Here is a 60948-nt window from a genome sequence, read left to right as displayed (position 1 = left end):
CACCATAATTCAAAACTAGAATGCTCAGTTTGTTGTGGGGAAGGGGCTACCTTATAGGGCTAAGGATAAGGTGGAGCAAATCCCCTAAGTCGAATAAAAAATTTTTGTCAGGGAAAAAGGCTCTGATTCCCCTGTAGTACCCACCCTTTCCTTGATTTCGGGCCTGTTGGACGAGAGGCCACTACTTTGCCTTTGCTGCCTTGTGTGCTGCAGTCAGGTCCTCACCGAATCAACATTTTCTCTCTTTCAGAAAGGTGCTTTCCGTTGCTTTCTTTCAAACGGCATCTCTCGCTGTGCGGAAAGCAAACTGAATGATGATCGAGCGGCTGCCGATGGCATCTTGCTTTGTCCCAATACGATGAGCGGCATCCATGTGTATTCATGTATATTTTTTTTGTTTATCTTTATAGTGACAGCATCGATTATGTTGACCTAGAGTTCACGCTAAGACAATTCTGTCTCTGTCTTTTTGGGTGCAGGACTATTGACTAGAGTTCCTAAATCAACCGAATGTCCAGATTCCTCCATTTCTTCTCCTGAGGAGTCTGGTGGTGTTTTCTACCTGGTGTATGAGTGGTCAGTTAGCAACTGTCTTCTTTGCCAAGTTTCTGATCAAGTTAACGGTCTACTGAGCATTGCTCTCTGTTGTGTTTATTTTAAATCAAGTTTTGTTACATTTAAATACGTTTGAGAGGGATAAAAGTTACTCGGCGCAAGATAAAATCCCATCTGCACTCGCCGCCATCTTTATGGAACCCCCTCAGGATGAAGTTGGTGAAGAGCAACTTTAGAAACATGCAGTCGACTGCAGCAGAGAGGAAGAGAGAGGCTGAACTTGGCGGAAAATCTGTCTCCCTCCAGCAGGTGGCGTTTTTTTTTCATTGTTTCACCCACCAAGCAAAGAGATTTTTGTATGGAGGTCAATGAGAGTGTTGAATTTGGTCACCAAAATAATGTATGGCATATTTAATGAATTTGGTTTATTTGATCTAATAGAAGTTTTGTAATGCTTAGAACAGCTGTAGAACTTTTTGAGAATCTAGGAACCATACCAAATCTTTTCAGCCTCCTGAGGGGGAAAAGGATTTGTCGTGCCCTCTTCACGACTGTCTTGGTGTGTTTGTACAATGATAGTTTTCTGGACACCAAGGAACTTGAAACTCTCGACCCGCTCCGCTCCAGCCCCGTTGATGTTAACGGGGGCCTGTTCGGCCCACCTTTTCCTATAGTCCACGATCAGCACCTTTGTCTTTCTCACATTGAGAAAGAGATTGTTGTCCTGGCACCACACTGCCAGTTCTCTGAACTCCTCCCTATAGGCTGTCTCATTGCTGTCGGTGATCAGACCTACCACTGTTGTGTCGTCAGAAAACATCATGATGGTGTTGGAGTTGTTTGGCCACGCAGTCGTGGGTGAACAGGGAGTACAGGATGGGACTAAGTACACACCCCTGAGGGGCACCAGTGTTGAGGATCAGAGTGGCAGATGTGTTGTTGCCTACCCTTACCACCTGGGGGGCGGCCCGTCAGGAAGCCCAGGATCCAGTTACAGAGGGAGGTGTTTAGTCCCAGGGTCCTTAGCTTAGTGATGAGCTTCATGGGCACTATGGTGTTGAACTCTGAGATGAACAATGAACAACATTCTCACATAGGTGTTCCTTTTGTCCAGGTGAGAAAGGGCAGTGTTCCTGGAGTGCTCTGTAAGGGTGAAGGAGATTGAGGTGGCAAAAGTTAGAGCAGTAATTTGAATCTCCTATGCGGAGGCGATTAAAATAATTGAGAAAACAAGTGATGCTAGTGAAAATATGGTAGTGGATGCACCACAGCCTGTAGTAAATGTTTGCTGCCAGTCAAGACACCCTGTTATGTTAAAAAAAAAGTGGGTTTTGTGGTGTTCATTGCCACAGTTATAAACTGTATGGCACAAGTCTCAAAGAAGTCCAAGAAACTGGACATTTTTCTGGCTGTGGCAGAAAAGTTTGGGGGATTTAAGGATTTTACATCTGAAGACTGCAAGGGGTACTGGTGCCGGAAGACCCGCCCTCCCAGGTTCCCCTTGAGCCTTTGTAGGGATCAGATCTGTTTTTTTATTTTTAAGAAATGTTGTTTGATTTAGTTTAGTTTATGAATAGATTTTGGGGTCTTTTGGAAGTTTTTTTTGGGGGGGGGGGCATTTAGTTCCGTTTTTGGTCATCCTGTTTCCATCCCACACAGTAGGTGGCGGGATACACATTTAAAATGTGCGATCGCCAATATACCATAGAAGAAGAAGAAGAAGTAGTCCCGGTCGGCAGAACGAAGATGGCAGCTGAAAGCGAGTGAGTTTGTTGATGATAGCGTGTAGGTGGAGAAAATGAGGCAAATGCCTGTATAATACGTTCATTCATATTCAATACAATTTAATTGAATATGTATCTTCAAATGATATGTACATTGTAGATTGTGGTTAGCTAGCTATGTGTCGCTCGCTTGCTAGCTCCGGCGGCTAGCGTTAGCTACATACACCCTGTTAACTAAACGACACTGAGTGCAGGGTATTGATGCGTGTTGTGATCATACGAAAAGGCTCTTGCAGGCAAGCTGTTTGTTCAGCATTGTAATTTACCAAAGAGATTACATTACATGCAGTGCTCGTTAGCTGACATCCATTTAGGAAAATACACATAGTTTATATCGGCTTGAACCAGAATCTGGCCTTAAAGGAGACGTTGAACGTGGCGAGGAGAATCGACCAGGTTCGGGTTCAGTGCTACGTCGTTCCATGTCATTTCAGCAAGCCATGACACCCACCATCTCAGATGGTTCTGAAATAATTTCCGTAGTTAGAAACTGATAACGTTAGCATTCCTGACACATTGTTTTGCTGAAATGTAATTGACCTGAGAAATTGATTACACACAAATGGGCAATTTTAAATGTATGGAATTCATAATATCCAATAAATATAGTACCTAACATCCGGTTTTGACCGTACTTTTTTCTAACAAATGAGTAAGTCATGAAGAATCCAAGGAAATGGTCAAACGCCAGCCATGGACCCCTCGCACCAAATTCCCCGCAACGAGTGACAAGTAGTATGGCGCTGCGGCTGGGAGTATTGTTTCTTTGTCTTATGTAATGTATTCTCATAGAATTAGTTGATTTTTATTTTTCTCCTTCTGTTCAGAGAAATTAGTCATTGAAATTGTTAGGTTTATGTCCCATCCTGCATTCTGATATTACCAGGTTCTGACCACTAGATGGTGGTGTTCCTGCTAGTATGTGATGATTATTTATTTATTTTTAAACAGCCCCTCAATGTTAAAGGGATAGTTAATCAAAATCACAATTACATTGGTTTCCTTACCCTGTAAGTGGTTTATGGACAAGGTATGACAGCAACCCATGCTTTTGGTTGTTTCCCTGGCCACTATTTCAAATGCTAATGTTTTCGCATTTGTGACACAATTCCAATGCAAGTCAATGGGACAGTGCCTAACAGAAAGTCTACACCCCCTTGGATTTCTTCACATTTGAATTTGTTACAGTGGGATTAAAATGGTTTAATTGTCATTTTGTCAACGAGCTACGCAAAGTACTCTGTCAAAGTGGAAAAAAAATTTAATTTATTTTTAAAGATTAATGAAACACTTACACCTTAATTAAATAGGTATTCACCCCCCTGAGTCAATGTTAGAAACAACTTACACCTGTGAGTCTTCTTGGGTTAGTCTCATAAGAGCTTTGCAGGCTGTGTCACATCCGGCTGTGATTGGGAGTCCCATAGGGTATAGCACAATTGGCCCAGCATCGTCCGGATTTTGCCGGAGTAGGCCGTCCTTCTAAATAAGAATTTGTTCTTAACAGACTTGTTAACATGCTCAGTTCAGAAGTATGACTGCATCTTTGTGTCTGGGTAGTTTCATACATCATCCACAGCATAATTATTAACTTGACCATGCTTAAGGATATATTCAATGTGTGATTTATCTACTAATCACTGCCCTTAATTATGAGGCTTTCGAAAAGCTCCCTGTTCTTTAGTTGAATCTGTGCTTGAAACTCAATACTTGACTGAGGGAGATGTTGTGTATGGGGGACAGAGGAAGGGGGAGTTATTCAAAAAGCATGTCAACACCTATTGCACACACACTGGGTCCATCTAACTTGTGTTATTTGTTAAGCCAAATTTGACTTCTGAATTATTTTAGGCTTGAATAAACAAATTGGAGGAATACTTATGCAATGACAATTTGAGTTATTACATTTTGTCTTTTCACTTTGATTTTATGGAGTATTTTACGTAGATCAATGACAAATGCTAAGTTAGTGGACGACAACCAAAGCATGGTGGGGTTCTTATAAAACACCTCGAGCCGCACCGTCTAGTGGTCAGAACCTGATGATGTAGGATGAAACATAAACCTAACAACTTTAATTACTCATTTCTCTGAACAGGGTTTTGAAAACCATCACCAAATTCACTGGGAATACATTACAAAGGCTGAAGAAACAATACCCTGAACCGCAGCAAAATACCACTTGTCAGACAGAGAACTAATACTATTTACTCATTGTTGGAAAAAAAGTTTGGTCCAAATCAGGTGTTTGATTTATTATATGAATCCTATAAATTAAAATAGCCAATTTGGGTGCAATCAATTACTTTGGTTTTTCAGAGATCAAATTATATTTGGAACAAAATCATTTCTGAACAGTCTGAGATGGTGGGTGTCAATCCTCTTTCGTGTGCTTTTATGAGGTTAAACGACCCTGCTGTCATTTTATAGCTAGCTGGACCATTTACCACGCATGATTAACTGAGCTATGCAGGGTCTACATTCTTACATTTGGTTTCGCTAGTTAATGATCCTGCTCTGCAGTAAGTTGATGCGTTACAGTTCAAGCCATTTCTGCTGTAACATCCAGATTGTTGCATCATTCATTGACATTGGCTACATCTCCTCTCTACAGTGTGCTGTCTGAGATTGAGGTTCTCCAGTCCATCTATCTGGATGAGCTGCAGATTAACAGGAGAGATTGGTGAGCCACTCAGTTTGATGATAACCCATGCCCCAGAACACCACGAAGACCTCACTTTGATGGTAGCAGTATTTTGCTGACTCATGAATCTATATAAATACCAGCTGTAGCCTGGTTGCAGATCTGTTTGTGCCCTGGTGTGGCATAGCAACAAACGACAAAGTAACTTGGTTCACCTTAAGCACATACAGTATAGATCTGTGATCAGACTATAATACTATACATAAACACCACACGCCATTGTACCAGAGGTGCGGTGTGCTAGTTAGCTATGTTTTTTTTTGTCGCGTCACGAGGCTGGACCAGATAGAGGGATATTGCAGGCCTGTTGCATCATACTCAGCTGATTGTTGCATTCCCTCCTCTGTATTCAACATCCTGTCCTCCCAACTGCTCTCTGAAGAGGTCTGTCAGCCTTCACACTTAAACAGACATCTTTCTGCCCCCTGTTCTATCCCCGGGTGTTTTACTATAATGTATGAGTGATTAGCCTCCCCCGGCCAATGGATAAGACTAGATGAATAGCTGAAGGGCTTTGAAGTGGGTGCGTGTTTTTAATTGACATTCTCTGTTGCTCTCTCTTATAGGGGATGGGAGGTGAGTCTGGTTCTATATCCCTCCACGGGTGAAGATTCCCTCTCTCAGTTTGTGCGACTCACCCTAACTTTGACTCTCGACTTGCAGGTATGTTCATATTCCCTGCTACCTTGTCCTTTGCTATCCATTTGATTGTAAACAAAAATATTCCCTGTCCCAGGTCATGCATATAGGTTACTTGTGTAAAAAATAAATAATAATTGTGTACCCCCTAAATATACTGGCCTTCCCTTCTCCTGGAGAGCTACCTACAAGGTGTGTACACTTTTTTTTTGTGTATTGGTGCAGGGATGTAACAAACGCCTGCTTACCCAGTAGTTCTCCAGGACTGGAGTTGACACTTCCTGTCATTGTGAAAGTTTTTCCTCGTGCTCTCATAATTTCCTTTCCTTAGAACCCTGCCCTGTCCTTTTCATTCTCAGGACATGCCACTTTCAAATGTTATACACTGATCTCTCTTTCTCTTCCTAAGTATCCCTCCTCTCCTCCCTCCATTTCCATCCACAACCCTCGGGGTCTTTCTGATGACAAGCTGTGCAGGTAACGAGAGTAAATCTGTTGTCCTCCATTTTAGGTTCATTGTAGTCTGCTCTGATGAAGGGTAGTTTAATTTAGTTTATGTCCCCTGTTGCTTGTATTGCTCCAAGATTTCTCTCTCTCTCTCTCTCTCCCAGTGTGCAGAAATGTCTGCAGACAGAGGCGGAGTCCTGCCTGGGTTCCCCTGTGTTGTACCAACTCATTGAGGCCAGTTCTCTTTCTTTCTCCCCGTTTCTCTCATTCTCTCTGTTCTTATTTGAAATCTCTTAGTTGGAGACTACAGTAATTTAAGAACTGTATTTGTGATATTATAATTAGAACTGTGGATCAAGGATGCCCTTTGTCCTGATTTAAAACAAAAAATATTTTTTAAATTTAGGAATGTATAAATAGAGATGAATATCAAGTACCTGACTCGGTCCCTCTTTTCTCTGTCTCTCTCAGAAAGCCAAAGAGATCCTGACGGAGAGCAATATTCCCCATGGGAACTGCGTCATCTGCCTTTACGGGTTTAAGGTGATCTGTTTTAATGAGTATTTCCATTAGTCCACACAAGATGAGAATTTAAACTAGTCTTCCTGTTTGAAACTCTCTGTAGCCCATGTTAACACCAATCCAATGCTTTTGAAATGCGTGAGGGGGAGTGAGCAAGTGGACACAAAATGGAACCGCAGCATTGTGTGTGATGTTAACCTTGTCCTCCCTTGTCTTTCTGGTCTGTCCCAGGATGGGGAGGCGTTCACCAAGACCAGATGCTACCACTACTTCCACTCCCACTGCCTAGGCCGCTACATCACCCACTCTGAGACTGAGCTCCAGGAGAGGGAGAAGGAGCTGGAGCAGGACAAGACACGGGAGAGGACCGACGATGAGGTGAGATCTAGTATCCATATGCAGCAGTAGAATTGACTGGGAGTTGCTGAAGTGAAACTGCGGTCAAAGTATTTTTTTGAAATATTTTTTTTTGCTATATTCCTGGAGATTTTAGTGATGATTCATTTAGTGGTCATTTTGACTGGCGGTTCTTTCTCCCTCCCCCTGTAGGAGCTAACCGTTGTGTGTCCCGTGTGTAGAGAACCTCTGACTTACAATGTTGCACAGCTCCTGTCCAATCCTGCCCCTAGCTTTCCAGAGGTAAAGACACAACTGCACACACTGACGACACACTACTGCTATGTTGCTTCTTGTGGCTGTTCTTTTTTCCTCTACAGTACTGTCATAATTTGGCTTGCAATTTCAACTACACCACTTGTGGTACACCACACCTTCAATTATAGTGGCTGCTATTGCAAATACATCCATTTGTGCTGACCTCTACTTCACTCAGCTGGAGGGAGCGGTGATAGGGGTGGAGTTCCGGCAGAAGTGGGCTGAGCTCCAGAACCTTTTGGAGTGTCAGAAAGCAAAAGGCGGGATTATTGACACAGAGGCGGAGTCTAACCGCTTCCTCATACATATTAATGAGGTAAGGAACGAGGAGGGGCTTAGCAAACAATATTAGCTGAAGTGTGTCTGTGCGTGAGCGTACACTTTCCTGATGATGTATCTTAATTAAACAACGTTGCGACTTGTTTTTCACAGCCGCCTCCCGACTTGGACAACGTCACCACTGACGGGAATGCCTCTCCCAGCCAATCACTGCTCTCCCTTCCCCCTGCCTCCACCAATCAGATCACAGCACCAAAGCTGCAGCACGCCGGCCACTCGCATCGCAGGGGAAGGCCAGGTCACCAGTACTGGCACCAAGGGCCACAGGGCCACTTCAGGGGCCTGAGGAGGGGAGGGAGAGGCAGGCCCCACACCCACCCAGGGACACCTGTCCCCCCCACTGACTATCTGGACAAACTCTCCCTGTCCTCAGAGAAACATGACAACTTCCACAGTGCTCCTCCTGCCAACTCTCACGACGCACCGATCAAAGCCAGACTTCAGGAGAACTCTAGCCACCCAGAACTGGGACAAGCACAGTTAAGCCAATTGGAGAAGGAAGAAGGGGAGGGACGTACGGAGCTAGGCCAACAAGAGGCTCCAGTTCCTAAAGACGGTCAGCCAATAAGCAAATCAAGCCTGGACACTCCTAAAATGGACATCCCACCTAGCAACGGCATGGAAATGGAGCCTGGGCGAGGCCATAGGGAGAGGGGAAGGAGGAGAGGCCCTCGCGGTTCAGCGCAACAGCCTGACCAATGGCAAGAGCGGTATTTCAGAGGAACGGACCAATGGGATGCTCGGGGGGGCAGGCACCATCGCTACTGGGACGGACGAGGTCAGCGAAGCAGGGGAGGTGCCAACTACCCCCGTGGCAGAGCTCACATGGCTGGTGGGAGGGGCTTCCATCAGAGAGTGGTAGAGGGAGAGGTGGAGAGAGAGGGTGCTGCTCTATGACAAAGGGACAAAGGAGGAACTAAGAACAGCTATGTCTGTACCTCCATTTGCATTCTCGATACACCTAAAATAAAGCTTTGCATTGTCTGGCACCTAAGTGAACCGGTGTGTCCTGCCTTATTTCCTATTGCCGTTTGAATTGTTGTTGTCAGTGGGAAGTTGTTTAGTTTACACTGAAGCATTATTTTTGCTGCATAAGATACTAATGACAGGGTACAGTTGTCCTGAGGGAACATACAGCACATTTATTATTGACAGAATTCGGCTGAAATTGACCTCCCTTGAGTATCAAACACTTATTTTCCCCACCTTCTTTTTTTCCTCCTGTTTTCCCTCCACCCCTTATTTCTGCATACCTCCCCTCCCCTGGGCGTCCAGCCTCACCCCCAGCCCAGTAGTAGCAGTAGTAATAGGCCGGGCGAGAGAGCCCCTCTGCTGGAAGTCTGGCCGCTGCTAACGCGGCCCAGTGGGTACACTGACACCCCGGGGGAAGCGTAGACGGGGCGCCCGTTGAGGCGCTGCACTGGCCGGTAGATGTTTCTGTACTTCAGGGTTTTAGGAAACCGCTCCACCTGAGAGTGGGACAGGGGTATGAAAGGATTAGCTTAGGCACTGTACATTATGAGGGATACATGTGGAAAATCGGACGTCTGAAATAAAAATGGATGGCCCTCACTTCAGTAGAATATATTCTTACCTGACCTTCCCTGAAAGCTTGAAAAAAGTGACCCTCCTACACCCCAAATAATAATTAAAAAGGTGCACTATACAGAAATCGCTCCGCCATTTCTTGGTTGCAAACAAATAGTTGATTAATTTCAGTGACGGAAAAAGCAATGTAGACAATCAAAGTGCCATCTAAACCCCTGTGAAATAAACACTACATGACCAAAAGTATGTGGACACCTGCTTGTCAAACATCATTCCAAAATCATGGGCATTAATATGGAGTTGGTACCCCCCTTTGCTGCTGTAACAACCTCCACTCTTCTAGGAAGGCTTTCCACTAGATGTTGGGACATTGCTGCGGGGACTTGCTTCAATTCAGCCACGAGCATTAGTGAGGGCACTGATGTTGGGCAATTAGGCCTGGCTCACTGTCGGAATTTCAATTAATCCCAAACGTATTCGATGGGGTTGAGTTCGGGGCTCTGCAGGTCAGTCAAGTTCTTCCACACCGATCTCGACAAACCATTTCTGTATGGACATCGCTTTGTGCACAGGGGCATTGTCATGCTGAAACAGGAAAGGGCCTTCCCCAAACTGTTGCCACAAAGTTGGAAGCACGGAACTGTCTAGAATGACATTGTATGCTGTAGCGTTAAGATTTCCCTTCACTGGAACTAAGGGGCCTAGCACAAACCATGAAAAACAGCCCCAGACCATTATTCCTCCACCAAATTTTAGTTGGCACTATGCATTGGGTTAGGTAGTGTTCTCATGGCATCCCAGATTTGTCCGTCGGGCTGCCAAATGATGAAGTGTGATTCATCACTCCAGAGAATGCGTTTCCACTGCTCCAGAGTCCAATGGTGGCGAGATTTACACCAATCCAGCCGACGCTCAGCATTGTGCATGGTGATCTTAGGCTTGTGTGTGGCTGCTCGGCCATGGAAATCCCTTTCATGAAGCTCCCGACAAACAGTTCAGAGGCAGTTTGGAACTTGGCCGTGAGTGTTGCAACCAAGGACAGACGATTTTTACGAGCTCAGCACTCTATGGTCCTGTTCTGTGAGCTTGTGTGGCCTACCACTTAGCGGCTGAGCCATTGTTGCTCCTAGATGTTTCCACTTCACAATAACAGCACTTACAGTTGACCCGGGCAGCTCAAGCAGGGCAGGAATTTGAGGAACTGACTTGTTGGAAAGGTGGCATCCTATGACGGTGCCACGTTGAAAGTCACTGAGCTCTTCAGTAAAGCCATTCTACTGCCAATGTTTGACTATGGAGATTGCATGGAGGTGTGCTTGATTTTATACACCTGTCAGCAACGGGTGATGCTGATATAGCCAAATCCACTAATCTGAATGGGTGTCCACATACAGCGTATTTCCCATAACCAAAAGTATTGTATTGTCAGCTGGTTTGAAGCTGGTGTACCAAAACTAATGTATAAGACGCAAAGATTACATTTAAGAACAGGAAGCATAGAAATAGCGAACAGAACAGATCTACTGCTGCTTAGACTTGCTTTCACTGAGAATGACAGATCTATAACTCACATTTCTACGTGAATTTTGTTGGTCGCCCAAAAAGTAACGTGTTGCAGTGGATAGAAGAGAACATGCCTACATTCACCACTGCAGACAGGGGTGAAAAGATCTCCATTTCAGTAGAAGCACTACATGAATACAGTATATCTTCTTATTTGCGGCCCAATAAAAAAATTGCCTTGTATAAACGCATTTCATGCAGTTCTATGTCATTTTACATGATTGGAGACGAGCAGAATCTTTTTAAATTCCACAACAGAGCATGACAACGAATGAATGCACGCTGCATAATCTGAGATGTTTTGATTTCTATACAGGCTAATATATATATATTTTTAAAAATAGGATAGTCTAAGTCCTCATCTTCACACTCCCCCTCTCTCTCAAACTGAACAGGACATCAGTAGGCCTAGTCCACACGCACAGATATTGAATTTTTGGGACAAATACCATTTCTTTTGCAGAAGAAGCCTTTGACTTTCTTCCTGAAGGGCCACAGTATACTTAGACATCAGCAAGAGCAGGCCAAGGCTCATGATTGTGGTAGGTTGTTTTATATACACACTCCAAGTACATTTTCCCCAGGACTGAGTTTGGGAAATGCTGGCTTAGGTCTATAGTATAGGCTATGGATCACTTGATTGAGACCACACTAGGCGCATCTGATATTGCACGCCCAGCAGAGAATAAGGGATGAAGGGGCAGCATTGGGCACACATCGAGATATAAGCAACTAATTCTCAAACACTGGGCAATATGACATTTAATCTATTACAAATGACATGACCCTCCCCTGGACTAAATTTAAAAAATATAACACTCCCCCTGCCTGACTGAACTTGAAAAAGCACGAACCTCCCCCATTTTCCTCTGGGTAACAATTGTGTAAATTTCAACCGCTGCCTTAGGGCTTCTTCAATGGCTCAGGCAAATAAAGCTGCACACTCCTCTTTCATTTGACATACATTTTACTAAGGAGAACGCTTGTTGGAGTGCAAATCCAACCAATCGACAAGTCAGCCCACCACCACTCACTCACCCTCAGCGGGGTTGAAAGAAACCGTAAAAGCATGCGGTTTTCAGGAAGCGGAGGTGACGACTCAAACCGGATGCTTCCCGTTTCTTCCAGCTCCGCTCAGGCTTTTCTTTTACGCCTGCTATGTTAGGTTACCACTGACTAGATCTCTCCGCAACTTGATTGGCTCTTCGAACACGGTCCATACCACCACTTCATCGCAGGTGGGGGTGGTCAGAGAACCCTGGTAGCGGTAGAACTTGGTGAGGTCCACACTTCCTAGCAGATCACTGATGGATAGTGGCTGCACTATGTCAACTGATGAACCTGAGACATAAGGAGAAGGCTGTAGTATTAAAAATACTAGAAACATCACCACCAAAGGGAGGGAGCTCTCCCTTTGTTTAGTGCCCTAAAAGCAATGGAGGTTTCACTTTGCTCTTGCTCTCTCTCTCTCTCTGCAAATTCAAATGAGTTACATTGGCATAACAATAGAGAGTACTATAAGTACTTTAAAGCTAGCTGGCACCACTGCTCCTCACCCTTCTCTGTTATATTCAGCAGATATGATGTCAAAGTCCTCCAGGATTCCACATGCCATTGGTCGCCTGTCACCTGGAATCCATGGAATGTGTTGATGATAGCACAAATAACAAGCAGTGGAGGCTGGTGGGAGGAGCTATAGGAGGACGGGCTCAATATAACGGCTGGAACGCATCAAACACATGGTAACAGCGTGTTTGACTCCATTCCACTGATTCCATTCCAGCCATTACGATGATCCCGTCCTCCTATAGCTCCTCCCACTGGCCTCCTCTGATAACAAGGTATTCTGCCATAACTCAGATTACTAAGTCAAGAATCATAACTCTGTCATAGTATTGTCAACATCAGTGTAGAACTGTTGTGACGTACATCTATGAAGAATCCAAACACTGCTATCCTCTCCGGGTCAGTCTTAGCCTGCTCCATTGTCAAGCCTTCCTTCAGTGTCACAAGGTGGATCTGAAATCCAACAGAGAGTCACATCATATAGGACACACGCACACACACACACACACACACACACACACACACACACACACACACACACACACACAGTGATGTGTATTCATGGATGCCAAGGGAAACTAGGCTTCCCAAAAAACTTGACCAAGAAGAAAAATAATAAAGCATAACATAATTTAGCTTTCATCTCTGTGTTTCAACATTTTCCTTCAATTCACAAAAGGCTGATTGTATCTCAGAGGAGAAAGCTAAATTAGCCATGGATGGAGATTTGGATTTGTGGTTTTACTTAATTCTCTGTACTGGCCAATGATTATCACGGCGATTCTGGTCCAACCATTAATTCATACCTTGTGCCCCTGGCCTGAGAGGATGGAAGTTCAATATGTAGCTAGATGTAGAAAGCTAATGTTAACTAGCTAACGTTGCACAAGAATGGAAGTTAGGCTAGCGAGCAGGCATTTTAGCCAGGTAGCCCAGGACAACAACAAATGTAAGCGTGTACTGTATGACACAGGGATAGACCATTTCGTCAACATGAAAGAAAGGAGGATGGCATTGGTGTTTCTCTACAAGTAGGGTGAGTCAACATGTTTTTCTACTTGCACAAACGCGCACGCAAACACACACGCACACAGAAATCCGAACCATGGGCGGCCACATCATATTTAGCCTACATTGATTGGACTAATTTGTTTTTGGTATATTTTAGTTGTCACTGTATTAGAGGTGGATGATGTTGACATGTTGAAGTTTAAAGGGTGCTGGAATAGTGGAGGCAGCTCTTGTTTTCTTTGTGACTTGCGGTAACTCTCTATGGTAAAAAAATCAAGAGTTGTTTTGTGGTGCAAAAATGTCAGAAATATTAACTTGCTTGACCAAGCTGTAGGCCATGTAACTGACTTACTGTACATGCAACATGCTTTGTGAACTTCGCTGAACATAGGTTGCTATCAGGTTTTGTGATAAAATAAAGAGTGTGGCTGAATTTATTCTGCCACTTTGTCTTCTTATTGTCTCTGCCTTTAGGCCTATATGTCATGGTTGCAAGACATATGAATTAACAGGTTATAGAGCAAACAACACAGTTATCACAACACAGGTTGTAATATGGCTTTTGTTGGGGGGCTTGGCTTCCCCAGTGATTTTACCCATGCACCGCTACTGAACACACTCTCTCTCTCTTCTAGTACAGTATCTCACCTCCATGGGGTATCTGACTGAATCCACTGTGTGCTCTGAGCCTGGGTGGCACAGTGAGTCACCTCCCCAGTGGAAATGCATCATGACGGCCGTGTAGCCATGAGGGAGCCCCCCTCCTCTCACCTCCATCAGGCCCTCTAACACACAGCTCACTGAAAGGATGAAAATAAGTTGTGATTTCCCCATAGTACACGTTAATATGGTATTGTGTATTCACTAACAACTGTTAATGAGTAAATGATACCTGTGTCCTAAGCTACTGAGATTACTTTAAAGAAGACTAGACAACACATGTCCTACAGACACACTATAAGGACAGGACCAAGGAGATTCACCACAAGAGTACCTGTGTGTCCATTGTTGGTGAGGAACTTGATGCCGTGTGGATTAGTGATGTCACTGAAGGTGAGGTTGCGGAGACTGGGGTCAAAGGTCAGCTGGTTAGTATCAATGTTGATCGGCGACTGTCGGACCCCCCCACACTGAGAGTTGGGAAGGGAGGGCCAGAAAGAGGGGCTGTTCTCTAAAAGAGAAGAGAGAGAAAAAGAAAGCCTCTGTCAGTTTAAATGTTTTCCGTTCTGAACTGTGTTTGTGAAGCACAATGGACAGAGGTGAAGACAGAACTAGTGAAGTCTTACCACAACCATTGTGACACCAGGGCTGGTCTAAAAGAAACACATTTGAAAATACATATAATTCATAGAAAATATATTACTATTCATGAAAGTTAAAAAGAAAAAAGTTGTTTTGGAAGGCTACGCACCTGCAATAGCTCGTGAACAGAGATAGAGGATAATACACACAGATGTCTGAAAAGCAAATATAAATACAATGTAGCATAATGATGCATGAAACTAGCTATATTATCTACATGATTAGATTTCTGTCCAAATGTAGCCATATCAAGATCCCCAAATGTATGATTTAAAAAATGTCTTACCCACTTGTACAACATAGTTTCATGAGTTGAATTAATTAACCACATTAATATTGAAAATACATGTTCTTATAGCCTGCATTGCCCAACCGCCAAAACGACTTTTCAAGGCTATGTGGAACGTTATAACAAGTGTGTAGTGCTGGGGGAGCACGAGCCTCACCTTTTTCAATTTGAAAATACATGGACAATTTATTCTGATCAATTCTAAATAAATGATATTTAATTACGACAAAAAAAATCCATAAAAAAACTATAGAATGACAAACCAAATGAATATGTAGCCTACAGCAGCCTAGAGAGGTAAGTCTGGCGGAAGGCGAGAATGAAGAAGAACTGTAGGCTACATGTGGGCATTGTGGAAGCCCTTTGAATGCTTGACAAATTTGGCCAATCAGATAGTAAAACAAAAACAAAATCTAAGTTCATTATGTCTGTCTTGATCTTCATAAAACTTCACCGACCCCATCTTGCGCAGTGGAACGGAAAACGATATGTGACCACTTGGTTACGGTGACGTTCTGCCGAGGACACCCAAACCAGTGGCCACCTGCAAAGCCCAAGAGCCTGACCCTCTCTGGAAGTTGCTGTCGCCCTCCTTGGGAAATTTAGCCTACAGAATTGTTATGAAACAGCAGGGAGCAGGTCTCGAACCCGCGACCTTCTACCCCGAAGTCCTGCCTGCTATCGACTGTGCCGCAAAAACATGCTCAATCAGCAGAGTCAATTTCCGCGCTTATAAACCCAGGGTCGTTACACTATATTGGCTATTGGTTGAGACGCAGGGCCGGTTAGCTTGGTATGTCAGGATATTAGACATTTTGAGTTGGGCCAAATTGGAAGTAATAATGAATGTAGGTTATAGTTTATTGAGATGCATTAATACACCACACTAAAAGCTTGATTTTATGGCTGTTTTACAGCTAATTTCCTGCAGTTATATGTAGTCTAGTAATGATTTATGTTCACTACTTGGTCTATTGATTTGATGATCAAATCTATGCAAATTCATGCTATGAATTGGTAGTTCACCTGTTTTATTTGATTATGTAATAGGGTATACTGCAAACCATGTGTTCAAGCTAATCAAATCAGCGTCTATTTCGCGCTGTCCTTTAACAACCACGAAGGGCGCCCTAATCATTTAAAATAACACTCATCACGATCTGCTGCCTACGCCTAATAGTGCTTCCCACTCATCGTGTATTATTATGACAAATGGTAGATGATCACTTCTCACAATGGTGCTCGTTTAGTAAAGTTAGATCAAAGCTTAATCAATGTCTCGCAAGATGACATGACGATAACATAACGGAAGCGAATATAATAGCATAGTATAGTAGGCCTATAACGTTACCGTTCAACTCTGTTACGTCTAAAGTCCTCATTTCTAATGAGATTTTTTAGCTGAAACTGAATAACCATCTAATGAGATGGTTAACTGAAACTGAATAGTAAAACAAAAACAAAAAAACATTATTGCGCCAAAACTCAGCAGAGCCACGAGGCAGGATATATGTTGATTGAAACAAAATACAGGTAAGGCTAATAATTTAATAACACCATCTGCTCTAATTCGCTCATGAAAACAGTATTTCAAGAAGATCAAAATGCATTGGCTATTCCCATGAAACTGATTGAGATCAATTAAAGTATTGGCATGCATGCGTGAATAGGCCTAATTAGCATTCACGATTGACAGTGATGATGGCCTATTTTGAAATTAAGTATGCCTAATTTGAGGGTATTCAAAATACAACATTTTCTTCAGACAATATGTGGGCATTGGCAGACGTTGCAATTGGAGTATGCACTTGATGCATATTCTTTAGCAGAGCTCTCCCACCCTGTTCCTGGAGAGCTAACATCCTGTAGGTTTTCATTCCAACCCTAATCTAGCGCACCTGATTCTAATAATTAGCTGGTTTATAAAATGAATCAATGAATCCAATTGCGGTTGGAGTGAAAGCCTACAGGAGAGTAGCGTGTCAGGAACGGGGTTGGAGAGCCCTGTAATGATAGGCTACATCTGTCGTACGAACTTTGACTGAGGAAATGATGACGTCTTTACATACGTCGTCTACGGCGATACGGATATCACTTATTACTGATATGAGTTTAGTTGAATTTTTACAGGGACAGTGCACATTAATCAACGTTTCAGTAAAAGTGCCAGTTTTAGCCAGCCGGCTAATTTTCAAACGCAGTCCCTGGGCAGGTTATTAAAAACCGTTACAATAACAATACAGACGATCAATGAACAGTGAGCACACCCAGAGCAACATAGGACAAGCTGACACGTAACATGCGCATTGTGAATCACACTGCTGCTCTCTCGTTTATTTATTTGCGTCTTGCGGATTGTGGTTGTTGTGGATGGCTGTTCACCAATCTAAATGTGTATTTGACCCCAATAATGGTTGAATTCAAGAAGTTTAAGCTACCTATCAATCATTGTTTTTGAAACCAATGGACAGCCAGTGAAAAATACACTCTTGCAACAGCTGCATAGTTCGGATCCAAGCCTATGGAATAAACGCGGAGCTTTTATTGCTGAATCTAATTAATGCTGATAAAATAAATCCATAGGCCTAATGGACACATGCTCAAACTTGTACACTTTTGATAGACTTAAAGGGGCAATCTGTAGTTTCCACATCAATTTGACTTGTAAATTATATATATCCATTGATTCTTGAAGAATATAACTTATAATTCCCTCATGAGTTTAGTTCATCTGTCACACTCCATGAGAACCCAAAATATAAGCTTGTTTTATTCCAATGTTTGTAAACATTGTAAATGTTAAACACTGTATAGCCCCATAACACGGTTAAAAACAAACAATAATTTTATATCATGGATGGTAAGTTCTTACATCCATAGCTCTGTCTATTAATCTGAGAGTGGTTACATTTCTCCAGGCTCATCCCTCAGCTTTTAACCAAAACAGAGGCGGGGTGTCCGTTTTGTTATTGTTTCATCTGTGGATTTGCCCTTTAAACAGCTGCATATTATCAAGATATCAAAGTGTCACCAACAAAAAGGTAAACAATAGGCCTATAGCAAATGCAGCATGTGGCATTCATTTTTCACATGTAAATAGTACTTTTCTGTAGTGCTCAAAGCATGCCATTCCACGAGAGCAGCATTTATTTTTCAACTCGAATCAATGAGCCAGTCGTCCGTGACAACACAATCATAAATAATGAGGAGGGGGTGGCTAATAAATCCTATTCTTGAAGATCAAGAGGTATAACATTTATTGGAATGACTGGAATGCTGATAGACTTTGGTTTTTAATGTAAAGATATAATTTAATCATATTATTATATGTAGTAGAAAGCAATGGGTTAGAAGAAGCCAACATAACCAACCCATAAAGTAAAATGTAACATCCATATATGGCCAGTTATATACACTTTAACATTGATTTATCCTGCAGTAGATGTCGTTCAATTGGTAACATACATTTTTGTCTTCTTCTCATGCCTCTTATAGGGAAAGTAATCTAAAAGTAACGGAATGTAGTCAGATTATGTTACTGAGTTTGGATAATCCCAAAAGTGCGTTACTGATTACAATTTTGGACAGGTAACTGTAACGGATTACATTTAGAAAGTAACCTACCCAACCCTGGAGGTAGATAACCTGATGCTAGATTTGTTAGAAGAGCAATTTGCTAAGTGTCGTGTACGCCCCCCTCTGCACTACGCAAACTCACATCGTCCGGGGCAGTGTTTTGAAATAAGACAAGATGTCTGCCGGAGCAGTGCTAATGGCGAGCGAGCGTCATATTCGAGACAATAACTATAACAACAATCTTCCAGAGGACCGAATGGACGTTCAAATTGACCCAGGACACAACCTAACGGACCGGGAAGACTTGGACGCCGGAATACAAGCCCCTTGTTCATCTAACGGCAGTGGCGGGGAGGAGGATGAGTCGGAGGCCATTGATCGGGAAAGAGAAGCCGGGGGCTCGATTCCTCAGCGCAACGGGGAAGGAGTGTTGTTGGGCAGGGAGCAAGAGGTGTCGGTCGAAATCGGAGAGACGTATTTATGTCAGCGAGCCGACAAGACATGGCGTAAGTATTTGTTTATAAACCAATACTAGTTAGCTACGTTTGAAAAGGCTGTGAGGCAGAGGCAGAGCACTATTTATCAGTGAGTCCCGACTTGTTCTGCGTGCATCTAAAGACTGATAGAGAAACATTTCGTGACTAACTGCAGTTTTTTTTTAATCGACGTTGTTGGTGATCTCAAGATCAAGTTTGCTTCTTGACCATTAGATATGTTCAATTGTGGTTTTGTTTGTTGTTTACATTCAAGCCCATCAAGCTCCATGAGCTGTAAGCTATAGTTAGCAAGCAAGATGTGCTTTTTACAGCGATGGCTACAGTTAATTCAGTAAAACTCAACCTCTTTCAGATTCTGCTGAGGTTATCCAGTCCCGGCTGAACGAACAGGAGGGCAGAGAGGAGTTCTACGTACACTATGTTGGATGTGAGTGTGGCACACAGAGCATGGAAGTGCTGTGTATCTTTTCATACACCTCTCCTTCTACTTTCCTCCACCTCCCTTTATCGTTTCTTCCTTCTCCTCCAATGCCCTCTCTACCTCTCCCCTGGAACTGTAGTTAACAGACGTCTGGATGAGTGGGTGGGCAAGGCTCGCCTGGCACTGACCAAGACGGCGAAGGACGCAGTGACAAAAATCGCTGAGGGTGGAGGAGGGGGCGAGCTGGGGGAGCAGCCCGAGAGGAAGATCACCCGCAACCAGAAACGCAAACATGATGAGATCAACCACGTGCAGAAGGTAGGCTAGTGGAGGAGGTTCTAGACTTACATACCCCCACAGCGGGGGATCAGGTCCCCTTTGTCAATTTCTAAATTGTTCTTCTGTCAGTCAGATGAGTTATATTCAGATGTTAAATGGGCTCCCTCTGTTCTGTTTTCTAATGGAACTCCTCTTTCCCTCCAGACGTATGCAGAGATGGACCCCACCACAGCTGCCCTGGAGAAGGAGCATGAGGCGGTAAGTGTGTGTAGCTATAATGTAGGCGCCTTTTGATATACAGAACCTGTCAAAAGTTTGGACGCCTATTCATTCCAGGGTTTTTGTTGAATTTGTATTATTTTCTACATTGTAGAAGAATAGTGAAAACATCAAAACTATGAACTATGTTAAACTATGAACTATGTTAAACAAATCCAAAATATATTTGAGATTCTTCAAAGTAGCCACCTTTTGCCTTGATGACGGCTTTGCACACTCTTGGCATTCTCTCAACCAGCTTCATGAGGTAGTCACCTGGAATGCATTTCAATTAGCAGGTGTGCCTTGTTAATTTGTGGAATTCCTTTCCTTCTTAATGGGTTTGAGCCAATCAGTTGTGTTTTGACAAGGTAGGAGTGGTATACAGAAGATGGCCCTATTTGGTACATATTATGGCAAGAACAGCTCGAATAAGCAAAGAGAAATGGCAGCTCATCATTACTTTAAGACAAGTAGGTCAGTCAATCTGGATTTTTAAGAACTTTGAAAGTTTCTTCAAGTGCAGTCACAAAAACCATCAAGCGCTATGATGAAACTGGCTCTCATGAGGACCACCATAGGAATGAAACACCCAGTTACCTCTGCTGCAGAGGATAAGTTCATTAGAGGTACCAGCCTCAGAAAGTGCAGCCCAAATAAATGCTTCACAGAGTTCAAGTAACAGACACATCTCAACATCAACTGTTCAGAGGAGACTGCGTGAATCAGACCTCCATGGTTGAATTTCTGAAAAGAAACCACTACTAAAGAAAACCAATAAGAAGAAACAACTTGCTTGGGCCAAGAAACACGAGCAATGGACATTAGACCGGTGGAAATCTGTCCTTTGGTCTGATTAGTCCAAATGTGAGACTCAAAGTAGGTGAACGGATTATCTCCATGTGTAGTTCCCACCGTGAAGCATGGAGGAGGTGTGATGTTGTGGGGGTGCATTGCTGGTGACACTGGCAGTGATTTATTTATAATTCAAGGCACAGTTAACCAGCATGGCTACCACACCATTTTGCAGCGATAAGCCATCCCATCTGGTTTGCGGTTAGTGGGACTATAAATTGTTTTCAACAGGACAATGACCCAAAACACACCTCCAGGCTGTGTAATGGTGGTGGTGGAGTGCTGCATCAGATGACCTGGCATACACAATCAGCCCACCTCAACCCAATTGAGAGGGTTTGGGATGAGTTGGACTGCAGAGTGAAGGAAAAGCAGCCAACAAGTGCTCAGCATAATGTGGGAACTCCTTGAAACTGTTGGAAAAGCATTCCAGGTGAAGTTGATTGAGAAAATGCTAAGAGTGTGCAAAGGTGTCAAGGCAAAGGGTGGCTATTTGAAGAATCTCAAATATAAAATATATTTTGATTTGTTTAACACTTTTTTTGGTTCCTACATGATTCCATATGTGTTATTTCATAATGTTGTCTTCACTATTATTCTACAATGTAGAAAATAGTACAAATAAAGAAAAAACCCTTGAAATAAATAGGTGTGTCCAAACTTTTGACCCGTACTGTATGTAGTAGTAAAACAATGCAATTCCTAGAGAAGGGGGGAGGAAAGTATAAATGTGTCCTTGCCTCTCTCCCAGATTACTAAAGTGAAGTACGTGGACAAGATCCAGATTGGTAACTTTGAGATTGACGCCTGGTACTTCTCCCCATTCCCAGAGGACTACGGCAAACAGCCCAAGCTGTGGATCTGCGAGTACTGCCTCAAGTACATGAAGTACGAGAAGACCTTCAGATACCACCTGGTCAGTGACTGTCAGCTTCATCAGTTTAAAAGCACTGTTAGCTTCAACATTGCTGTTGTCTTTTTATTACCATCTAGCATTTGAGCCTAGCACTTCTATTTGACCAATATACAGTTGAAAAGCTTTGAACCACATACTTATGTCTCATCCTTCTTCACCTCTATTTCCTCTCTCTACCTTTCCTCTCGATCTGTTCCTCCAGTCCCAATGTCAGTGGAGGCAGCCTCCTGGGAAAGAGATCTACAGGCGGAGCAACATCTCTGTATACGAAGTGGACGGTCGCGACCACAAGGTAAGGACACGAGGCAGGACCAGACCACAGAGAATTACCCCAAACTGTGTCCTTGAAAGCAATATAAACAGGTGTTAGTTAACTGGGAACAAGAACAACCTTGACCATTCAACTTAGGTCTTGGGGGTACCCCTGATTTGCATATGTTTGTTCCAGCCCAGCACTCGCACCTGACTCAACATCATTGAGCAACTGCAAAGTGTATTAAAACAAAACAAACAAACCCGCTGATGATAATACTGACCCATGTTTCTTTCTGTAGATCTACTGTCAGAACCTGTGTCTACTGGCCAAGCTCTTCCTGGACCACAAGACGCTGTACTTTGACGTGGAGCCTTTTGTCTTTTACATCCTGACTGAAGTCAACAGGCAGGGAGCACACATAGTGGGATACTTCTCCAAAGTAAGTACTGGTCCCAGTACAGGGATGGGGATATCGGTAGCTACTTGTCCAAATAAAAAATGAATATCTGTAATGTAGCTGGTCTCTTTTGGGCATGGGTTAGTAACAGATTTCATTAATGATTGCCATTCAAATCAAAATAAACTAGTATTTGTCACATGCGCGGAATACAACGAACACAGTGAAATGCTTACTTACAAACCCTTAACCAACAATGCAGGGGAAAAAATAAGTGTTAAGAAAATATTTACTAAATAAACTGAAGTAAACAATAAATACGTAAAATAGAAAAATAACAAATACTTAAAGAGCAACAATAAAATAACAGTGAAGGTGGCTATATACAGGGGGTACCGGTACAGAATCAATGTGTGGGGGCACAGGTTAGTCGAGGTAATGTATACATGTAATGCAAATAGTCCGGGTAGCCATTTGGTTAGCTGTTCAGGTGTCTTGGGGATAGAAGCTGTTAAGAAGCCCTTTGGACCTAAAAATGTCTTATGTCTTGAAGAAAGTCTCAAATCTGAAGGAAAGTGTTCATCGTTTTAGGAGAATGGATAACTGGTATAGTGTTGGCCTACAAAAGCTGAGCCTGTTTTGTGTGTTCCACAGGAGAAAGAGTCGCCAGATGGGAATAACGTGGCGTGTATCCTCACCCTCCCACCCTACCAGCGCAGAGGATACGGAAAGTTCCTCATAGCCTTCAGTGAGTGGGATACACACACACACACACACACACACACACGAGCTGGGCAGTATGGACAAAAATACATATTACGATAAATTGAGTCAATTATTAGGTTAATGATAAATTGTGAGAAGTTTATACAATTATTAAGCACTAATTACTTTATTTATACCCCTTAAACAACAACAACTACTACTACTACATTGAATGTTAGCAATTTCCCCATTAGCAATAGCTCATATTAGCCGGCTTAGGCCTATTCCATTTCAAACTTCACATTTCTAGTAAAGGCTACTTATCATTATTGTCGATATCAGTAAGATGTTGTTGATAAATGGCCGGTTTGGTTGGTGACGATGATTTTTGGTTTATCGTCCCAGCTCTAACACACACTATCACATGTGCTCTCTCTCTAGGTTATGAGCTGTCTAAATTGGAGAGTACAGTAGGTTCTCCAGAGAAGCCCCTGTCAGACCTGGGCAAGCTGAGCTACAGGAGCTACTGGTCCTGGGTGCTGCTGGAGATCCTCAGGGACTTCAGGGGTACGCTCTCCATCAAGGACCTCAGGTACGTACACACACACGTAACCTCTTCCACCTCACCATAAATATATTCTCATGTACAGTTCCAGTCAAAAGTCTGGACGGACTTACTCATTCCAGGGTTTTTCACAGTTTTTACTATTTTCTACATTGTAGAATAGCAGTGAAACATCAACACTATGAAATAACACGTATGGAATCATGTAGTAACCAAAAAAGTGTTTATATTTGAGGTTCTTCAAAGTAGCCACCCTTTGTCTTGATGACAGCTTTGCAAACTGTGATGCATTTCAATTAACAGGTGTGCCTTGTTTAAAATTGTATATGTGGAATTTCTCTCATTCTTAATGCGTTTGAGCCAATCAATTGTGTTGTGACAAGGTGGGGGTGGGATACAGAAGATGGCCCTATTTGGCAAAAGACCAAGTCCATATTATGGCAAGAACAGCTCAAATAAGCAAAGATAAATTACTTTAAGACATGAAGGTCAGTCAATTTGGAAAATTTCAAGAACTTTGAAAGTTTCTTCAAGTGCAGTCGCTATAGTGAAACTGGCTCTCATGAGGACTGCCACAGGAAAGGAAGACCCAGAGTTACCTCTGCTGCAGAGGATAAGTTCATTAAGTTACCAGCCTCAGGAATTGCAGCCCAAATAAATGCTTCATGTAGTTCAAGTAACAGACATCTCAACATCAACTGTTCAGAGAAGACTGTGTGAATCAGGCCTCCATGGTCGAACTGCTGTAAAGAAACCACTACTAAAGGACACCAATAAGAAGAAGTGACTTGCTTGGGCCAAGAAACATGAGCAATGAACATCAGACTAGTAGAAATCTGCCCTGATGAGTCCAAATTTTGCATTTTTGGTTCCAACCTCCGTGTCTTTGTGAGATGCGGAGTAGGTGAATGAATGATCTCCATGTGTGGTTCCCACTGTGATGCATGGAGGAGGATGTGTGCGGGTGCTTTGCTGGTGACACTGTCTGATTTTTATTTAGAATTCAATGCACACTTAACCAGCATGGATACCACAGCATTCTGCAGCGATACGCCATACCATCTGGTTTGCGCTTAGTTCCACTATCATTTGTTTTTCAACAGGACAATGACCAAAATCTCACCACCTGGCTATGTAAGGGCTAGTTGACCAAGAAGGAGAGTGATGGAGTGCTGCATCAGATGACCTGGCCTCCAAAATCACCTGACCTCAACCCAATTGAGAGGGTTTGGGATGAGTAGGACCGCAGAGTGAAGGAAAAGCAGCCAAAAAGTTCTCAGCATATGTGGGAATTCCTTCAAGACAGTTGGCAAAGCATTCATCAACACTTTTGGTTACTACCTGATTCCATACGTTATTTCATCATTTTGATGTCTTCACTATTATTCAACAATGTAGAAAATAGTAAAAATGGAATGATTAGGTGTCCAAATTTTAGTTTGGGACTGTATGTGAATATCCATCCACTTGCAAATCCACAACACCTGCATTCACTTGTACATACACTACCGTTCAAAAGTTTGGGGTCACTTAGAGATGTGCTTTACTTTAAAAAACAAGGACATTTTTTTTGTCCATGAAATAACACATTAATCAGAAATCCAGTGTCGACATTGTTAATGATGTAAATGACTATTGTAGCTGGAAAAGGCAGATTGTTTTATGGAATATTTACTATGGAATATTTACATAGGCGTACAGAGGCCTATTATCAGCAACAATCATTCCTGTGTTCCAATGGCATTTTGTGAAGAGGCAACTCTGGGATGCTGACCTTCTAGGCAGACTTGCAAAGAAAAAGCCATATCTCAGACTGACTAATAAAAATAAAAGATGGGCAAAAGAACACAGACACTGGATAGAGGAACTCTATCTAAAAAGCCAGCATCCCAGAGTCGCCTCTTCACTGTTTGCCCGTACTATTTAATGAAGCTTCCAGTTGAAGACTTGTGAGTCGTCTGTTTCTCAAACTAGACACTCTAATGTACTTGTCCTCTTGCTCAGTTGGGTACCGGGCCTCCCACTCCTCTTTCTATTCTGGTTAGAGACAGTTTGCGCTGTTCTATGAAGGGAGTAGTACACATCATTGTACCGGATCTTCAGTTTCTTGGCAATTTCTCGCATGGAATAGCCTTCATTTCTCAGAACAAGAATAGACTGATGAGTTTCTAGACTGAAAGTCCTCTGTTTCTGGCCATTTTGAGCCTGTAATCAAACCCACAAATGCTGAGGCTCCAGATACTCAACAAGTCTAAAGAAGGCCAGTTTTATTGCTGCTTTAATCAGCACAACAGTTTTCAGCTGTGCTAACATCATTCCAAAAGGGTTTTCTCAGTGACCCCACATTTTTCAACGGTAGTGTATGTAAACTTCCGACTTCAACTGTATACAACTAAGGTTGGAGTCATTAAAACTCATTTTTCAATCACTTCACAAATTTCTTGTTAACAAACTATAGTTTTGGCAAGCCTGTTAGGACATCTACTTTACATTTGTTTACAGACAGATTATTTCACCTTTAATTCACCGTATCACAATTCCAGTGGGTCAGAAGTTAACATACACTCAGTTGACTATGCCTTTAAACCACTTGGAAAATTCCAGAAAATTATGTCATGACTTTAGAAGCTTCTGATAGGCTAATTGACATAATTTGAGTCAATTGGAGGTGTACCTGTGGATGTATTTCAAGGCCTACCTTCAAACTCAGTGCCTCTTTGCTTGACATCATGTGAAAATCAAAAGAAATCAGCCCAAAAAATTGGTTAATCCTTGAGAGCAATTTCCAAATGCCTGAAAGTACCATGCTATTCTATACAAACACTGGTATGCAAGTATAAACACAGTGGGACCACGCAGCTGTCATACTGCTCAGGAAGGAGATGTGTTCTGTCTCCTAGAGATGAATGTACTTTGGTGCGAAAAGTGCAAATCAATACCAGAACAACAGCAAAGGCCCTTGTGAAGATGCTGGAGGAAACCGGTACAAAAGTATTTATATCCACAGTAAAACGAGTCGTATATCGACAAACCTGAAAGGCCGCTCAACAAGGAAGAAACCACTGCTCCAAAACCGCCAGATAAAAGCCAGACTACGGTTTGCAACTGCACATGGGGACAAAGATGGTACTTTTTGGAGAAATGTCCTCTGGTCTGATGAAACAAAAATAGAACTGTTTAGCCATATCGTTATGTTTGGAGGAAAAAGGGTGAGGCTTGCAAGCTGAAGAACACCATCCCAACCATGAAGCAAGGTGGCAGCATCATGTTGCGGGGGTGCTTTGCTGCAGGAGGGTCTGGTGCACTTCACAAAATAGATGGCAGGAAGGAGAATTATGTGGATATATTGAAGCAACATCTCAAGACAGTCAGGAAGTTAAAGCTTGGTCGCAAATGGGTCTTCCAAGTGGACAATGACCCCAAGCATACTTCCAAAGTTGTGGCAAAATGGCTTAAGGACAACAAAGTCAAGGTATTGGAGTGGACATCACAAAGCCCTGACCTCAATCCTATAGACAATTTGTGGGCAGAAGTGAAAAAGTGTGTGCGAGCAAGGAGGCCTTCAAACCTGACTCAGTTACACCTGCTCTGTCAGGAGAAATGGGCCAAAATTCACCTACTTTATTGTGGAAGGCTACCTGAAATGTTTGACCCAAGTTAAACAATTTAAAGGCAATGTTATCAAATACTAATTGAGTGTATGTAAACTTCTGACCCACTGGGGTTGTGATGAAAGAAAGAAATAATTCTCTCTACTATTATTCTGACATTTCACATTCTTAAAATAGTGGTGATCCTAACTGACCTAAGACAGGGAATTTTTAGGATTAAATGTCTGGAATTGTGAAACTGAGTTTAAATGTATTTGGCTAAGGTGTATGAACACTTCTGACTTCATCTGTACATTTGACCACACACACAGCCCCAGATTCTCATTGCTCTCCTCCCTCCACAGTCAAATGACCAGTATTACCCAGGGTGACATCATCAGTACGCTACAGTCCCTCAACATGGTGAAATACTGGAAGGGCCAGCATGTCATATGTGTCACTCCCAAACTGGTTGAGGAACACCTCAAGAGCGCCCAGTACAAGAAGCCGCCAATCACAGGTAGACATGTTTCCTTTTCACTTCTCCTTTTCATGTCTCGAAGGCTCCGTCCCAAATGACACCTTATCCCCCCCCCCCCAGGGCTGCAGGTAGCCCAGAGATTAAGAACGTTGGGCCAGTAATTGAAAGGTCGCTGGTTCGAATCCCCGAGCCGACTACATGAAAAATGTGTCTGCCTTTTGAGCAAGGCACTAGTTGACCTCTCTCTGAGAGTGTTTCAGGGATATGCAAAAATTCAGATTGACTTGCATATAATATACACTTCATGTGTGAAATAGAACAAATGTAAGCACCCACTTTTTTATTATTCCCTATATAGGGAATAGGGTGCCATTTGGGACAAGCCCCTAGTCCCTTCATTTGTAAGTACTTATCAGAAAGGACTGAATACTTTTTTTGTGGCCTTGGTTCCATCTGAAATATACAGCAAAATGATTGAATTCTTTATAGAGTTTACCTCACAGATTTGAAAAATGTGTTTTGCTATTGTGTTTAAAAAACAAAAGTATTCAGACCCCTTGACTTTTTCCACATTCTGTTACGTTACATCCTTATTGTAAAATGCATTAAATAAATACAAATCTTCAGCAATCTACGCACAATACCCCATAATGACAAAGCAAAAACAGGTTTTGGGACATTTTTGCAAATGTATTCAAAATAAAAACTGAAATGCCTGTAATTAAAACAGGTAAAATGTTGAGGGATTAATGTTCTCTCACTTAGAAAATAGTCCTGATCATATAGGTCTAAACCTAGACAAAAAAAAAAAAACTAACAATACCCAGAATTCATACATTTCCTTAATTTTAAATGGTAAAGTCATGTCTTTCTACACAATAACAAAACACATTTGTTCATTTTTGCAAAAACATCTTTTGAGAATCCTTATTCTCGTGGTCTGAGAGTCTTTAGGTGCCTTTTGGCAAACTCCAAGCGGGCTGTCATGTGCTTCCGTCTGCCTACTCTACCATAAAGGCGTGATTGGTGGAGTGCTGCAAAGACTGTTGTCCTTCTGGAAGGTTCTCCCATCTCCACAGAGGAACTCTGGAGCTCTGTCAGAGTGACCATTGGGTTCTTGGTCACCTCCCTGACCAAGGCCCTTCTCTCCCGATTGCTCAATTTGGACGGGCAGACAGCTCTAGGAGTCTTGGTCGTTCCAAACTTCTTCCATTTAAGAATGATGGAAGCCACTGTGTTCTTGGGGACCTTCAATGCTACAGAAATGTTTTGGTACCCTTCCCCACAATCCCGTCTTGGAGCTCTACGGACAATTCTTTCAACCTCATTGCTTGGTTTTTGCTCTGATATGCACTGTCAACTGTGGGACCTTATATAGACAAGTGTGTGCCTTTCCAAATCATGTCCAATCAATTGAATTTACCACAAGTGGACTCCAATCAAGTTGTAGAGACGTCTCAAGGATGATAATTGGAAACCGGATGCACCTGACCTAAATTTCGAGTCCCATAGCGAAGGTTCTAAATACTTATGTAAATAAGGTATTTCTGTTATTTTAATAAATTAGCTAAAAAAAAACGTTTTAGCTTTGTATTTATGGGGTTTTGTGTGTAGGTTGCTGAGGATTTTATTTAATACAGTTTTGAATTAGTCTAACGTAGCAAAATGTGGAAAGTCCAGGGGGTCTGAATACACTGTACTTAGAAGAACTGCTAAAATGGTTTATTTATTAATTATTTTTTTCCCTTCCCAGACAGCATAGGCAGCAGCTCTTTAGAGATGATGACTTGGAATTAAATGATAGTTATAAAACAAATGTAATATACACAATTGAAATATTTGATTGAAGTAAAGTAATGCGAATAAATTGTGTGTGTGTGATAAGCGGTAATGGGCCGTGACTACCATCATGAGACTTTTTATTAATTGTTTTATTCTGTGTTACAGCGTTCAATGTTTAAACAAATACTTTTTTGTAATGTACCAAAACCAACCTCAAAGCAGTAATCGCTCAGCACTAGTATGCAGTATGCAGTTGTCTCGTGAGGATGACATCATAGTAACTGTCACAATATGTGTGTGAGTGTGAGCCTGACCAGAGTGATTCTCTGTCTCCCCAGTTGACACCGTGTGTCTGAAGTGGGCCCCGCCCAAACATAAGCAAGCCAAGTTCTCCAAGAAGTGAGGGGAGGTGCTACTGACATCATGCCAGACCACCCAACCTATGGTACTCGTTCTCAAAGTGCCTCCTTCCCTCCCCTTGTTCTTTGTCCCCAGTTTAAGCTATTTGTTGTAAAGAGGAACCAACATGTACATCACTAGCTTCTTTCAGTTTTTTCTTTTTTTTTTAAATAAACAAGAATAGTGATATTCACTTGGGTGATCTTTTTTCTTTCATTTAACTTAGTGATTTGTACTGACAATTTCTACATCAAATCAAATCAAAAATCAAATCAAATTTATTTATATAGCCCTTCGTACATCAGCTGATATCTCAAAGTGCTGTACAGAAACCCAGCCTAAAACCCCAAACAGCAAGCAATACCGGTGTAGAAGCACGGTGGCTAGGAAAAACTCCCTAGAAAGGCAAAAACCTAGGAAGAAACCTAGAGAGGAACCAGGCTATGTGGGGTGGCCAGTCCTCTTCTGACTGTGCCGGGTGGAGATTATAACAGAACATGGCCAAGATGTTCAAATGTTCATAAATGACCAGCATGGTCGTATAATAATAAGGCAGAACAGTTGAAACTGGAGTAGCAGCACGGTCAGGTGGACTGGGGACAGCAAGGAGTCATCATGTCAGGTAGTCCTGGGGCATGGTCCTAGGGCTCAGGTCCTCCAAGAGAGAAAGAATGAGAGAATTAGAGAACGCACACTTAGATTCACACAGGACACCGAATAGGACAAGAGAAGTACTCCAGATATAACAAACTGACCCTAGCCCCCCGACACAAACTACTGCAGCATAAATACTGGAGGCTGAGACAGGAGGGGTCAGGAGACACTGTGGCCCCATCTGAGGACACCCCCGGACAGGGCCAAACAGGAAGGATATAACCCCACCCACTTTGGCAAAGCACAGCCCCCACACCACTAGAGGGATATCTCCAACCACCAACTTACCATCCTGAGACAAGGCTGAGTATAGCCCACAAAGATCTCCGCCATGGCACAACCCAGGGGGGGGGGCGCCAACCCAGACAGGATGACCACATCAGTGAATCAACCCACTCAGGTGACGCACCCCTTCCAGGGACGGCATGAGTGGGCCCCAGTAAGCCAGTGACTCAGCCCCTGTAATAGGGTTAGAGGCAGAGAATCCCAGTGGAAAGAGGGGAACCGGCCAGGCAGAGACAGCAAGGGCAGTTCGTTGTTCCAGAGCCTTTCCGTTCACCTTCCCACTCCTGGGCCAGACTACACTCAATCATATGACCCACTGAAGAGATGAGTATTCAGTAAAGACTTACTTGACTCAATAGCAGTGTTTCTCTTATTTTTTTCCCTTCGGGTGCAAAGGCACCTGAAGCAACTACTATGAAGACTGAGTGAAGACTACTTTATGCTTTGAAAATACTGGTGATGACATTTTTTAAAAGTCAGTATTGTTTAAAAAAAAAAAAGTTTTTTAAAGACAATGGTATTATATGGCGCACAGTTGTTACTCATTTGTGTAAAGTGAAATATGAAGTGAGAGAAAGCAATTGGTATTAGATTTTTCACATGGAGGTGTTTTTCTTAACAAATTCCCGTAAGACTTTGTCTGTATTGTCATGGGGATAGTAATACGTTTTTAAAGGAATTGAATGGGAAAACAGGGGTGTATGACACTCTTCCTAGAATGTTAGGTTTGCAAGCTTTTGGTCTACCCCTGCTCTAACACACCTGAATACCGGTACACTTACTTTTCCTGGCAACTCATCACGTCGCTCTGGCCAACTGACGCTTCTTCTCCACCATGAGTCTGGATTTGCCTTCTCGACGATTTCTAGAATGCGAGCACATTCTGATTGGTCCCAGAAACAGATATAATGATGCTATCAACTTTAATACTCTTATTGGTTAGATTTGTTCTACGATCCAATAGCTGATGAATTTGTTTTGTACAACGCCCCTCATTTTGAAGTCAGTTTCAGATTGACTGAATGTATGTAGCAATCTATAGAGCAGCAGCATTAAAGTCCGGGTGAGTCATCAGGCAAACACTTGCTGAGCTGCACTGTTTCAGGACAGCCTTAAAGGAATACTTTGCCAAAATCACACAGTGGACCTTTATCAACTTCCCCAGAGTCAGATGAACTTGTGGATACCATTTTTATGTCTCTGTGTCCAGTATGAAGGAAGTTAAGAGATTTTTACAAGCCAATGCTAACTACATTGGCCTCAAAGTATTCATACCCCTCGACTTATTCCACATTTTGTGTTTATTTAATTTATTTAACTAGGTAAGTCAGTTAAGAACAAATTTACAATGACGGCCTACCAAAGGGTAAAAGGCCTCCTGTGGGGATGGGGGCCTAGGATCTTTTAAATATATATATATATATATAATATAAATATAGGACAAAACACACGAGAGACAACGCTACATAAAGAGAGACCTAAAGACAACATAGCAAGGCAGCAACATATGACAACAACATGATAGCAGCACAAAACATGGTACAAACATTATTGGGCACAGACAACAGAACAAACGGCAAGAAGGTAGACAATAATACATCACACAAAGCAGCCACAAATGTCACTAAGAGTGTATGTGATTGAGTCTTTGAATGAAGAGATTGAGATAAAACTGTCCAGTCTTGAGTTTGTTGCAGCTTGTTCCAGTCGCTAGCTGCAGCGACCTGAAAAGAGCGACCCAGAGATGTGCTTTGGGGACTTTTAACAGAACGTGACTGGCAGATCGGGTGTTATGTGGAGGATGAGGGCTGCAGTAGATATCTCAGATATGGGAGAGTGAGGCCGAAGAGGAATTTATAAATAAGCATCAACTAGTGGGTCTTGCGACAGGTATACAGATATTACCAGTTTACAGAAGAGTATAGAGTGTAGTGATGTGTCCTTTAAGGAGCATTGGTGGCAAATATGATGGCCGAATGGTAAAGAACATCGAGCCGCTCGAGAGCACCCTTACCTACCGATCTATAAATTATGTCTCAGTAATCTAGCATGGGTAGGATGGTCATCTGAATCAGGGTTAGTTTGGCAGCTGGGGTGAAAGCGGAGCAATTACGATAGAGGAAACCAAGTCTAGATTTAACTTTAGCCTTCAGCTTTGATATGTGCTGAGAGAAGGACAGTCTAGCCATACTCCCAAGTACTTATATGAGGTGACTATCTCAAGCTCTAAACCCTCAGAGGTAATAATAACACCTGTGGGGCATTCTTCTTACCAAACCACATGACCTTTGTTTTGGAGATGTTCAGAACAAGGTTACGGGTAGTGAAAGCTTGTGGAACACTAAGAAAGATTTGTTGTAGATCATTTAACACAAAATCTGGGGAGGGGCCAGCTGAGTATAAGAATATCATCTGCATATAAATGGATGAGCTTCCTACTGCCTGAGCTATGTTGTTGATGTAAATTGAGAAGAGTGTGGGGACTAGGATCAAGCCTTGGTATACTCCCTTGGTGACAGGCAGAGATAGCAAATCTTTGGACTTTATACACCGCACTCTTTGAGAGAATTAGCTAGCAAACCAAAGACCCCTCAGAAACACCAATATTCCTTTGCCGGCCCACAAGAATGGAATGCTCTACCGTATCAAAATCTTTGGCCAAGTCAATAAAATAGCAGCACAATATTGCTTAGAATCAAGGGCAATGGTGACATTATTGCGGACCTTTTTAAGGTTGCAGTGTCACATCCATAACCTGAGTGGAAACCAGATTGCATACCCGAGATAATACTATAGACATCATAAAGCCAGTCAGTTGATTATTGCCAAGTTTTTCCAACACTTTTGATAAACATGGTAAAATAGAAATAGGCCTATAACAGTTAGGATCAACTTGATCTCCCCCCGGATAAAGGACGAACTGTAGCTGCCTTCCAAGCAATGGGAACCTCCCAAGAAAAGAGAGACAGGTTAAAAAGGTTGGAGATGGGCTTGGCGATGATAGGGGCAGCAACCTTAAAGAAGAAAGGGTCTAAACCATCTGACCCAGATGGTTGTTTTGGGGTCAAGTTTAAGGAGCTCCTTTAGTACCTCGGACTCAGGGACCGCCTGTCGGGAGAAACTTTGTATCGGTGCAGGGGAAAAATAGGGAGAAGCATCAGGCATTAGAAGTGGTGGGAGATGAGGAAATGTTGGATGGGCAAGGAGGCATGGCTGAGTCAAATAGGAATCCTTTTTTAAAGAGCTCCGCCATGTGCTTCTTGTCAGTGACACCCACATCATTAACATTAAAGGACATGGGCAGCGTTGAGGAGGAGAGTTTATTCTCCAGGTCATTAACCATTTTCCAGAACTTCTTGGGGTTAGACCCACAGAGAGAGAACTGCTCCTTAAAGTAACTAACTTTGGCCTTCCGGATAGTCCGAGCGCACTTATTTCTCATTTGCCTGAACAATAGCCAGTCAGCCTGAGTATGCGTGCGCCAAGCCTTTTGCCAAATGCAATTCTTGAGGTGGAGTGAGACTGCAAGATCACGGTCGAACCAGGGGCTGAACCTTTTAAATTCTCATTTTCTTTATGGAGGCGTGTTTGTTAACAATACCACTGAAAATATCAAAAAAAGAAGGTCCAAGCACTCTTCAACAGAGGGGATCAAGCTGATTCTATACCATTTTACAGAGGCCAGTTCATGAAGGAAGGCCTGCTCATGAAAGTTTTTTAGCAAGTGTCTATGACAAATCAGGGCAGGTCGTTTCACTGAGCAGCCATCACGAACACAAGCTGTAAAACAGTGATCGCTAAGGTCATTACAGAAAACACCAGACTGATACCTATCAGGATTATTTGTGACGATAACATCAAGGAGAGTAGCCTTTTCTGGGTGTTTGGAGTCATGCCTTGTGGGATTGGTAATAATCTGAGAAAGATTTAGGCAGTCCCATTGTTATAGCCCAAATAAATAAATCAATTTTTAAACGCAGTTTCATACTACCCTTTCATGACAAAGTGAAAACATGATTTAAGAAATGTTTGTACATTTATTGAAAATGAAATCTGGAAATATCTCATTTACATAAGTATTCACACCCCTGAGTGTGAATGTTAGAATCACCATTGGCAATTGAAGGGGGTTCACCTAAGAGTCATGATAGGGGCTGTACCAAATGTTTGATGTATTATAATAATTGATGAACAATATATATACATTATGAGGTTTAATATTGTTCCACAGTACTTTTCTAGGCTCTCTGCCTCTTATGAAGAAACTTTCTGAGAAATGTGTGACTGTGAAGACAGAACTCTGCAGGGGAGTGTAAGAGATAAGAGATTAGTTAGACATTCCACTATAAATCAACTTGGACATTTACTGCTAAGCTTTTAGATAGCTATATAACCAAGAGTTTTAGTGTTGAGTGGGTATGGTTTTGGTCTCATGGGTAAAAATTAACGACATAGGCAGTGGCATCTCTAGGGCTGGACTTCGGGTTTAATAAAATAACATGGGACCTTTTCTTTGATACAGAACTTACTTGGAAACATGTGTTATGTTCCTGTTGTCAACTTCTGCCTGCAATTGCATTAATAAAGGTTTTTTAATGATTTAATTAAAGATATTGTCATAATGCTAATTTCACCAATGAGCCAATGATTGACAAGGAACAAGGAAAAGAGGTCTCTAAATCTCTAAGAGCTTTGCACACCTGGATTGTACTATATTTGCACGTGATTATATATATTTTTTATTCTTCAATTGGCTGTTGATCATAGCTAGACAGACATTTTCAAGTCTTGCCATATACTTAAGTCAAAAGTGTAACTAGACCACTTAGGAACATTCAATGTCGTCTTGGTAAGCAACTCCAGTGTATATTTGGCTTTGTGTTTTAGGTTATTGTCCTGCTGAAAGGTGAATTTGTCTCACAGTGTCTATTGGAAAGCAGACTAAACTAGGTTTTCCTCTAGGATTGTCACACCCTGGTCTTAGTATTTTGTGTTTTTCTTTATTATTTTGGTCAGGCCAGGGTGTGACATGGGTTAATTATGTGGTGTGTTTTGTCTTGGCGTTTTTTGTAGGTATTGGGATTGTGGTATAGTGGGGTTATCTAGAAAAGTCTATGGTTGCCTGAAGTGGTTCTCAATCAGAGGCAGGTGTTTATCGTTGTCTCTGATCTGATTGGGAACCATATTTAGGCAGCCATATTCTTTGAGTGTTTCGTGGGTGATTGTTCCTGTCTCTGTGTTAGTTTGCACCAGAATAGGCTCAGTCACTTTGGTTTTTCTTTTTTCCTTGTTTTGGAAGAGAAGAGAAGAGAACGAGCGCCATTCTCCTTGCGGAGATGGTGCTAAATACATCAACACGTTCGGTCCTTGGGATTGGGCTGGCCAACACGATTCGGTTTGCTTGGAAGGAAAAGGAGTTGGAGCCTTTTGGACGGGAAACTTTTGGAAGGATAATATTGATGGGGATTCTAAAGCTGACGGTGAAGGACGTGTTTTGTTTCCAAGGCAACTCGTTTGGCACTATATACAGAGGAGAAACACGATGATATCCTGAGAAGAGCAAGAGCAGTGGGAGGTGAGAGGCCTATGAGCCACTATGAAATAACAAGAAGAATAACTTTAGGGTTGTAACTGTTAACATTTACAGGGGGACAGGGGACGTTGTTTTATGCACGTCAGCCCCATTTTGCAGGTGCTGTATGGCCTACGGACACATATTCGCCTCGTGCAGCACAAGAAAATGCAGATTTTGTGGATCTGAGGAACACGAGGCGAGGATTGTGACAAGCCTAAGGCGTGCCACGGGTGTGGCTCGTCAGCACACCTGTGGCGGGGTGCCCGGCTCGTCAGAGGTCATATGCGTCTGCGGCTGGGGGGGGCAGGAGCGGTGGATGGGGAAAGAAGAGGGGAAGGAAGCACACCTCATGACCAGAGTACAGGTCCAGAGGGGAAGGCCGCAAGGAATGAGGAAGAGCAAGAAGCGGCGGATGGAAGAGAGAAGGAAACGGAAGGCACGGGAGTAGGAGAACCAGGAAAAGCGGCGGAAGAAGGCAACCGAGTGGAGGAGCATGAGAGAGAAGAAAGCGAGGGAGGAGTGGTGGAGAAGGAGACGGTGGAAGAGCAAGTGGACTGGGGGAAAGTGCCCTGGTGGAAGAGATGAGGGGAATGGTGGAGGAGCTGGCTGGGGGGGGTGGTATCTCTCCACTGCCGCCATCACCAAAGAAGAGAATGAAGAGGAGGGTGCGATTGGCCGACAGTGAGAGGAAGGTGGGAGAAACCTCTGGGTTGCTGCTGGTTTCCCCAGGCCCTCAACTTCTGTTGGGTGGGGACACACCTAACAAGACTCAGCACTGGGTAAAGGAGGAGGTGGGGAGTTTTTGTTTGGGGACTCAGCCTCCCGATTTTTTCTAAACCAGCTGCAGCACTGGGGAGGGGAGGAGTGTGGGGGTAGACCCAGGGTGCAGGGCACCCCGGAGCCAAACACTAATCCTGCATCCTGGGTTGGTGAGATGGAGGAAGAGGGGGGGTGTCGGGAGTACGGATGGTGTTCTCACCGGTAGATATGGAGCAGGGGAGCATCGGGTGAGTCTCCTGTTTTTTTTTTTTTTTTCTGTCTGGGTTTAGAATTTGAGTGTATTACATGTTTTAATTTTATTTTTTCATGGGGTCTAATTTTACTTTTGTTGGTTTAAATGTAAGGGGTTTAAGGGATTTTGTTAAGAGGAGGGCGGTTTTTAGTTATTTGGAGGGTGTGGGGTTTGATTTTTGTTTTTTACAGGATGTTCACCTGAGGGATGGAGGGGATGTTAATAGGTTTAAGAGGGAGTGGGACAAGGGAGAGTCGGTTTGGGGTATTGGGGGGTGCACTCATCGGGGGTAGGGATTTTGTGTGGGCACAGGGAGGTAAAAGTGGAGGATTCTTTTGTGGTAATCCAGGGGAGGGTTATAGGGGTGGATGTCACAATAAGGGATTGTAAATTTAGATTAGTGGTGGTGTATGGGCCACAGGTGGTGGCAGACAGGAGAGAGATGGTTGACTGTCTGACGCCCCTGTGTGTCACAAATAGGAAATTAGTGATAGGAGGGGATTTTAATACAGATTTAAGGAATAGGGGGGATAGCAGTGCAGGCGCCATTGCCAGGCTAATGGCTTGCCATGGTCTGGTAGATGGTGGTCTGCACACTACTCCGAAAATGTCCGGTCCTACATGGCGCAAATCCAGGGGGGTTGAGCGGAGGCTCGACTATATTTTTGTACCCAGGTAGATATGGAAAGTTGTCTGGGCGGCTGTTGCCTGTTTTCTTTTCGGATCACGACGGGGTGCTCCTGCAGGTGGGGTCGCCAGACTGCCTCTTTGGTAGAGGGTACTGGAAGTTAGATCGGGATGTGCTGGAGGAGCAGGCTTTTGTTGACGGGTTTTATGGTTTCTTTTGGAGGCTTGACGGCCTCCGGTCCATGTGCGAGGGAGTGTTCGAGTGGTGGGAATTAGTTAAGGTGAGGATTAGGGCTTTTATAATAGGGTATTGCAAGAGGAAAAAAAGGGAGGAGAGGAGGGAGGTGGATCGTATCCAAAGGTTAATTGAACTCGAGTACGAGGCAGGCAACCTCGGCAGGTCGTTTGACTGGGAGAGATCCGCAACCCTAAAGGCGCAGCTCAGGGAGTTGCAGGAGCGGAAGGCTCAAGCTTTCCTGGAGCGTGCGCATAGTGGCTTTCTAGAACATAATGAGACTTGTTCTGCTATGTTCTTTAAGTCGGTTAGGGCCAGACAGAGTAGGAAGGTAATGTATGGCGTTAGGGAAGAAAATGGTAGTGTAGTTAGAGAACCAGAGGATATGGTCAGGGTGACAACTGATCATTTCCAAGGTTTATTTAAGGAAAGGGAAATAGATGTAGAGCAGGGAAATGTGTTTTTAGAACACTTGTCCAGGCGGTTGCCGGAGGACATTAGAGAAGTGATGGAGGCCCAGATTTCACTAGAAGAGCTTGAGAGCGCTCTTAGGAGGATGGGAAAAGGGAAGGTGCCTGGGATGGATGGGCTGCCGGCTGAGTTTTATCTCAAGTTTTGGGGTATACTTGGACCAGTGGTCCTCGAAGTCTTGAAGGCCATCCTTGAGACGGGGGTCCCGGGGGGATCAATGGCTGTTGGTGTGCTGTCACTTTTATATAAGAAGGGGGAAGTAACAGACCTTGGCAACTGGCAGCCGTTGACCATGCTGTGTGTAGATTACAAGCTACTTGCAAAGGTTTTAGCAGACCGGTTGCGCACAGCCCTTCCCTACGTCGTCCATGAGGATCAGACGTGCGGGGTAGAGGGCCGCTCTATTAGATGGAACCTACAGTTAATCAGGGACTCCATCGCTTGGGTTGAGGATAGATGACTGCCTTTAATGGTAGCAGCGCTCGATCAGGCGAAAGCCTTTGATCGCGTGAATAGATCCTTTTTATTCAGAGTGTTAGGTCGATTAGGATTTGGGGAGAAGTTCATAGGATGGATTCGTACATTATATGTCGGAGCGGGGTGCCGAGTTAGTGTAAATAGTCACTTGGGTGACGTTTTTGACCTCTCGTCTGGGGTCAGGCAGGGGTGACCACTCTCGGCTCTCCTCTTCGTTCTGTACATGGAGCCTCTGGGGGCTGCCATTAGGACAGACACAGGGGTGGAAGGCTTGTTGATCCCTGGAAGTGGTGGGTTGCGTGTTAAGATGACGCAGTACGCCGACGACACTTCCTTGCTGCTGTGCAAGGACTTGTGCCTGACAAGGTCCCTTGCCATCTTTGGGGATTTCACCCGAGCGTCAGGAGCAGTTCTGAACCATGCAAAGTCTTCCGCCAAGTTTTTCGGAAGATGGCGCGGTAGAACGGATGTGCCTGGGGGGGGGTTCTCTCTCTGTGAGGGGGCCCTGAGGATTCTCGGGGTCCATTTTGAGACCTCCGGCTCAGCGACGCTAAACTGGAACATGCGTATCGCAGTGGTACAGAGGAAGCTAGCAATGTGGAAGGCTAGGTATTTGTCTTTTATGGGCAAAGTCCTGGTCCTAAAGGTGGATGTGTTGCCGTCTCTTTTGTATTTGGCATACATCTACCCATTGCCGGCTTGTCTGAGGAGGCCTCTAGTGAGGCTTGTTTCAGTTTATGTGGAGTGGCAGGTGCGAGTGGGTCGCCAGGGCACGCATGATCTGTCCCATCGGGGAGGGAGGTAGGGTGGTACCACATTTCCCCCTCAAGCTGGACACAATTGTTGTTTCTTTCTTGTTAACGGAGCTTGCTCAGCCAGTGATACACCCGTCCGGTTACCTCCTCCGGCACAGGTTTCATAAATTCACAAATAGCGATTAAATATCCACTTACTTTTTGAAGATTTTCGTTTGATTTGTCATACAAAGGGTCCCAGCTATAACATGTAGTGTCATTTTGTTAAATAAAATCCTTCTTTATATCCCAAAAAGTCTGTTTAGTTGGCGCCATTGATTTGAGTGATCCACTCGTTCAACGTTAGACTGCTGACACCCTGTGGAAGCCATTGGAATTGCAACCTGGGAGCTAGAATTCAGTATGCCCCTATACTTTCCATTGTAAGAGCATGGTCTCTCAAAAAAAACTATTAACCCTATTACAGGGGCTGAGTCACTGGCTTACTGGTGCTCTTCCATGCTGTCCCTAAGAGGGGTGTGTCACTGAGTGGGATGAGTCACTGAAGTGATCTTCCTGTCTGGGTTGGCGCCCCCCTCGGGTTTGTGCCATGGGGGAGATCTTTGTGGGCTATATTCGGCCTTGTCTCATGGTAGTAAATTGGTGTTTTGAAGATATCCCTCTAGTGGTGTGGGGGCTGTGCTTTGGAAAAGTGGGTGGGGTTATATTCTGCCTGGTTGGCCCTGTCCGAGGTTATCGTCGGACGGGGCCACAGTGTCTCCCGACCCCTTCTATCGCAGCCTCCAGTCGGGGGACTAGGATCAGTCTGTTATATCTGGAGTATTTATCCTGTCTTATCTGGTATCCTGTGTGAATTTAAGTATGCTCCCTCTAATTCTCTTTCTCTCTGAGAACCTGAGCCCAAGGACCATGACTCAGGACTACCTGGCCTGATGACTCCTTGCTGTCCCCAGTCCACGTGGTTGTGTTGCTGCTCTAGTTTCAACTGTTCTGCCTGCGGCTATGGAACCCAGACCTGTTCACCGGATGTGCTACCTTGTCCCGGAACTGCTGTTTTCGACTCTCTCTCTCTACCGCACCTGCCGTCTCTCACTCTGAATGATCGGCTATGAAAAGCCAACTGACAGTTACTCCTGAGGTGCTGACCTGTTTCACCCTCTACAACCACGGTGATTATTATTATTATTTGACCCTGCTGGTCATCTATGAATGTTTGAACATCTTGGCCATGTACTGTTATAATCTCCACCAGGCACAGCCAGAAGAGGACTGGCCACCCCTCAGAGCCTGGTTCCTCTAGATTTCTTCCTAGGCTCCTGCCTTTCTAGGGAGTTTTTCCTAGCCACGGTGCTTCTACATCTGCATTGCTTGCTGTTTTGGGTTTTAGGCTGGGTTTCTGTATAGCACTTTGTGACATCGGCTGATGTAAAAAGGGCTTTGTAATAAATGTGATTGAATGATTCAGCGTGTGGACAGCCTCCCCTGGGGAATCGCATTGTGGGAGGAAGTGCAGCTCGAGAAGGAGCATGGCCGTGGCAGGTGGACATTCAGATTGGGGCCAGTGGACATGTGGGGGTTCCCTCATCACCAGGGACTGGGAGCTGTGTGCCGTTCACTGCTTCCCCAAGTAAGACTACTTACTGCCTGTGGGATTGGTGGGGATCCAACCTGGGTTGTCTCAGCAGTTTATCCAGGTTGAATCGCCTATTTAAGAAATATTGTCTGAAATATACAAAATAGTTACCTGGAATACTTCACATACACTACATGACCGAACATCTCATTCCAAAATCATGAGCATTAATATGGAGTTGATGCCCCAACTTCCTAACCCCAGGGCACATTTAAACAATGCCAAAAACTTCAGTGATTACAGTGAACATTTAGGCTAGTTCTTGTATAGTGATGCTGAAGGGAGGAGTATTGTTGAGAAAGGGCTTTGTAGAGGAACAGAGGAGTGAGTGAAAGATCAACTTAGTGGGGGTTACTTGTTCCTATTAAGCTACAGATCAGTAATTGGAGTAATCCTGAACCTGTCTAGAACCTGTCAATGCAAAACAGCCGGCATGCAAAGTTGACCTCAAGCAAATCACATCAAGGTTGTTGGTTTCTGGGCCAGTTGGGAGAGAGGAGGATAATTTACATTTAAGTCATTTTAGTCATTAAGCAGACACTTATCCAGTGCGACAAAACCCCTATCAACATTCACAGTGAATACCTTTGTTTATATTCTACATTTTGTTCCAATTAATTATAGTTAAATGTGCAATAAAGTGTTGTGCCTAGGCATAGTCCTATTTAATTCAACCCTAGCTGTTGATGTAGGGAATAGATTTTTTTTTAAAGCAGGGCAGCTATATCTAGCTTAGCTGTGGAAGAGCACACGTCTGCACGGTTTCACATTGTAAACCATAATAACTGCACAGTACGACGTACAGTACACCCTTAAACAACAGTTCAGGTCATTAAACTGTTGTGTTAGCTAAGAAGCCTAATGGAGCCTAAGTGTGAAAAGAGGTTATGTATTCGTCCAAATGAGCAGGGGGCGAATCCGTGCCCGCACAGGCCTATCTTCAGCCACCACTGCTTGTGTCTTTGGCCCTTGGGGAGCCCACAGAGGCTTGGGCTCGGGTGGTAGTGGTGGAGGAGGGGCATCAGGTGGTTTCTCTGTATGTCTATGTTGTACTTGCCATGAGAGATGAGTGGGCATTTACATTCCATGAGGGGCAGGGACTTTCCTGAGGTGGCTGGTGTGCCAGCGTGATCGATTACTCGGCATAAAGGTGGTGGGCCCCAGTTGTCAAGCAACCTGGAAGGGTTCTGACCAGATTGAGGCCATTTTGTTGCACCGCTGAGGCAGACTGATGTGATGAGAGATGCCGGTGAAACCTGTGTGGTGTTTTTGCTTGCTCTATAGTGCATTAGCGTTTGGTTCAGGAACCGCACTAGCGGTTTGGAACATGCACCCATGGACTAGGTGTGCTCTGATGCCGTTCTTCAGCTTTTTGTTGACGCTTTCCACCCCTCCATTAGCTTGTTGGTTGTAGTAGGCCGTGCGGATGTGTTTGATTCCCTTGTTGCTGAGGTAGGAGGAGAACTCGGCAGAGGTTAGCTGGGACCCTTTGTCCGTGGTGAGGGGCAGAACCCACCTTGCGAACCGGATGGTCATATGCCACCACCAGGAAGCGCTGGTGGTGAGGGACTGCTTTCCCATGGATCTCACCACAGATGTCCAAATGGATGTCCTTTCCAGGGGCGGGACGGCCATGCGAGAGGCTACAGGGGCGGTGGGGAGGCACACAGTACACTCCCTGACCAGGGCTTCAATGTCGTGGTCGAAGCCTTGTCACCACACGAGGTCTCGACATCGCTGCTTGACCTTCACTATTCCCAAGTGACCTTTGTGATTGCTGTAGTGCACTTGCGCGGGCTGAAGCTGCTGTGTGAGAATGGCTGGGGGATGAGTGTATGCTGCAGAGCTGTCTGTTAGCATAGTGAGCCAAAGACCGTACAGTATGGAGATAAGTAGAAACTGCTTCTCCAATAGAAATCCCCAATCACGCTTGTAGGCGATGTCATGACAAAGTTGGTCAGCTAAACTCATGCACAGAAACACGCCACCGGGTCTAACGGTCGTCTTACGCCGAACTGCACATGTGCAGGTGTAACAGAATAATTTTAAACCGTCCCCTCGCCCATACCCGGGCGCGAACCAGGGACCTTCTGCACACATCAACAACAGTCACCCTCGAAGCATCGTTACCCATCGCTCCACAAAAGCTGTGGCCCTTGCAGAGCAAGGGGAACTACAACTTCAAGGTCTCAGAGCAAGTGACGTAACCGATTGAAACGCTATTTAGCGCACACCACTAACTAAGCTAGCCGTTTCACATCCGTTACACTCACCCCCCTTTTGACCTTCCTCCTTTTTCCGCAGCAACCAGTAATCCGGGTCAACAGCATCAATGTAACAGAATAATTTTAAATCGTCCCCTCGCCCATACTCGGGCGCGAACCAGGGACCTTCTGCACACATCAACAACAGTCACCCTCGAAGCATCATTACCCATCGCTCCACAAAAGCCGCGGCCCTTGCAGAGCAAGGGGAACTACTACTTCAAGGTCTCAGAGCAAGTGACGTAACCGATTGAAACGCTATTTAGCGCACACCGCTAACTAAGCTTTTTATTTTTTATTTTTTTATTTTTATTAACAACAAATCAATACATAAAGCACATGAGGGAACACAAGCATACATAGATTACAAACAATGGACAATCGAGCCAGGGGGTACAATATCACATTACAATTACACAAGGACCTTAAGGGACATGCATAAACCGCTAACTAAGCTAGCTGTTTCACATCCGTTACACAGGCCGTCAACTCAAAGGCACGCCTTCAATATAAAGTTGTTTCTGACGAAAATGTCACTTTCACGAGGTTGGAGTACTAACATCTTCAACTACTTAAGACATTGGTTCGAATCTAGGTTGCGCCTGTTGATTTTGAGAAAACTAACAACCTAAGGAGGAATGTTTCACTTCTCTCATTGACTTCTCTAACCCCAAACCCCAGCCTGGTCTGCTTTGCAAGAAGTTGTTCTACGTTGCGCCTCTGCGTTTACAAACTCTGTAGTAAGACCATTCAAAAGACGCTTTCAACCTGGAGTGCTATTTTAATAGCTAAAAGTTGTAAATTGCCCAATCCCAAAAGCAGTTTCTCCCTTGTCTTTTTGCATAACATCCCCTCTATCCACTGATCCCTGTTGATCTCATCTTGAAGTGCCCCCTAGTTACAAGAGCTAGCCAAGTCCCTCAGATTAGCCATGTAGCTTTGATTTGACTCACCGGCCGTTGGTGTCTTTTCCACAGCCGGTAACGTCAGAAGAGCACTCGCTGTTTCCCTGCAAAGTGGTTCCGTAGGAGGCTGACTGCAGTGGTGAATGTAGGAGCCGATCCAAGCGCTCTGAAAATCCTCTGTACCTCCGTACCGAGGCAGTCAAGGAACAGTGCTGTCCTCCGCTTGTCGGAGATTGTAGAAAAGAAGAAAAGTGTTAACTTTCGAGCCAGTTATTCCATGGGATTGGTGGTTCACCAGGCACAGCACGAAATGGTGGTGGATTGTAAACTTAATTCAGCCAATGTTATGTCTATTGTAATGACCTGACTAGATCATAAATTAACAATTGTCCAGATAGAGGCTTGAGTTTGGGAATTGACGGTTTATTAAACCAACTTTACACAGGCTACTGTTTGGGCCGTAGCACACGCCAAAAAGATGACAGATAACCCACAAGCCAATCGTGACCTTCTCGTGTGAAGCCCAGACGTAAGAGAGGGAGAACAAAAGCTGAACCTGGTCTTAACTTCCAAAGCTCCACCCCCCTGCCCAACCCCCCTCCACGCCACTCCGCCAACCACCAGGATGCCCGGCATCAGAACATTCCAGGCATTCCCGTGATTGGCAGATAGCAGGTTGATTGACATGTCGGACCCCGCGAACACCGGGTACTGGTCAGTACAACACAACCACCTCCTAGCCTAACACATACCACACAGCTGTCTGTGCGGGTCGCTACACAGCCCCCCCACCACAAAGTCCCTCGTCCCCGAGGGAACAAACAAAGTCTCTGAAGCGACCCGGAGGTCTCCTTTGCCTGCGTGGCCGTGATGGTCGCAGAGTGCCCCTCTGGGAACCAGGGGATGAAGGCAGGGATATGGGGGACAAGGAAGCGGGAACGGGTAATACAGTCCGTGGCTCTGGGGAACCACACGGTGACACAGGGGGGGAGACAGGGGGAGTGGGCTGTCTGGAGCCTTGTCTGCGGCACCTGAGGGTGGGTGCCTGGAGAATGTCATTGCCAGAGAGGGGAATTGTGGGGGTTCCTGGGGTTTGGGGAGAAGAGGCCCCTCTGTATGGGGCTAACCTGTCCCGGTGCAGTGCCACCTTTCTCCCCCTGGGAGGAAGCTGCACCCGGTACACAACCTCCCCTACCCTCTCCAGGACACTGCAGGGTCCCACCCAGTGACTGTCCAACTTGGGGCATCTGCCTTTTTTCCTTAGGGGGCTGTAGACCCAGACCAGCTCCCCAGCCACAAAGTGCCTTCCCCGGGTGTGCACGTCATAGTTCCTTTTCTGCCTCACACCTGCATTCACCAGCTCCTCTCTGGCGAAGGTGTGGGCTGTCTCCAGGCGGTCCTGGAGTCTCCGGGCATACTCCGGCCCCGGAGGAACATGAGGGCTATCCAGGGGCCGACCAAACGCCATCTCCGCAGGGGTGCGGATCTCTCTCCCCAGCATGAGGAGGGCAGGCGTGCAGGAGGTGGAGTCTTGGACAGCGGAGCGGCATGCCATGAGGACCATAGGCAGGTGCTTGTCCCAGTCACGCTGGTGTTTGGAAGAGACGATGGCCAGCTGCTGTCCAAGCGTTTTGTTGAAGCGCTCCACAAGGTCATCACTTTGAGGATGGAGAGGAGTAGTGCGGGTCTTGTGCATACCCAGCCTCTCACACATGGTGGCGAACACACGGGACTCAAAGTTTCTGCCTTGGTCGCTGTGGATGGACTCTGCAGCTCCAAATCTGCTGAACATCCCCGCTGTCAGGGCATCGACGATGGTCTCTGCCTCCTGGTCAGGCAGAGCATAGGCCTCGGGCCATTTTGTTAAATAGTCCATGGCCGTGAGCACCCAGCGGTTTCCACTGTCTGTGGTGGGGAACGGCCCAACTACATCCACTCCCACCCTCTCCATGGGAGCCCCCACTGGGAACTGTTGGAGCTGAGCATGAGAGCGGCCTGGGGGGCCCTTTCTCGCTGTGCAGTTGTCACAGCGGCGACAAAAGTCCTCCACATCCCTCTTGTGCTGCCCCCAGTAGAAGCCCTGACGGAGACGGCGCAGTGTTTTTGTGACCCCAAAGTGTCCAGTCCCCACCCCCATGAGTACTCTGGAGCACAGCCTCCCGCAATGCTTTTGGGACCACCACCTGCCACCTCTCCTCTCCTGTAGCTGACTCCTTCCATGCCCGCTGTAGCACGCCATCAGCCAGCCGCAGTCTCTCAAACTTCGACCACAACCCTTTGGTCGCGAGTGAGAGCGCTGTCACCTCTTCCCATGGTGGCCTCACCTGCGCCTCTACCCACTGTAGTACTGGCTGTAGGTCTGTGTCCCGTCCCTGCTGCTGCCGCCATTCAGCCACGTCGACAGTCTGCAGCTCACAGCAGACAGGCCTGCTCGCCCGACACACTGTGGCACAGACACCCTCCTCTGCCCGCAGCTCTCTCTCCCGTCCCTCTCTCCGTTCACAGTGGCGGCAGCCGTCTGCATTACAGGGCCGACGGGACATGGCGTCGGCGTTGGAGTGGCGTGCCCCTGCCCTGTGCACCACCGTGAAGTCATACGGCTGAAGCTCCTCCAACCAGCGTGCCACCTGCCCCTCTGGCTCTCTGAAAGACATGAGCCACTGGAGAGCAGAGTGGTCAGTCCTTACAGTAAAGGGCAGACCACCCAGGTAGTACTTGAAGTGTTTGACGGAAGCCATAACAGCCAAGAGCTCCCGCCGGGTGACACAGTAGCGGCGCTCATGTTTGTCAAATGTTTTGCTGAAGTACGCCACCACTCTCTCCCCCTCTGGCCCCACCTGGGCCAGCACCCCACCCATGCCCACATTGCTCGCGTCTGTGTCCAGGATAAAGGGCAAGGTGAGGTCAGGGGGGGCGAGCACGGGGGCCTCGATCAGTGCACGTTTGAGGGTGTTGAACGCCTCCTCACACTCCACTGTCCAAGTGAAAGCCTTGTCCTTCGGCAGCAGGCGGTTCAGTGGAGCAGCAACGCTTTAGAAGCCCCGTACAAACCTCCTGTAGTACGAGGCCAGGCCCAGGAAGCTCTTCAGCTGACGCTGGTCGGTGGGGGTGGGCCAGTCTCTGACAGCCCCTACCTTGTCCTCCATGGTGCTGATCCCCTCCTTCCCCACTCGGTGGCCCAAGAAGAACACCTCTCTCCTCATGAAGTGGCACTTCTCGGGGTGGAGCTTCAGACCTGCGGCAGCCACCCTCTCCAGCACACGCCGTAGCGCCCCCAGGGCTGACTGGAAGGAGCTGCCATGGGCCAGGATGTCATCGAGGTATACCAGACTGCTGTCGGGGGATGCCATCCAGCACCCTGTCCATCAAACGCTCAAAAGTAGCTGGAGCGTTGCACAGGCCAAAGCACAGGACCTTGAACTGCCAGTGTCCTCTGTTAGTGGAGAACGCAGTTTTGGCTCTGGCCTCTGGGGAGAGGGGCACCTGCCAGTAGCCACTGCGGAGGTCTAGTGAGGAGAACCAGGAGGACCCCCTAACCAGGTCCAGCGACTCATCGATACGTGGTATGGGGTATTCAGCCGCCTGTAGTCCGCACAGAACCTCAGCTTGCCCCCCTTCTTCGGAACCATGACGACTGGCGCCGCCCAGGGGCTGTCTGAGGGCTCAATGAAGTCTGCCCGCTGCATCTCCAACACAGCCTTGTCTGCCGCCTCCTGGCGTGCCAGCGGGATACGGCGGGGACGCATCTTGATGGGTCGAGCATCACCTGTGTCGATCTCATGCTGCACCAGATGAGTCTGACCCACCTCTTCCTCACTCAACGCAAAGCTGTCTCTGAATTCAAACAGCAACTGCCACAACCGTTCCTGCTGCTCGGGGTCAAGACCAACACAGTTCCTCCCCATATCTCCCTCACTGCAGACAGTGTCCTCTCCTCTCCCATCTGGGGTAGCTGGGCTGGGGGTGCGGCCCGGGCTCACAGAGGGCTGTGTCATGGAGGTAGCTGGGGGAATGTAACACACCGCCGTAGGTGACAGGGGGACTGGGGAAAAGTCTCCCACAGCTGTGGGGGAGGGCGCAGCCATGAGTCTCTGCTGCTTTAACTGTTGGAGTAAAGGGTTTGTTGGGTTGAGTGAATGTGACATTAGGGGGGCCATGGTGACTTCCGTCCCTCCCTGGAAGCTCAGTGTGCCCCTATTTAGGTCTAACTGGCAGCCTGTGCTCCTAAGAAAGTCCAACCCCAGGATACAAGGGTCCTGCACAGCCGCCACCCACACAGAATGACGCACAGTCCTGCCCCCTACTGTCAGAGTCATTATTCCCTTCCCTTTCATGGGTGCCAGCTCACCTGTGACTGTGCGGAGCTGCACAGTTGTAGGCTCACACTGAGTCCAACCTGGCACAATATCTGGCCTCACCAGGGTTACTGTGGACCCAGTGTCCACCAGGGCGGAGCAGGGCACCCCCTCCACAGTGACAGGGACATGACAAAAGTCCCCAACACAGGTCCGGCCCACCACAACAACAGGCTCCATCCGCTTGCCCTCGTCTGCTTCTGGGGGAAGTGGAGCCTTGCTTCCCCGTCTGTGCCGGTGGGCTCCTCCTGAAGATGATGGTGGTTGGGATAGAAAGCCAGGGGTCCGCTCTACCCGGTCTATGCAGACCCCGAGCCGTTTCCCTGAGCTCTGGGGGACATGGGGCAATCTCGGCGCAGATGGCCTGGCTGGCCACAACCCCAGCAGACCCTGGGACCAGGGCTTGTGTTTCGTGCCGCCTGTAGCGACACATTCCGAATGAGTTTTGTCATTTCGGCCACCCAAGCAGGCTTTTCCGGCTCCGGGCTGCTCCGCCCCCCAGCTCGCACAGAGGGTGTGTCTCCCTGCACCCCCACCAAAGCCCCAGCTGAAGCCCCAGCCCACACCAGCTCCCTCTCCAAAGCCAGGCTGTCTGCAATGACTCAGGATGAGCCAGCTGGGTCTGTATGCGCAGCTCCGTAGGAGAGAGCGCCTGTATGAACTGGTCCCGTGCTAGCTCGCTCTGCACGGAGGGGGGCATGTGAGCATATGCCCGCCGAGAGAGGCTCTCAATGTCATTAGCTAGCACCCGTAGAGGCTCTCCAGGCTGCCTGCGTCTATTACTCAGTTCGGAGCGCAGTAGCCCCGGTCTGTACACACTGTCCATAGCGCCTCCTCATTGCTCCCACTAAAGCACCATAATCATGCCTGTCCTCGGGGCTAATCAATATCAAACAGGCCAGAGCTTCATCCGTGAAGCAAAAAGCCAACTGCAGTGCCCTTTCTTCATCCGACCACCCCCTAAAATGAGCTAACAGTTCAAACTGAGCATGAAAAGCTTCCCAATCCGCCTTACCGGAATACTTCGGGGTCTTAACAGATACGGACGCAGCCGGAAACTGGGCGCCGCCATGTTTGTTTACATCCTGAGCCCCAGATTCCTCGTCACGCCGCGTCGACGTCGCCACTTCGGTCCGCCCACCAGAATCCGCGCGAAATACAGTCGACGAAGCACTCATGCCCGCTTCAGCCGCCATCGCTCTAACGTCCTCCCTCAAGCGGCCTCTGCGCTCCGACGCCCTGGCGATCTCCTCAGACAGAACCCCCGACGTCCATTCACACGCACCTCCTTGGCCATAATCGTCCCCTACCTCCACCTTCACTTTCGGATTCCCTCGAAGCATTTTCAATCCCCGTTCTCACCTACGGTAGCTAGCCACATAAGTCAGCTAGCTAGCTAGCTGGCTAACTTGTATCAACGTTTTTACTTCTGACACCAATGTAATGACCTGACTAGATCATAAATGAACAATTGTCCAGACAGAGGCTTGAGTTTGCGAATTGACGGTTTATTAAACCAACTTTACACAGGCTACTGTTTGGGCCGTAGCACACGCCAAATAGATGACAGATAACCCACAAGCCAATCGTGACCTTCTCTTGTGAAGCCCAGACGTAAGAGAGGGAGAACAAAAGCTGAACCTGGTCTTAACTTCCAATGCTCCACCCCCCTGCCCAACCCCCCTCCACGCCACTCCGCCAACCACCAGGATGCCCGGCATCAGAACATTCCAGGCATTCCCGTGATTGGCAGATAGCAGGTTGATTGACATGTCGGACCCCGCGAACACCGGGTACTGGTCAGTACAACACAACCACCTCCTAGCCTAACACATACCACACAGCTGTCTGTGCGGGTCGCTACACTATTTTAGCTGTCGAAAAATGCACGTCTGCAGGATGGGGAGCATTTTCATTAGGAAGGATGTCTACTGTGGATCGCTAAAATAATGATTATGATCACACTTCCTCAGTTGTATTTTTATGGGGACACCTATACATTTGGCAGCCAAGCAGAGTTGTAAGAGTAGCCTTTATCGTGTACACATGAAGTTGAAATATCTTCAGTCTGGAATTTTAAAAAAGACAGGCTTCCATCAAGAATCAATTGAATTTTAAAAAAGTAATTACAGGGGGCAGTTTGGAAAAATGAATCCTGTATGAATCATGTTCTGGAATAACGCATATGTCGCAATAGCATCTGATAAACACGTATGTGACCAATAAAATGTGATTTGATATGCTGTGGTAATAATTACATAACCAACATCTCTACAGTGGTGGAAAAAGTACTCAATTGTCATACTTGAGTAAAAGTAAAGATACCTTAATAGAAAATGACTAAAGTAAATGTGAAAGTCACCCATTAAAAATACTACTTGAGTAAAAGTCTTAAGTATTTGATATGGTTTTAAATATACTTAAGTATCAAAATTAAATGGAATTGCTCAAATGTACTTATGTATTAAAAGTATAAATAATTTCAAATTCCTTATTATAAACAAACCAGCACAATGCTATTTTTATTGAAGGATAGCCAGGGGCACACTCCAACACTCAGACAAAATTTACAAACAAAGAGTTTGTGTTTTAATGCATTTAACAGATCAGAGGCAGTAGGGATGACCCAGGAATGTTTTCTAGATAAGTTTGTGAATTGGACCATTTTCCTGTAAAATGTAACGAGAACTTTTGGGTGTCAGGGAAAATGTATGGAGTAAAACGTATATTATTTTCTTTAGGAATATAGTCAAGTAAAAGTTGGCGTAAATATTAAAGTAAAGTACAAATAACCAAAAAAACTACGTAATAAGTACTGTAAAGTAGTTTTACTTAAGTACTTTACGCCACTGCTTCTCTAGTAAAACCAGTCACGTCTGAATAGGGTTTAATATTGGCTTTCAGTTTGGAGAAAGTCAAAATAATATCACCATGCAGACATTTAATTAACTGACTTATTTGGCAATTTATTAGTTAATTGGCACAATATCATCCCCCTTAATCTTTTAAAATTGAAATAGGCACTGGGAAAGTTGATTTATCTGACAAAACAGATAATTTATCTGTAGGCTACGTGAATAGAGCAAAGCCCTATTTTATTGGGGGAGGTCGGGTAATATAATTATGTGTACGACCACAAATCACGACATGCTTCATTTTAGTCCCATCCGAATTTGCCTTATCTGAATTATTATTATTTTTTTCAGCCCCAAAAACGTTCTGTTTTTCTGCAAACTCCCAGGTCAATTGATAATACTTATCCCATGCAAATCGATATCCCTATGTTTTGTGGGATATTACAAGGTTTAACAGGTGCTGCACGCAGTTTGGATAAGAGCATGAGAACAAATTGATGCTTAAAGCTACAATATGTAACTGTTTGGGCGACCCGACCAAGTTTACATCAATTTCATTATTGGATTTTTTTGGTTTTGTACAACAGCTGAAAATACAATATTTTTGGTTATAGGAAAGATATTTCACAGCGGTTTAGATGTACAATGATTCTCTACAAAACAACTACTTGTTTTGTCACAAACTGAAAGAAGGCGAACTATTTAGCAACCAGGAAATGGCGGAGCAATTTCTGCATCTTTAAACTGAAGTGCTATACACTAGCCTACAAATGAATGATCTGTTTTGTCATGTATCACATTTCCCAGTCACTATTTCTGTTTTAAAAGATTATGTGGATGATATTGCCCCAATTAAATTGATACATTTACAAATATGTCAGTTACTTAAATGTCTGTATATTATTTTGACTTTCTCTGAACTGGAAGACAATATTATATCTATCCCTAGTTGAAATTGTAACGATCGTCCTCTTCTTCTGACGAGGAGTAAGAGATGTCAGACCAGCGTGGTAAGTGTCCATTTTAGTTGATTAAACTGAACACTAAAGAATACAAAATAACAAAGTGAATGATACAAACCAAAACAGTCCTGAAACGTGAAACAAACATTACAACAGGAAACAAATCACCCACCACTCAAAAGTGAAACCAGGCTACCTAAATATGGTTCTCAGTCAGGGACAACGATAAACAGCTGCCTCTGATTGAGAACCATACCAGGCCAAACACAGAAATCCCAAAACATAGAAAAAGGAACATAGACAACCCACCCAACTCACACCCTGACCATACTAAAACAAAGACATAATAAATTAACTAAGGTCAGAACGTGACAGAAATAGAGATTTTATAGGCACTAACCCCGCCATGGTTCGTTGGAAAGATGAATGCCATTTTTGTAGGGGGTTTGGATAAATACCGAAAATAAGATCTGTGGGAAACACAGGCTAAGGAGATCTTAATATGTTTTGTTCTGTGAGATAATCTTAAATTCACTTATTGTGAATTGGGTTGTTTGATTTGATCAAGATACTGACACCTTCAGAATGGTTTCACTGTAACATGAAGAGGTGGAGCAATGCTGGCCTAGACAGATCCAATAAACATTTCATAACACATACTGTCATGTCTTTACCATCATGAATGTGATGGTGATTATTTCAAATACAATCAATTAACTATGCTTAATTATTACGATGATTAAATTAATCCTGTAACAATGAACTCATTAGCAATCTTGGGGCACGGGAAAAAGTTTATTTAACGAGTTACCGTTTTCCGAATGAACTCTTAAAGATAAAGATCTCTTACATTTCAGTCATTAATTAATTGTTACCTATCAGTCTCATTCTGAATGTCCCAAAAGTCTTGGATATTTGCACGAACCCAAGCATAAATGATGAATCAGCGATATACAAATTGGCTTAATTATTTATTTACTAACTAAATAATCACACAGAATTACATAAATACACAAACAGAATAGCTTACACATTGATTACTACATAATGCAATGAAAAGTCCATAGTGGACTAAACCGATAATAACACCAAATGACAGATTCAAAAGAGAGGGAACGGTGATACCTGTTACCAGCATAAACTACCAAGCTAAGTTCTGCAGCAGTTTGGCACCATAGCAGCATACAGCTTTAAGGCCACGCCATCCTCTTCTGCTGGTTCCAGCTCCGTGACAATGCAGTTGGACAGTGAAGATGAAGAGGATTCCCTTGCCAATCAATGATTCATCATATTTACAGTACGTATGCAAAGAGTGGACTTTCTGGAACTGGTGGAGACAAACAGCTGATGGTGGCAGTGTGCACCTCAGTGTGAGCGAGATCAGTGGCAAAATCTGGAGGAAACCATTGAGCAGCTAGCCAGCCAAGCAGCACAACAACCTGGAGAGAGATGCCTAGCGCACACATCATTATTTGAGTTAAGTTGCTTGTTCAATCAGATAGCATGTATACCTTGTTATTATCTTGTACCTACAATTGTTGATCAATTAGGTAGCATGTTAACTACCAAAACACTGCTTTAAACTATAATTGTTCAGAATGTGTAGGTTTACTAGGTAAAAATAAAATAAAATGTAATTGTTCAATAATTCAGTGTTGTGTTTAAAAATATCTGATCATATAAAATCTGTTGTGTTTATATTACTTTTACAAATAAAAATGTGATAAACAAATCTAAATGAACAAATGTCAAATCATATTTTTCGCCGAGATGGCCAGTCAATTTGAGTAACGTTATTGTGTATTCTACGTAATGACACAGTTTTACGTTAATGACGTCATCACGCAATGACATCACAACGTCATTTAGCAACAAATCAACCTGCCTCGAGCAACTTCCCCTGAAAATGAGTTGGCAACACTGAATGCGAGGGGCATGTATGAAAGAGAGGGAGAAAAAGGTAAAGGACTTCACTAACATACATACAGCTGAGAACTATGCTCATGGAAATGCGGATATCTTGCACATGAATGGCCGCTCATTCGAAATAATTGCAATGTACATATTTACGTGTGTATGTCTTTGCTGTCTTTATGTTGAAAACATTTGATCCATCTACAGGGAGTAATTCAACAGAAAGTCTCTTGTTGTCCAGCAGAGATCAAAGTCTTTCATAGTTTTAGCGTGTTCAGTGGGCTCTGTTATTATGTATATGTCAGACATACCAATGGTCATTTGATAGGGGAATTTTCTTTGAATGGATCTTTCAGAGTACCAACCAATGCTTCTCGGTCAAGTTTACTAGACTAAAGTTCTTAAACAGCTGCAGACTGAATGTTCCTGTGTAGTCTTCATCTTCTTCACTTGAGAAAGTTTCAGAGTTTCTAACTATTTTATACCTTTCAGCTCACGCTGTCCGGGTACTGGTCTTGTAGAGTAACCATTCGTGACGTTCGCCTGCTTGGTCTGATATGTTAATTCTTCACGAGAGGTTTTATGCACTCTGGAAAAAGGGGTGTTCCATGACGTTCGGCATAATGTCTGTGCTCACGTGGGCGTGGTTACTGACTGGATAAACATCATATGATTTTTTTTTCTCATTTAGAAGGCTATGTTCGCAATTCACCTTCTCACAAATAGTTTCATATTTAATCATATAAGTTCCACAACATCTGGATGTGAACCTGACAACTGGGAAATATATACACATTGAGATACAGTGATGTTGTTATACTGTCCTTAGTTACACCACAAATTAGCCCAAGTACCCTTCCAACTGCTTGGATTAAAGAAATATTGTTTCATTATCCTATCCTGGATGTCATAGTACTACTAAATCCCTGTCGGGTGCAGGAACTCTACAGGAAGTGGCAGTGCCCATCGTGGAGCAGATTATTTGTTGTCACAGGATGTATCAGATCCAGTCTTACGACTGATACGGTAGACATCCTGTGGACACACAACCAGACACACCAAGCTAAACATTCCAATTCCATTGGCAAACACAGTCACACACATCTTTGAGTCTCTAAACATGTTTTTGTTCTCCTCTGTCTCTGGAGGCCCTCTTCCATAGGAAATGGGACATGGATCCAGGCTGGGGTGATGAGTTTTGGACTGGGCTGTGCTCAGCCCAACCGGCCTGGAGTCTACACCAAGATGTTTGCCTTCGATGATTTCATAAGAGCCAGAGACCCAGCTTGTGGGTGGGACCACACAGAGAGCAGCCAGTGGGGCTTGTATACACCCTGGCTTCACTACGGCTGGCCATATAGGCCGCAAAACATCCTAGCCTACAGAAACATGTAGATATACTAGACTTCAGACATCCAGTGCATGTGCATACAATGGTGTTTGACAACCATAAACATCTGTACAAGCACTAAACATGCAAATTGATATAAACAAGATGCATACCATGTAGGCATAAGTGAAACAATGTGTAAAACTTGAAATGTTTGAAGTAGGATGTAATTTAGCCTTCCATAGTCTACCGTGTCATTATGGTGTCAAACAGCTCATAATATGAAGATTATTACGTGAAGAAACCATGAAGAAACTCCATGTTCTGGTTCAGTGCCAATAGCCTAAATGTTGGTCTTGTTAAACAATAACGGTATAAACACGCCTGGCAAACACCCACTTAACCAAGATGGTCCTAAAGCCAATACCTAAAATGGCAAATAGACTTGACCGACATACTGAATTTCCACCTGAAACATAACATGTGAGAATGTATTTTTATCTTGGTGTGTAAAACTTGTTTGTTTTGAATGAGATCATTTCAAACTCATGAGAAATTGACACCCCTCCATTCAGCATGACTCAAGAAAACACCCTATTACACCCCTGCCCTACCAAAACCATTTCGTATGTTTCCTTGGTGGCGGTCTGTGATTGTTTAAGTCTTTTGAGTGTGAAAAATATTTTTCCTTGTTATCAATTCGATAGTATACACAATTGCCTAGAATTATATATTTTTTATACCACACAAGACATTTTATGATTCTGGACCATTCTAATAAAGGAGAAAATGTGTTTAATATAATTAGTCTTCTATTAAAATGTCTGTCTACTTTTGTGGCAACTCAAGTATTTGACACATGGTCTTCTGAGCAGATGGACATCTTACTTTCTTGCTTCATTGATAGATGAGAATTAAATCAAACAAACCTTGGGCTATGGATAAATGTGGCCCTTGATGACGCTTGCATTACGTCTGGTGTCGTCATCTGACATGCATATTGCTGCATTCATGTCCTATATGAATGCAGCAATACTCGGACTGTTCCGACTTAACTGGTGGAACGCTGCACGTGTCCAACTACAACCAGTTAGCAAGGCTGACATTTCCGAATAGCCCTTGAACGCGGCATATGACTGGAGGCTGCGAGAACAATTATCTGCCTTTTAGCAGCTAGTGTGACCTGCGGTCTTGAAGAATAGCCCAACGTTAGCGAAATAATCAACATCTGACTAGTTTGAGGGTTTTAAACGAGGAGATGGCGTCGAATGGTAAGAATACATTAGACAAGACTGAAGTGGCCATTAAAAATAAAACATTGGCTAACGCCTGAAAAGGAGCTAGCTTGCAAGCTAACTAACGTTATATAGTATACATATGTTGTATTTTAGCTAGACAAATGAAACATTTACCAGGTTTGTAACTGTTGGCAAGTGAACTAGTCAAACAAAAGTTAGCCAGCCAAAGCAAAGACGGCTAACGTTAGCTAGTTAGATTCGACAACCACCATTTTGTTTAGCTAGCTGCTAACGTTACAACAACCAACTGAACCAAGCAAGGAGACCGGTTTGTGCTAGCAACTGACCTAGTTTTGTAGAGGTCATTTTATTAGCTTGGTCGTTTTAACATATTCGAAATTGTCCGTGGAATAAGATTACTTTTAGGCAGGGGTGAAAGTAAATGTAATATCGTATCGGCACGGCACGGGACACCAAGTGCGCGCACGCATTTATTTTTCTTTCAGAGGTGTAATCATCGAATTGCAAGTAGAAGCCATATTCATTTCATACAGTGCATTCGGAAAGTATTCAGACCCCTTGACATTTTCCAAATTTTGTTACGCTACAGCCTTATTAAAAAAATGAATTAAATCGTTTCCCCCCCCATCAATCTACACACAATACCCCATAATGAAAGCAACAACTTTTTTTTAGTAGAAATGTATATATTTTTTATAATCACTTAACATTTACGTAAGTATTCAGACCCTTTACTCAGTACTTTGTTGAAGCATATTTGGCAGCGATTACAGCCTCGAGTCTTCTTGGGTATGACGCAGCAAGCTTGGCACACCTATTTGGGGAGTTTCTCCACTCTTCTCTGCAGATACTCTCGAGCTCGGTCAGATTGGATGGGGAGAGTCGCTTACCTCCCTTTCCAAGGCCTATCTCCCCATATTGCTCAGTTTTGGCAGGCGCCAAACTCTAGGAACGGTCTTGGTGGCTCCAAATTTCTTCCATTTAAATAATGATGGAAGCCACTGTGTTCTTGGACCTTCAATGCTACAGACTTTTTTGGGTACCCTTCCCCAGATCTCTCTCGACAAAAACCTTTCTTGGGCTCTACGGACAATTCCTTTGACTTCATGGCTTGTTTTTTGCTCTGACATGCACTGTCAACTGTGGGACTTTATATAGACGGGTGTGTGCCTTTCCAAAATCATGTCCAATCAATTAATTGATCACAGGTGGACTCCAATTAAGTTGTAGAAACATCTCAATGATTATCAATCTAAACAGGATGCACCTGAGCTCAATTTTGTGTCTCATAGCAAAGGGTCTGAATACTTATGTAAATAAGATATTTCTGTTATTTTTAATACATTTGCCAACATTTCTAAAACCAATTTTCACTATCATTATTGGGTATTGTGTTTAGATTAATGAGGATTCTTAATAAAATTTAAAAAATCAATTTTAGAATAAGCCTGTAACGTAACAAAATGTGGAAAAGGGAAGGGGTCAGAATACTTTCCGAATGCACTGTATATAATGTCTGTATGCCTAGTTGCCTAGTCTTAGTAAATACTTGTCATAGCAAAGCTATTTTTCACCATAAACATGCACCCTTATAATAAAGCATTCCATTCATCCTCGCATTTGCAGACTTATGTAAAACAGCCTACTATTACTAATATGATGATTAGATTGGATAGTCATAATTTAAGCTGAAAAAATATAACTCAATCACTGATTGCAAAAAAGACTGTAAAATGCAGTGCAGGCTTAGGCTATAGGCCTATCAGATACATTTCTTGTTGGCATTTTATAAACACATTTCATGCAATTCTACTGCACTTTATATGAATGTGGACATTAGTATAATATTTTTTAATCCTATAAAAATGATAGAGTAGACTACTCTGCTGACTGACAAACAGATCGATAAAAATGTTGTCTGATCCATGTAATTGGCATACGAAAAGGGAGGCGCATACAATATGACGTCCATCTACCCTGGAAGAGGAAATGATTGTCCAAAAACAAACAAAAGCGGCAATGACCCAATGATAAAGACAGTGAATATGCACACTCACCGGGGATATGACCGATGTTCTCCGCTGGTGCCAATAAGATACTAGGCTACTGGTCGCTCAATTAAGTTGAGAATTTTGTTAACGAAATTAGATTGGATTATTTTCATTGTACTCTCTTTACGGCAATAGCCATTTGCTTTCCAAACTGTTTTTCCGCAATTGTTTATTTAAATATTGTGATATGCCTGGATCTCTGCTTTTCATTGACAGTCGCAACTCAACTATCATCTAGGCCTAATTGGTATTTCCCTGGCACGCTGCCCAAATTGTGGAACCTTCCAACTGTAGGCTATGCGATTTTAAAACAATCCACATGTTTAATAAAATGTAACTTAATTGAGTGACCAGTAGCCTAGTATCTTATTGGCACCAGCGGAGAACATCGGTCATATGAGTGTGCATATTCACTGTCTTTATCATTGGGTCAGTGCCGCTTTTGTTTGTTTTTGGACAATCATTTCCTCTTCCAGGGTAGATGGACGTCATATTGTATGCGTCTTCCCTTTTCGTAGGCCAATTACATGGATCAGACAACATTTTTATTGATCTTCGGTGGCCAAATCATGCTTTCTGGTGTAGTAGCCTATTTTTAATGATTATTGTAGACAGGAATAAGTTACTTAGACATAAACATTTTGGCAATTTAATTAAATTGAACCTAGAGGAAAAAGAAACGCACACATGTTTAGGCGAGGTGCTGGCTAGCGGAGTAGAGAACACCAGAAGCTCAGATGCAATAATGTAATAACCTAATAACCAGCGTTTCGACAGACAAGCTGTCTTCATCAGGGTATAGTGACAAACACAATGGGTCACTAGTTTACATAGTGTCAAAGGACACACACGTGTCTAATCATGGCCAGACAGGAATGGAACATATAAAAAACAAATGGATAGCATACAATCATAGATAAAGATTTGGCTACATAGACCTACAAACATTTACATGATTGCAGACACTTGTGTGTATCCTTTGATACTATATAAACTAGTGACCTGTAGTGTTTGTCATTATACCCTGATGAAGATGGCTTGTCTGTCAACGTTGGTTATTCAATTATTGCATCTGAAGCTCCTAGTGTGCAGCTCTCCTTTTCTTTTTCAAATTTCATTCAATTTACCTGCAATTTGATAAATGGAAAGAGACCCCTACGTGTATTGTAATGACATTCTGCGATTGTCATTAGGCCTACACTTGTAGCCTGAATTGATCCATCCACTGTTGTCTGCACACGCTTCGGTCTCACTCAGCCACTCATCTATGCGTTTCTCGGCCACGTGTGTCTCAGCCACTCCTCTCCGTGCGCGCGCACATGCATATCTCTGCTGCTCACTCATCTGCCACTCATCTCCGCCTTGACCAAATGTAAGTGTTCTCATTGAACCTCAGCGCAATTTGGGGAGAGTATACCTCCCAATTTAT

The 60948-nt window shown here is 44.2% G+C and overlaps 4 protein-coding genes across 8 annotated transcripts in view; 3 read left to right on the top strand and 1 right to left on the bottom strand.

The window, feature by feature from the left end:
* The first annotated feature begins 2186 nt into the window (after positions 1–2186).
* rnf25 (ring finger protein 25) lies at positions 2187–8643 on the top strand. Of its 2 annotated transcripts, XM_035770639.2 has the most exons (10): positions 2187–2318; positions 4954–5022; positions 5610–5706; positions 6092–6159; positions 6294–6363; positions 6601–6672; positions 6883–7029; positions 7201–7290; positions 7484–7621; positions 7738–8643. In XM_035770639.2, the coding sequence occupies exons 1-10, from the start codon at positions 2239–2241 to the stop codon at positions 8539–8541; spliced, it is 1635 nt and encodes a 544-aa protein (XP_035626532.1). In that variant the 5' UTR covers positions 2187–2238; the 3' UTR covers positions 8542–8643. The 2 variants fall into 2 exon arrangements, with proteins under 2 accessions (XP_035626532.1, XP_035626533.1); XM_035770640.2 differs by lacking the exon at positions 4954–5022 and having other exon boundaries at positions 2264–2318.
* A 148-nt stretch (positions 8644–8791) lies between these two features.
* Positions 8792–15774, bottom strand: LOC118384282 (carbonic anhydrase 4-like). Its single transcript, XM_035770675.2, has 7 exons — positions 15081–15774; positions 14327–14503; positions 13981–14132; positions 12685–12774; positions 12312–12384; positions 11933–12096; positions 8792–9113 (listed from the first exon to the last, which is right to left on the bottom strand). The coding sequence occupies exons 1-7, from the start codon at positions 15100–15102 to the stop codon at positions 8922–8924; spliced, it is 870 nt and encodes a 289-aa protein (XP_035626568.1). The 5' UTR covers positions 15103–15774; the 3' UTR covers positions 8792–8921.
* Positions 15775–16054: 280 nt separating this feature from the next.
* On the top strand, positions 16055–30093 carry kat8 (K(lysine) acetyltransferase 8). 2 transcript variants are annotated; one of them, XM_035770643.2, is made up of 12 exons: positions 16055–16456; positions 18748–19005; positions 19349–19423; positions 19557–19735; positions 19901–19954; positions 21561–21725; positions 21928–22017; positions 22280–22420; positions 23033–23126; positions 23525–23675; positions 27604–27758; positions 29840–30093. In XM_035770643.2, the coding sequence occupies exons 2-12, from the start codon at positions 18756–18758 to the stop codon at positions 29902–29904; spliced, it is 1419 nt and encodes a 472-aa protein (XP_035626536.1). In that variant the 5' UTR covers positions 16055–16456; positions 18748–18755; the 3' UTR covers positions 29905–30093. The 2 variants fall into 2 exon arrangements, with proteins under 2 accessions (XP_035626536.1, XP_035626534.1); XM_035770641.2 differs by lacking the exon at positions 16055–16456 and having other exon boundaries at positions 18606–19005.
* A 27203-nt stretch (positions 30094–57296) lies between these two features.
* Positions 57297–60948, top strand: part of fus (FUS RNA binding protein) — a 23305-nt gene continuing 19653 nt past the window's right edge. For 2 of the 3 annotated variants that reach the window (XM_035770635.2, XM_035770633.2), the window contains exon 1: positions 57299–57480. In XM_035770635.2, coding sequence (XP_035626528.1) covers positions 57468–57480 — 13 coding nt within the window. In that variant the 5' untranslated portion in view covers positions 57299–57467. Of the gene's footprint in view, positions 57481–60948 lie in introns of all 3 variants that reach the window. The other variant, XM_035770634.2, reaches the window with a different exon arrangement.

Source organism: Oncorhynchus keta, chromosome 5 (assembly GCF_023373465.1).
Source record: "Oncorhynchus keta strain PuntledgeMale-10-30-2019 chromosome 5, Oket_V2, whole genome shotgun sequence".
Lineage (NCBI taxonomy): Eukaryota > Metazoa > Chordata > Actinopteri > Salmoniformes > Salmonidae > Oncorhynchus > Oncorhynchus keta.
This window is presented reverse-complemented; position numbering and strand designations above follow the sequence as displayed.

Bases quoted from the DNA above. Each gene is read 5' to 3' on its own strand.
- rnf25 (XM_035770639.2), top strand. From the start codon at position 2,239: ATGTGCGATCGCCAATATACCATAGAAGAAGAAGAAGAAGTAGTCCCG. The intron at 5,707-6,091 runs GTATGTTCATAT...TCTCTTCCTAAG, and splicing joins CTTTGACTCTCGACTTGCAG to TATCCCTCCTCTCCTCCCTC. The intron at 6,673-6,882 runs GTGATCTGTTTT...GGTCTGTCCCAG, and splicing joins TCTGCCTTTACGGGTTTAAG to GATGGGGAGGCGTTCACCAA.
- LOC118384282 (XM_035770675.2), bottom strand. From the start codon at position 15,102: ATGTATTTTCAAATTGAAAAAG. The intron at 14,133-14,326 runs GTACTCTTGTGG...TCATCCTTTCAG, and splicing joins CACCAACAATGGACACACAG to TGAGCTGTGTGTTAGAGGGC. The intron at 12,775-13,980 runs GTGAGATACTGT...GTTGGATTTCAG, and splicing joins CAGTCAGATACCCCATGGAG to ATCCACCTTGTGACACTGAA.
- kat8 (XM_035770641.2), top strand. From the start codon at position 18,675: ATGTCTGCCGGAGCAGTGCTAATGGCGAGCGAGCGTCATATTCGAGAC. The intron at 19,424-19,556 runs GTGAGTGTGGCA...CTGGAACTGTAG, and splicing joins CTACGTACACTATGTTGGAT to TTAACAGACGTCTGGATGAG. The intron at 21,726-21,927 runs GTCAGTGACTGT...CTGTTCCTCCAG, and splicing joins AGACCTTCAGATACCACCTG to TCCCAATGTCAGTGGAGGCA.